At 38.7% G+C, this 72089-nt stretch overlaps 1 protein-coding gene and 1 long non-coding RNA gene across 2 annotated transcripts; one reads left to right on the top strand and one right to left on the bottom strand.

Annotated features, from left to right (window-relative positions):
- Positions 1–10308: 10308 nt before the first annotated feature.
- On the bottom strand, positions 10309–19427 carry LOC140886521 (uncharacterized). The gene is made up of 3 exons (XR_012151577.1): positions 19344–19427; positions 18165–18232; positions 10309–10436 (listed from the first exon to the last, which is right to left on the bottom strand). It is a non-coding gene; the product is annotated as an uncharacterized lncRNA (long non-coding RNA).
- A 39688-nt stretch (positions 19428–59115) lies between these two features.
- LOC140889132 (uncharacterized) lies at positions 59116–64437 on the top strand. Its single transcript, XM_073296841.1, has 9 exons — positions 59116–60288; positions 60395–60694; positions 60812–60906; positions 61153–61259; positions 61305–61631; positions 61764–61801; positions 62729–63262; positions 64038–64133; positions 64336–64437. Exons 1-9 carry the CDS (start codon positions 59116–59118, stop codon positions 64435–64437), a joined length of 2772 nt encoding a protein of 923 aa, XP_073152942.1.
- Positions 64438–72089: the final 7652 nt, after the last annotated feature.

Below are 72089 nucleotides of genomic sequence, written 5' to 3'. Positions count from 1 at the left end.
ATGTGAAGACTGCATTTCTTAATGGAAATATTAAGGAAGAGATCTATATGACGCAGCCTGAGGGATACACATCCATGGAAAGCGAGCATAAGGTATGCAAGCTTCAGAGATCGATCTATGGTCTCAAACAAGCATCAAGAAGTTGGAACCAGAAATTTGATGAAACAATAAAGGATTTTGGTTTCATAAAGAACCCGGAGGAACCGTGCGTGTACAAGAAAGTAGTTAAGGATGCTGTGACATTCTTAGTACTTTATGTTGATGACATCTTACTCATTGGGAATGATGTAGGGATGTTGCAGTCAACAAAGATATGGTTATCAGGTAGATTATCGATGAAGGATTTGGGTGAGGCATCCTATATTCTAGGGATACAGATCTATAGAGATAGATCTAAGAGAATGATAGGACTTACTCAAGCTACTTACATCGAAACCATATTGAAAAGGTTTTCAATGGATGGGTCCAAGAGAGGACATCTACCTATGTGTCATGGAGTTTCTCTATCCAAGTCCATGTGTCCCAAGACTGATGAAGAGATAGAGAAAATGACACATGTACCATATGCGTCAGCCATAGGTAGTATCATGTATGGGATGATATCTACCAGACCGGATGTAGCATTTGCTCTGAGTGTCACGAGCAGATATCAAGCCAATCCCGGTCAAATGCATTGGAAAGCCGTGAAGGACATTCTTAAGTACTTACGAAGGACTAAGAATATGTTCATGGTATATGGAGGAAGAGAACTGAAATTGGAAGGCTATACCGACTCTAGCTTCCAAAGTGACGTGGATGACTCGAAGTCAACCTCTGGATTTGTGTTCATGCTCAATGGCGGTGCTGTCTCTTGGAAGAGTTCCAAGCAGGACACCACAGCGGATTCCACCACTGAGGCAGAATACATTGCGGCATCAGATGCTGCTAAAGAGGCTGTTTGGATGAGGAATTTCGTCCAAGAGTTGGGCATTATTCCTGAAGTTGTTGGTCCAGTCCCGGTGTACTGTGACAACACGGGTGCCATTGCTCAGGCAAAGGAATCAAGGTCTCATCAAAGATCCAAACACGTACTGAGGAAATACCACATCATCCGGGAGATCGTGGAAAGAGGAGACATCACTGTCGAGAGAGTGGCCTCTGCAGACAATATCGCTGATCCACTTACTAAGCCCTTGCCAGGACCATTATTTGACAAACATCGCGAAGCAATGGGACTGCGTAGTATGACTAGTTGGCTTTAGGGCAAGTGGGAGATTGAAAGAGTGGGTGCCCGATGAGCCAACTTGTGGCTAAGGGCTTTGATGACTCTATGTACAAACAATCTTTTGTTTAATATAATTTACACTTTTATAATGGCGTCTACTTTATCTTTTATCATATTATTATGTTGTGACATACTATAAGATGTTTAGATGAAGACCTTGAATATACTATAGTGTATGTAAGATGTGGTGGCACATGGGGATGGCCATCATGAAACACATCTTATAGTCACTGTATATTCTAAACAGTTCCTAGTCGATTGAGCCGTCCGTTAATAAGGATAAGGATCGCTCGAGATTGAGACTAGCATTTGCGATGCCGAGTACCACGTTTCATTGGTATGGAACATAGAGATGTTCAAAGCATGCAAATGGATATTCATACGATGAATGATCGAACTACCCTATCCGGACTTTCCAAGTGGTTATCACTTATCGAGTGGATAAAGTCCGCGGTTTTGGTTGTACACCATTAGTCCTTACTAATTGAAACATCATTGAGACTCTATATGCTAGTACTGTATTTTGACTCGTTTACCGACTCTATTGGGGTCATCAGGTGTCGGGATTGGGTACAGTTACGACACATATAGGAGTCGATGCTTTGTTGTCAAGGATTCACCACATACTTGCTAGTATGGATATCCTATGCAATCTGAGGAGATATTAGTGTGACGAATCTCTGGCCAGAGTACATGATGTGTTTTAAGAAATGGTTTCTTAGTAGCACATGCGATGTCACTATTTGATCTTCAAGATGCATTGCATAGTTATCGAATCTCGAACGACTCTCGATTTACCAATGGTTGTTGATTCGATTGGGATATATGGATGAAGGGACCGTACTGTACGCTAACCAAAATCTATTGGTTCTTGCGGGCACTATCAGTGATACCTAGGGAATCATGGGGCGATGTTGCTAGGCGCTCTTACCATGATTCGATGGGCAAGTCGGAAATTGTTGTTGCGAGTCACAAGGAGTTGTGAGCCCACGGCTAGCTGTATCCCTGAACCATTGAGGGTCACACAAGTAATGGATTTTTAATCCCCGTTGAGATAGTTAAATTTAAAGAGTTAAATTTAATGAATAAAGAAGTAGGACTTCTTATATGAGAGTAGAAGAGTAAGATTTCCTAAAATGACATAGAGATGGGCATTTTTGGAAATCACTGAATTCGGATTCAAAAAATTTATCTTGACTTTAAAAGATGTAGAAATGGTTTCTGTGCACATTGGTGAAATTGGTTTATCAATCTGAGTCACGATGAATTTTATATTAATTTCTGAACATGGGGGCTTTGCTTGTCAGGCTTGAACTTATGACTAATGGGCCCCAAGCTGTTAGCAGCCCACATTATAAATAAGTTATTGCAGTACAGAAATTATACAACAGAGGCATAATTTTCGAAATTCACTAGGGTTTTTCTCCCTAGTGGCCGCCGCCCCCTCTCCCCTCTCTGCTCGAAAAATTCCAGCCTGTGAATTTTGAATTTGCAGTCTGGTTTAACGGATCAAATTCGTTAATTCTCTTCGCAGAAACTTCTGATAGATTTTCTAATGCAATCTATCAGAGGGATTAAACTTCTGTTCATGGACCTGATTGAAGAATTGTTCGTCCATCAGTTCCTGGGATATACAACAAGAGCAGAGTTATCTGTTGGTGTCCATAATCTTGTTTCGAGATTCAAGGTAAAAATTTAATTGTTGTTTACTTTTTACACGCACAATTTAATCGTAAAGTTTTGATACCCATGATATGGAATCGTTCCATATAAAATTTTAAAACTTCCGCTGCACCGGGTATCAATTCTGATTGATCTGGACACCGTTTTCCAACACCTGCGAACTCCACCCTCCCGAAAAACCTCAGGCCCTCCGAACATGGACACTTCGGATCACCCGAACTTAGGTTCGGAGCCTCTGATCCTGTCTAATACTCGGAACCTTCTCGACCATTTTTCGAGTGTCCTGGATCTATATTTGTACTCCGTTAATCCATTTGGAATTTTCTTAATCATTTTTTACTTAATCTAAACATGATTGCATGATTAATTGCTCATTAATCATTAATTTTGGATACGGGTCACTACATGAAGTGTTGCAATGCTACTGGGGTATAATGTCCATGTCTAAAAAAATAACTCATGGCAGCGAGGTTGGACGTGTCCCTGGAATTCAAGACGATTGATATGGAGCAAGCATACAAAAGGAATTGAAATGGACAGTCAAATGTTTGTTGTTCTTATCTTATTTGAGAGTTTGGGAAGAGGATAATACGAAAAGATAAAACAAAGAAAGAGAACAAATAAATGCCAATGAATTAATGGTCTGCAAAGCTATAGTGGAGGAGGTGGGAAAGGCCATGAAGTTCAAAAATTATTAGAGAAAATACTTAAAATGATGAGGACATATTGATAAGTTCACAAATCAAACTGGTATATTATAGGGGTAATAGATACCAAGCTGGCATCATTGTAGGTCTAGATTCATCAAAATATATTGTGAATGATGGCTCAAAATAGTAATGGTTTGAACACACCCCATCGAATGATTGTGCTTGTTGTATCAGAAATCAGAACCGGCTTGTAATTTGAATGCAGGACAGAAGCACCAACTTAGATGAAACGACCCCTTTTTGACATGAAGAGCTGGAATTCTACCGGGGTATAATGTCCATGTCTAAAAAAATAACTCATGACAGCGTGGTTGGACGTGTCCATGGAATTCAAGACGATGGATATGGAGCAAGAGTACCAAAGGAGTTGCAATGGACAGTCAAATTTTTGTTGTTCTTATCATAATTGATAGTTTGGAAAGAGAAGAATACGAAGAGATAAAACAAAGAAAGAGACCAAATAAAATGCCAATAATTTAATGGTCTGCCAAGCTATATTGAAGGAGGTGGGAAAGACCATGAAGTCCAGAAATTATTAGAGAAAATACTTAAAATGATGAGGACAAATTGGTAAGTTCATAATTCAAACTGGTATATTTATAGGGGTAATAGATACCAAGCTGGAATCATCGGAGGTCTAGATTCATCAGAATATATTATTAATGATGACTCAAAAGAGAGATGGTTTGAACACACCCCATTGAATGATTGTGCCTGTTGTATCAAAAATCAGAACCGGTTTTTATTTTAATGCAGGACAGAAGCATCAATTTAGATGAAACGACCCCTTTTAGACATGAAGTGTTGCAATGCTACCGGGGTATAATGTCCATGTCTAAAAAAATAACTCATGGCAGCGAGGTTGGACAAGTCCCTGGAATTCAAGACGATGGATATGGAGCAATCGTACCGAAAGAATTTCAATGGACAATCAAATGTTTGTTGTTCTTATCTTATTTGATAGTTTGGGAAGAGGAGAATACGAAGAGATAAAACAAATAAAGAGACCAAATAAATGCAATGAATTAATGGTCTGCGAAGATATAGTGGAGGAGTTGGGAAAGACCATGAAGTCCAGTAATTATTAGAGAAAATACTTAAAATGTTGAGAACATATTGGTAAGTTCACAATTCAAACTGGTATATTTTTAGGGGTAATAGATACCAAGCTGGAATCATCGGAGGTCAAGATTCATCAGAATATATTATGAATGATGACTCAAAAGAGTGATGGTTTGAACACACCCCATCGAATGATTGTGCCTGTTGTATCAAAAATCAGAACCGGTTTGTTATTTGAATGCAGGACAGAATCACCAACTTAGATGAAATGACCCCTTTTGGACATGAAGTGTTGCAATGCTACTGAGATATAATGTCCATGTCTAAAAAAATAACTCATGGCAGCGAGGTTGGACGTTTCCCTGGAATTCAAGACGATGGATATGGAGCTAGCGTACCAAAGGAATTGCAATGGACAGTCAAATGTTTGTTGTTCTTATCTTATTTGAGAGTTTGGAAGAGGAAAATACGAAGAGATAAAACAAAGAAAGAGACCAAATAAATGCCAATGAATTAATGGTCTGCCAAGCTATAGTGAAGGAGGTGGGAAAGACCATGAAGTCCAGAAATTATTAGAAAAAATACTTAAAATGATGAGGACTTATTGGTAATTTCACAATTCTAACTGGTATATTTATAGGGGTAACAGATACCAAGATGGCATCATCGGAGGTCCAGATTGATCAGAATATATTATGAATGATCACTCAAAAGAGTGATGGTTTGAACACACCCCATCGAATGATTGTGCTGTTTGAATCAAAAATCAGAACCGGTTTGATATTTGAATGCAGGACAAAAGCACCAACTTAGATGAAACGACCCCTTTTAGACATGAAGTGTTGCAATGCTACTGGGGTATAATGTCCATGTCTAAAAAATTAACTCATGGCAGCGAGGTTGGACGTGTCCCTGGAATACAAGACGATGGATATGGAGCAAGCGTACCAAAGGAATTACAATGCACGGTCAAATGTTTATTGTTCTTATCTTATTTGAATGTTTGGGAAGAGGAGAAAACGAAGAGATAAAACAAAGAAAAAGACCAAATACCTATCAATGAATTAATGGTCTTCCAAGCTATAGTGATGGAGGTGGGAAAGACCATGAAGTCCAGAAATTATTAGAAAAAATACTTAAAATGATGAGGACATATTGGTGAGTTCAAAATTCAAACTGGTATATTTATAGGGGTAATAGATACCAAGCAGGAATCATCGGAGGTCTAGATTCAACAGAATATAATAAGAATGATGACTCAAAAGAGTAATGGTTTGAACACACCCCATCGAATGATTATGCCTGTTGTATCAGAAATCAGAACCGGTTTGATATTTGAATGCAGGACAGAAGCGCCAACTTAGATGAAACGACCCCTTTTAGACATGAAGTGTTGCATTGCAACCGGGGTATACTGTCCATGTCTAAAAAAATAACTCATGGCAGCGAGGTTGGACGTGTCCCTGGAATTCCAGACGATGGATATGGAACAAGCGTACCGAAGGAATTGCAATGGACGGTCAAATGTTTCTTGTTCTTATCTTATTTGATAGTTTGAGAATAGGAGAATACGAAGAGATAAAAAAAAAAGAATGAGACCAAATAAATGCCAATGAATTAATGGTCTGCCATGCTATATTGAATGAGGTGGGAAAGATCTTGAAGTCCAGAAATTATTAGAGAAAATACTTAAAATGATGAGCACATATTGGTAAGTTCACAATTCAAAAGCGTACCGAAGGAATTGCAATGGACAGTCAAATATTTTTTTGTTCTTATCTTATTTGAGAGTTTGAGAAGAGGAGAATACGAAGAGATAAAACAAAGAAAAAGACCAAATAAATGCCAATTAATTAATGGTCTTCCAAGCTATAGTGGAGGAGGTGGGAAAGACCATGAAGTCCAAAAATTATTAGAGACAATATTTAAAATGATGAGGACATATTGGTAAGTTCATAATTCAAACTGGTATATTTATAGGGGTAATAAATACCAAGCTGGCATCATCATACGTCTAGATTCATCATAATATATTATGAATGAAGACTCAATAGAGTGATGGCCTTGAACACATTCCATCGAATGATTGTGCCTGTTGTATTAGAAATCAGAACAAGTTTGCTAATTTTTATGCAGGACAGAAGCACCAACTTATATGAAATGACCCCTTTTAGACATGAAGTGGTGCAATGGTACTGGGGTATAATGTCCATGTCTAAAAAAATAACTCATGGCAGCGAGGTGGGGCGTGTCCCTGAAATTCAAAACGATGGATATGAAGCAAGCGTACCAAAGGAATTGCAATGGACAGTCAAATGTTTGTTGTTCTTATATTATTTGAGAGTTTGGGAAGAGGAGAATACGAAGAGATAAAACAAAGAAAGAGACCAAATAAATGCCAATGAATTAATGGTCTGCCAAGCTATAGTGGAGGAGGTGGGAAAGACCATGAAGTCCAGAAATTATTAGAGAAAATACTTAAAATGATGAGTACATATTGGTAAGCTCACAATTCAAACTGATATATTTATAGGGGTAATAGATACCAAGCTGGCATCATCGAAGGTCTAGATTCATCAGAATATATTAGGAATGATGACTCAAAAAAGTTATGGTTTGAATACACCCCGTCGAATGATTGTGCTTGTTGAATCAGAAATCAGAACCGGTTTGTTATTTGAATGCCGGGAAAAAGCACCAACTTAGATGAAACAACGCCTTTTAGACATGATGTGTTGCAATTCTACTAGGGTATAATGTCCATGTCTAAAAAAATAACTCATGGTAGCAAGGTTGGACGTGTCCCTGGAATACAAGACGATGGATATGGAGCAAGCGTACCGAAGGAATTGCAATGGACAGTCAAATGTTTGTTGTTCTTATCTTATTTGAGAGTTTGAGAAGAGGAGAATACGAAGAGATAAAACAAAGAAAAAGACCAAATAAATGGCAATTAATTAATGGTCTGCCAAGCTATAGTGGAGGAGGTGGAAAAGACCATGAAGTCAAAAAAATATTAGAGACAATACATAAAATGATGAGGACATATTGGTAAGTTCATAATTCAAACTGGTATATTTATAGGGGTAATAAATACCAAGCTGGCATTATCGGAGGTCTATATTCATCATAATATATTATGAATGATGACTCAAAATAGTGATGGCCTTGAACACACCCCATCGAATGATTGTGCCTGTTGTATCAGAAATCCGATCCGGTTTGTTATTTGAATGCAAGACAGAACCACCAACTTAGATGAAACGACCCCTTTTAGACATGAAGTGTTGCAATGCTACTGGGGTATAATGTCCATGTCTAATAAAATAACTCATGGCAGCGAGGTTGGACGTGTCCCTGGAATTCAAGACGATGGATATGGAGCAAGCGTACCGAAAGAATTGCAATGGACAGTCAAATATTTGTTGTTCTTATATTATTTGAGAGTTTGGGAAGAGAAGAATACGAAGAGATAAAACAAATAAAGAGACCAAATAAATGCCAATGAATTAATGGTCTACCAAGCTATAGTGGAGGAGGTGGGAAAGACCATGAAGTCCAGAAATTATTAGAAAAAATACTTAAAATGATGAGGACTTATTGGTAATTTCACAATTCTAACTGGTATAATTATAGGGGTAATAGATACCAAGATGGCATCATCGGAGGTCCAGATTGATCAGAATATATTATGAATGATCACTCAAAAGAGTGATGGTTTGAACACACTCACCATTCTTCACCTCAATCTTGGCATCAGCAGTGGCCAAGAATGGTCTCCCCAATATCAGTGGCATATTTGCATCCTCCTCCATATCTAGAACAACAAAATCCGTCGGAAAAATAAATTTATCTATTTTTACCAAAACATCTTCAATGATTCCAAGCGGATATGTAATAGATCTATCAGCCAACTGTAAAGCGATCATTGTGGGATTCACCTCACCAAGTCCTAAGCTCCTGAAAACAGATAAAGACATTAAATTAATGCTAGCTCCTAAATCGCAAAGTGCATTATTAAAATAAGAAGAACCAATTGTGAAAGGAATAGTAAAACTCTCTGGATCTTTAAGCTTTTGTGGCATCTTCTTTTGGAGCACAACACTACATTCCTCAGTTAAGCTCACCACCTCATTCTCTTGAAGTCTCCTTTTCTTGGACATCGCCTCTTTGATGAATTTTGCGTAGTTCGGCATTTTCTCCAAAGCATCAGCAAAGGGAATGTTGATATGAACTTTCTTGAAAATATCCAAGAATTTGGAGAAATGCTCATCTAAAGCTTTCTTCTTGAACCTCTGCGGGTAAGGGAGTGGAGGCTTGTACATCGGTTTTTCTTCAAGTTCAGGCTTCTTCTCTTCGACTTCCTTCTCTTTATCTGCATCAGCTGCATGTTCCTGGACTCCAACTTCTTTTCCACTCCTCAACTCTATGGACTTACACTGTTCTATGGGATTCACCCCAGTATTGCTTGGGAATTGACCGCGATTATTATCTTTCACTGCGTTTGCCAACTGCCCAATGCTAGTCTCCATAGACTTCATCATGGCACCCATATTTACCACATGTGTCTCCAAGATGTCAAGGCGAGACTTAGTTCTCGCTATCCTCTTACCTGATTCCTGCACAAGGGTACTAACCACATCCTCCAAAGACAACTTACCATCACCCTTATTAGTATTGTTAGAATATGAAAAATTTTCATTATTTCGTAAATTAGGGTGAAAAGTATTAGGAACATGATTACCTCTGTAAGCTCCATAACCTCGGTAGCCATTAGGATTAATATAATTAACTTGCTCTGGGGTATGTGATCCTTCAACTCCAGTTGAATCTGCAACATTAATCTTATTCAAAGAAGCTACCTGTGTAGTCAGTGCAGATAATTGAGTGGTGATCGATGTTAGAGGATCCACTGCATACACTCCAACTGGCTTCTTGACTCCCGTACGCTCAGATGGCCAATGAAAACTGTTGATCGTCATCTGCTCCAACATATCATAGGCCTGTACATGGTCCTTTGCAAATATAGTACCTCCAGCCGCAGAATCCACATTCATCCTCGTAGGCGCATTCAGTCCGTTGTAAAACCACTCGATCTTCTCCCAATTTGCAAAATTATGGTTAGGACAACGTCTAAGTAATTATTTGTACCTTTCCCACGCCTCGTATAGCTGTTCAGTGTCCATCTACCAGAAGGTGCTGATCTCTATCTTCAAATGGGTGGACTTGGCAGGTGGAAAATATTTAGCAAGAAATTTTTCTGCCATCCCCTCCCAAGTAGTGATGCTTCCTAGCGGCAGTGACTGCAACCAACTCCTTGCTTGATTCCTGAGAGAAAACGGAAACAAGCGTAAGCGCATAATATCCTCAGACACACAATTAATTTTTACCGTATCGGTTATCTCCAAAAAGGTGCGTAGGTGTAGGTGAGGATCAGCAGTGGCGCTCCCATTAAATTGGTTCTGTTGAACCATCTTTATCAAGGCCAGCTTTAGATCAAAATTGTTGGCATTGATGGTTCCTCGAGCGATTCCAGAATAGTGAGCCTGGATCGTCAGCCTGAAGTGATCTCTGATTGGCACCAGGGGAGGTTGTTGTGCTTCTTCTTCAGCCATTCTCTCAATTTCTTCTCTTCTAGCTCTTCTTAAAGCACGTGCAGTGCGCTCGATCTCCGGATCAAAAAGTAAAGAATTCGCACTTTGAGATCGTCGCATAGACTACAATTAAAAATAAGAAGAAATCAATTAGTAACTTAAAATAAAATAAATAAAACTCTAAATTAAAATCTAAACTAATTGGTAACAAGACTAAACAAAATCAAAAATTACTCCCTGGCAACGGCGCCAAAAACTTCTTGTTAAAAATACTCGCAAGCTTACGAGTGTCAAGTTTTAATATAGTGATAAATCAAGTATCGTTCCCACAAAGAGTAAAATGAAAAATATTTAGTGCTTGTAATTAGAATAGTCTAAAATTTATCTAGAAAATCAAATAAAGAGTTTTGATTTCAACTTAAAATAAAATTCAGAACTTTTAGAAAAACTCGCACACAACTTTCGAAAAATATCAATGAGAGAAAAATGGTCTAGAGGTTTTGATTTCACCTGGTTTCGACAACAACTACTCCTAATTAAATTATTTTCATGAATTTCATTCAATTAATAGCCAAGAACACTTAACTATATTATTTACCTCTCCAGAACAATAAATAATGTGTATCAACTAAGATTCAATTCCAATATCCCTATTAAAAATCTAGTCTTAGTGATATGTGTAAAACGATGTTCTTCCTAAAGCTCCGTTAACGTTATACACTCTCCTGAGCTATATAAACAATTAACGGTGTAATTTCTAATGATCCTATTCAAAATTTCCTCTCCCGAGCAATGGTTTCAAATAAGTATAACAATTCAATTAATGATCAAGTAATTGAAAAAACAATCAAAGCTAGAAAAATAATTAATTTACGAAAATTCAATTCAATAAAATTTACAATTCGTAAAACCGTCTCAACCAGGCTACATCAAACCCCTAGACTATGAAAATTTAGTTCATGATCAAAAATAGATAAACACCAGTCATATTCAAAAGTCTAGACATCAATTCAATGATAACAAATTCGAAAGGAAGAAAAGAAATCCGAATATTCGACGTCGTGTCCGGTCGACGATATTCTCCTTTGTTCTTCAAATTATTCACGTTGATGCACAGATTTTTCTTCTCCAATTGTCACAATCAAGCTCTCTCAATTTGTGTTGTGTTGTTAGGCGGCTCTCCCCTTTGATTGTGTCTTTGAAGTCCCTTTTATATGTCCTCGAAGCCCGCCGAATAAAGCCCGAAAAAGTCTCAAAATTTCCTTCCCGAAAAATTACAAAATCTGAGTTTCGGACGGCGCGGGTGCGTAGTATAATGGCGAGGGCGCACCTAAGCCTCGAATTTGACTTCCCTTTTTCATGTCCAGGAGGTGCGGGCGCGCCCTGCTCTCAAATGTCGAATTCTACAACGCGCGACTATTTTCAAAAAATCATAACTACAAACTAACCGTCGGATTGAGCTGAAATTTTTACAGCAACTTCAAAACATCCTAAAATTTATTATGAACGGTAGAGATCGAATTTTGATGTCTCAATAAGATCTAGTAATTTTCTGAAGTTTTTGCTCCATAATTCATCCTTCCGTTTATTCTTGCTACTTTTCTCCCAATCCTTGCAACTCACAAAAGCAACAACAAATACACATAATATCCACTCGATAAATCACAAAATACAAGTCAAATCATATATAAATTAAGTGCATAAATTGCACTTATCAATGATGAATAAAAAAAGTGATGGTTTGAACACACCCCATCGAATGATTGTGCTTGTTGTATCAGAAATCAGAAACCGATTTGTTATTTGAATGCAGGACAGAAGCACCAACTTAGATGAAACGACCCCTTTTAGACATGAAGTGTTGCAATGCTACTGGGGTATAATGTCCATGTCTAAAAAAATAACTCATGGCAGCGAGGTTGGACATGTCCCGGGAATTCAAGACGATTGATATGGAGCAAGCGTACCGAAGGAATTACAATGGACAGTCAAATGTTTGTTGTTCTTATCTTATTTGAGAGTTTGGGAAGAGGAGAATACGAAGAGATAAAACAAATAAAGAGACCAAATAAATGCCAATGAATTAATGGTCGGCCAAGTTATAGTGGAGGAGGTGGGAAAGACCATGAAGTTCAGAAATTTTTAGAGAAAATACTTAAAATGATGAGAGCTATTGGTTAGTTCACAATTCAAACTGGTATATTTATAGGGGTAATAGATACCAAGGGCATCATCGTAGGTCTAGATTCATCAGAATATATTATGAATTATGACTTAAAAGAGCGATGGTTTGAACACACCCCATCGAATGATTGTGCTTGTTGTATCAGAAATCAGAACCGGTTTGTTATTTGAATGTAGAACAGAAGCACCAACTTAGATGAAACGACCACCCCTTTTAGACATGAAGTGTTGCAATGCTACTGGGGTATAATTTCCATGTCTAAAAAAATAACTCATGGCAGTGAGGTTGGACGTGTCCCTGTAATTCAAGATGATGAATATGGAGAAAGCGTACCAAAGGAATTACAATGGACAGTCAAATGTTTGTTGTTCTTATCTTATTTGAGAGTTTGGGAAGAGGAGAATACGAAGAGATAAAACAAAGAAAGAGACCAAATAAATGTCAATGAATTAATGGTCTGCCAAGCTATAGTAAAGGAGGTGGGAAAGACCATGAAGTCCAGAAATTATTAGAGAAAATACTTAAAATGATGAGGACATATTGGTAAGTTCACAATTCAAACTAGTATATTTATAGGGGTAATATATACCAAGCTGGCATCATCGGAGGTCTAGATTCATCAAAATATATTATGAATGATGACTCAAAAGAGTGATGGTTTGAACACACCCCATCGAAAGATTGTGCCTTTTGTATTAGAAATCAGAACCGGTTTGTTATTTGAATGCATGACAGAAGCACCTACTTAGATGAAAAGACCCCTTTTAGACATGAAGTGTTGCAATGCTACTGGGGTATAATGTCCATGTATAAAAAAATAACTCATGGCGGCGAGGTTGGACATGTCCCTGGAATTCAAGACGATGGATATGGAGCAAGCGTACCGAAGGAATTGCAATGGACTGTCAAATGTTTCTTGTTCTTATTTTATTTGATAGTTTGGGAATAGGAGAATACGAAGAGATAAAACAAAGAAAGGGACCAAATAAATGCCAATGAATTAATGGTCTGCCAAGCTATATTGAATGAGGTAGGAAAGAACATGAATTCCAGAAATTATTAGAGAAGATACTTAAAAAGATGAAGACATATTGGTAAGTTCACAATTCAAATTCGTACATTTTAAGGGGTAATAGATACCAAGCTTGCATCATCGGAGGTCTAAATTCATCTGAATATAGTATGAATAATGACTCAAAAGAGTGATGGTTTGAACACACCCATGGAATGATTTTGCCTGTTGTATCAGAAATCAAAACCGGTTTGTTATTTGAATGCAGGACAACAGCACCAACTTAGATGAAACGACCCTTTTTAGACATAAAGTGTTGCACTGCGACTGGGATATAATGTCCTTGTCTAAAAAAATAACTCATGGCAGCGAGGTTGGACGTGTCCCTGGAATTCAAGACGATGGATATGGAGCAAGCGTACCGAAGGAATTTTAATGGACAGTCAAATGTTTGTTGTTCTTATCTTATTTGAGAGTTTGGGAAGAGGAGAATACGAAGAGATAAAACAAATAAAGAGACCATATAAATGCTAATAAATTAATGGTCTGCCAAGTTATAGTGGAGGAGGTGGGAAAGACCATGAAGTTCATAAATTATTAGAGAAAATACTTAAAATGATGAGGGCATATTGGTAAGTTACCAATTCAATCTGGTTTATTTATAGGGGTAATAGATACCAAGATGGCATCATCGGAGGTCTAGATTCATCAGAATATATTATGAATGATGAATCAAAAAAGTGATGGTTTGAACACACCCCATCGAATTATTGTGCTTGTTGTATCAGAAATCAGAACAGGTTTGTTATTTGAAAGAAGGACAGAAGAACCAACTTAGATGAAACGACCCCTTTTATACATGAAGTGTTGCAATGCTACTGGGGTATAATGTTCATGTCTAAAAAAATAACTCATGGCAGCGAGGTTGGACGTGTCCCTGGAATTCAAGATGATGAATATGGACCGAGCGTACCGAAGGAATTACAATGGACAATCAAATGTTTGTTGTTATTATCTTATTTGAGAATTTGGGAAGAGGAGAATACGAAGAGATAAAACAAATAAAGAAACCAAATAAATGCCAATGAATTAATATTCTGCCAAGTTACAGTGGAGGAGGTAGGAAAGACATGAAGTTCAGAAATTATTAGAGAAAATACTTAAAAAGATGAGGGCATATTGGTAAGTTCACAATTCAAACTAGTATATTTTAAGGAGTAATAGATACCAAGCTCGCATCATCGGAGGTCTAGATTCATAAGAAAATAATATGAATGATGAATCAAAAGAGTGATGGTTTGAACACACCCCATCGAATGATTGTGCTTGTTGTATCAGGAATCAGAACCGATTTGTAATTTCAATGCTGGACAGAAGCACCAACTTAGATGAAACGACCCCTTTTAGACATGAAGTGTTGCAATGCTACTGGGGTATAATGTCCATGTTTGAAAAAATAACTCATGGCAACGAGGTTGGACGTGTCCCTGGAATTCAAGACGATGAATATGGAGCAAGCGTACCGAAGGAATTACAATGGACAGTCAAATTTTTGTTGTTCTTATCTTATTTGAGAGTTTGGGAAGAGGAGAATACGAAGAGATAAAACAAAAAAAGAGACCAAATAAATGCCAATGAATTAATAATCTGCCATTCTATAGTGGAGGAGGTGGGAAAGACCATGAATTCTAGAAATTAATAGAGAAAATACTTAAAATGATGAGGACATATTGGTAAATTCACTATTCAAACTTGTATATTTATAGTCGTAATAGATACCAAGCTGGCATCATCGGAGGTCTAGATTCTTCAAAATATATTATGAATGATGACTCAAAAGAGTGATGGTTTAAACACACCCCCATCGAATGATTGTGCCTGTTGTATCGGAAATCAGAACCGATTTGTTATTTGAATGCAGGACAGAAGTACCAATTTAGATGAAACGACCCCTTATAGACATGAAGTGTTGCAATTCTACTGGGGTATAATGTCCATTTTTAAAAAATAACTCATGGCAGCGAGGTTGGACGTGTCCCTAAAATTCAAGACGATGGATATGGAGCAAGCATATCGAAGGAATTGCAATGGACAATCAAATGTTTGTTGTTCTTATCTTATTTGAGAATTTGGGAAGAGGAGAATTCGAAGAGATAAAACAAAAAAAGAGACCAAATAAATTCCAATGAATTAATGGTCTGCCAAGCTACAGTGTAGGAGGTGGGAAAGACCATGACGTCCAGACAATATTAGGGAAAATACTTAAAATGATGAGGACACATTGGTAAGTTCACAATTCAGACTGGTATATTTATAGGGGTAATAGATACCAAGCTTGCATCATCGGAGGTCTAGATTCATCAGAATATATTATGAATGATGACTCAAAAAATTGATGGTTTGAACACACCCTGTTGTATCAGAAATCAGAACCGGTTTGTTCTTTGAATGCAGGACAGAAGCACCAACTTAGATGAAATGACCCTTTTTAGACATGAAGTGTTGCAATGCTACTGGGGTATAATGTCCATGTCTAAGAAAATAACTCATGGCAGCGAGGTTGGACGTGTCCCTGAAATTCAAGACGATGGATATGGAGCAAGCGTACCGAAGGAATTGCAATGGACAGTCAAATGTTTGTTGTTCTTATCTTATTTGAGAGTTTGGAAAGAGGAGAATACGAAGAGATAAAACAAAGAAAGAGACCAAATAAATGTCAATTAATTAATGGTCTGCCAAGCTATAGTGGAGGAAGTGAGAAAGACCATGAGGTCCAAAAATCATTAGAGATAATACTTAAAATGACGAGGACATATTGGTAAGTTCATAATTCAAATTGGTATATTTATAGGGGTAATAAATACCAATATGGCATCATCAGAGGTTTATATTCATCATAATATATTATGAATGATGACTCAAAAGAGTGATGGCCTTGAGAACACCCCATAGAATGATTGTGCATGTTTGTCAAAAATTAGAACAGGTTTGTTATTTGAATGCAGGACAGAAGCACCAACTTAGATGAAACAACCCCTTTTAGACATGAAGTGTTGCAATACTACTGGGGTATAATGCCCATGTCTAAAAAAATAAATCATGGCAGCGAGGTTGGATGTGTCCTTGGAATTCAAGACGATGGATATGGAGCAAGCATACCAATGGAATTGCAATGGACAGTCAAATGTTTGTTGTTCTTATATTATTTGAGAGTTTGGGAAGAGGAGAATACGCAGAGATAAAACAAAGAAAGAGACCAAATAAATGCCAATGAATTAATGGTCTGCCAAGCTATAGTGGAGGAGGTGGGAAAGACCATGAAGTCCAGAAATTATTAGAGAAAATACTTAAAATGATGAGGACATATTGGTAAGTTCACAATTCAAACTGGTATATTTAAAGGGTTAATAGATATCAAGCTGGCATCATCATAGGTCTAGATTCATCATAATATACTAGCGACCGAGGCACACGCGATGCGTGTGCGACGTTTGTACATGAATATTAAATAAGTGTGTTACAAAATCTTGTTTTCTTCTTATGATGATCAGAGCCTAAAACTTTTGCGTGAGACTTTCCTGTGTTAAGAGTAATAACATATCCATAGAATTCACCGACCTGAGAGATAGGTGTTGAATGTTGATGTATTTTTGGAGCTTCTCGTTTCTTGGTAAAGACACATGGGTGATTGGTTGTTAAAATCAATTCCAATCAATTCCTAGATGACAGCATGCCTTGAGCAAAAACATTCAACTTAGTCACAGAAGGTTTAGAAAACTAACATTACTGAAAATAATATGGTCATTTAACCGTCGGAGCTTTTGAATGCAATATGCACATCGATCCATGAAATGACAAAATAACCACTAAAATACTAAAAGGTGAATTATACTTGAAATCCCAGATGAAAGAGGCAAATTTTCTCATATATATCAAAGTCTACAAAGTTTAATGACAATATTAAGCGCGTAATCTTTGGGATTTGAAAGAAATATAAATGAAAAGTGATAAAAATTAATTCATCTAAGCCAAAGCAAGTATAGACCAGGAACAGATAAAATAACTATTGACTTCCCTCTCCATCTTAGATTCCTCAAGTCATATATATGTCAAATTTATTCCTCTAGATAGATTCCTTAGAATAACTAAAGTGGATCAGAATCTCAAAATCACCCAAGAGCCAATATAATGTGTAACATAAGCAACCCAAATAAATAATTGAAATTGAAATATTTTAGTTCATGTTTAAAACAGGCCTTGCATCTTCAGGGGTGGGAGAAAATCACTTTTTCTAGCGGAATATTTTCATTCATTCAGACTCGGCTTCTTATGAGAACAAAGATAAATTGACATTGATAAAACCACATAAAACAAACAAAAAGGACATGGAAGGAAGACTATGTAAGTAAATACTGAAAATCGTCCCATGCACTTTAAATATCTCAATAGTAGAATGGATGAGTCGAAATAACATAGACTCATCAGGTTTTACAAATACATTGAACAACATTATTTACTAAAGAAAACTGTAATAGATAAGAACAAACCGGTATTTTTCATTGGCGTTTGTTTAAAACGGTGATCAATAGGAATGAAAGTAATTCAAGAAAATATTATTTATAAAAGAAATTAATTTAAGGAAAAGAACATTCACCTTAACCTAACTTATTGTAAGAAGGGAAAGGTTGTACGCCAATCGTCATGCTTTCCGAAAGTAATGTCCTAGAATTGAACAAAACAAAGCAGCATGGCAGCAAGTTTTTTTTTTTTATATGAAAGCAAGCTGTGAAACACATCTTTTAATCATTGAACATGTAGGCATAATATTTTATCATGGAGTAAGAAAATTTTCTATAATAAGGTCTATCGGATTTTTTTATGTAGTCCGCAGATGTAAATAGTAGTTCTCCTAGTGGTAACAATTGAGTTAATTAGAACATGACTAAAGAGAAAAATCATTTTAAAGCATAAATAAATATAAGAAAATAACGTATCACAATGAATTGAAGTTGAAGCAAAGCTGAGTCGTTTAAGCTTAACCTTCATTTTATTAATTTGCCTTTGTTTACATTAACATGTTATCAAATTTAAAATACTGAATAGAAACTAAATTGAATGTGTGAACAGAAGCAAAACAACTTTTTGTATATTGTTTTTGAAATGATGCTTCGAAGAATTGCCACAGCAAGTGCTATATTAAGGCAAATAATAGTCCTTTACAGTAAAATTTTTCATCAAAATATCCAATAATTAACGAAATAACTCTAATTTCCAGCAAATGAAATCAAACAACACGGATTCCCATTGAGCGAAATCCATGAATAAATAGGAGAAGAGAATAATAACACAATAAATTGAACGACATAAATTTTGATGGCTCTGATGGTGAAGTTTCTTTCGGTGGCTCTGATGGTGAAGTTTCTTTCAAATATTTCATAAATATCTTTTAACTTCCACCATTTCATAAGTTCATCTTCTTGCAAAAAATTGTATTGAGTTGCATTTGAAAACACATCGAAAGAAATTGGGAGAAAAAAAATCTCATGTAGTTTGATTTGAATTTTCTATATATATAAAAAAAAAACAAACAAACAAACTCATGTAATATTGTGCAGCAAGGAGATTTTGAACAGTAGTGAAGCATAAGCAATTTTGTAATTGTGAAATTAAAAAAAATAATGTGTACAAACCAAGGGAGTGAAAATTTAAAATTGAAAAAATATGTTTACCGAGTTTGCAATGAAAAATAATTGTGATACGATCACCTACTAAATTCAAAAATAAAGTTCAGAATGCAACAAATAATATGTGAAATATGACACTGCGAGTTTACCAGTTTAATAGACATTGGTCTCCTTAAAGCATCTCATTCGTTTAGGAGATTGGTCTTCTTAAAGCCTCTCCTCTTTAAGCCATCATATATGGAGAAATACGCAAGCATAAATATTTTGATTAAGTTAATTGAAGATGCTAGTTAGGTAGTAGGTTATATATGGGGTGAAGTTGTGATTTAACCTAGAAATTCAGTTTCAGAAAAGAAAAAAAGAGCAGGAAGTAAGAAATTTATGTTTGATTGAAACCCAATCCATGCAGAAAGTAGAATCAAAGTCAATGTCGTAAGAATTAAGTGTAACCAAACACTACAAATAATAGATATGCAACTCTTAAAAAAATAGATATGTAACATGTTTACTCTTATCTCTTAATATTCAAAATTAATTAATTTTCGGCTCGAAATCTATATAGACTTGAAATTTTTTATTCCTATATTCTGGTATAAAAGTTTTTGCAACAAATTGGACCATAAACTACATTTAAAAGCGCACTGAATGAAATCTGAAAAAAAAACTCACGAACTACTTGGATATAAATAGTATTTGTATATAATATCCAAAAGTTAAATAATAAAACTCATGAGAGTAGTTAAATAATCATGTTTATCTCTTCAGAATGGAACTTGAGTGTGCTGCAGAATTCCATGGGGCATGGCTCATGAGAATAGTTATTATGAGAAACAAAAACTCTACCTGTTAGAGTAAAAAAAAAAAATTTCTCTTTCACACATTTTATCAAACAGTTTGATGTTAATTTAATGGTAATAGCAAATTAGCATGAAAGAAAGTACATAAATTTCTCTCAAAGCAGTATAACCCGAAGGGAACAGGAGAAATGTAACTAAAATAACTAAAATTAATCAAATAAATGCTTTGGGTACCTTAGAATTGACGATGAAAAAAAAATCAAATCTTTCATCTACAAAACCAAAATTCGAAAGAGTACCCCAGAATCAACAGTTCAAAAAATCGATTGATCTTAAGTGAGGGCTTCGTGGAGGAAAAAAAAAAGCGTACTTTGACTAATTTCTTTATGGGTTTGCTTTAACGCGTCGATGACTTGGGAAATCGGAAAGATGGGAGCTTTATGGTGTGAAATCGCAGTCTACACGGCAAAGCATTTGAACCTGATGACAGAAAAACCTAGAAGTGGAGAAATGATGGGAAATGCATACATGAGTGATGAGATTAACTAACTGCTCGCATAATGAAATAGAGGAGACGAACGTGATTGGAGCAGTTTTGAAGAGTTGGAGTGGTTGTGGTCCGCGGGACATAAATTTAAGGTTCCACCACGTTCAATATAAGGGTCAAAAGTGGAAAATTAATTTTGTGTCACTTACGTGCCAAATGATGACTCAAAAGAGTGATGGTTTGAACATACCTCATCGAATGATTGTGCCTTTTGTATCAGAAATCAGAACCGGTTTTTTATTTGAATGCAGAACAGAAGCATCAACTTAGATGAAACGACCCCTTTTAGACATGAAGTGTTGCAATGCTACTGGGGTATAATGTCCATGTCTAAGAAAATAACTCATGGCAGCGAGGTTGGACGTGTCCCTGAAATTCAAGACGATGGATATGGAGCAAGCGTACCGAAGGAATTGCAATGGACAGTCAAATGTTTGTTGTTCTTATCTTATTTGAGAGTTTGGGAAGAGGAGAATACAAAGAGATAAAACAAAAAAAGAGACCAAATAAATGTCAATGAATTAATGGTCTGACAAGCTATAGTGGAGGAGGTGGGAAAGACCATGAAGTCCAGAAATTATTAGAGAAAATACTTAAAATGATAAGGACATATTGGTAAGTTCACAATTCAAACTGGTATATTTATAGGGGTAATAGATATCAAGCTGGCATCATCGGAGGTCTAGATTCATCAGAATATACTAGCAACCGTTGCCCACGCGTCGCATGTGTAACGAAAAATGTGGCAAAAACATTCGTGTATAACTGAACACATGTTCTCAAAATATATTTAATTTAATGCAATCAAATAAGATAACTAAATATTTAAAACACATGTATATACATGAGCATGTACCTTTTAGAAAAAGATTGAACAAAAAAATGTTGAATATATATATATATGTGTGTGTGTGTTCCACGAAATAATCAATTTGTTTTAGATAAATTTCAAAGATATTCCTATATATCAATATTATATATATATATGTTCCATGAAATAATCAATTTATTTTAGATAAATTTCAATGATATTCCTATATATCAATATTTGAACTTCAAATTCTTTCACGACCACTTGATTTTTTGATGTGTGGACGTATGATATGAAATTTTATATGGATTTAGCATTTAATTTCTAGGATACGTATATATTCGTGACTGTATATACCAAAATTGTTGTATATAATTTTATTAATCGATATTTAAATCTGTTAATTTTTTCCAATTAGCACAAAAGATATTTCAATTAAGCTGTTTAAGTACGTCATACAAACATATATTATTGTTGCTAAATAATAGTTGTACCTTAATATTGTATTTCCTTTCATGTATCTTCTTATATCAATCTTCCTGCTCCATTTGAAAGAAAAAAGGTAGTAAGATTATAATAGTTATAAAATTCATTCTTTACAATAGTTAATACAGATAGAAGGAGTGAACACGCTAGCTAGATAATAGTTGTACCTTAATATTGATATTGTAAAGAATGAATTTTATGTCCATAAATATAATATGCTTCAACAGTATGAAAATAGTTAATCGTGCTTTCCAAAATATCGTCCATTTCTTCGGCATCCACGTCTATTTCAAGGTTTTGAGTTCTGGCTGCAATTGAAAAATTGAAAGAGATGTGCGAATATTTGTATAGAAATTTTGGTTTTAATGTGAAGAAGAAAAGAAAGTACATCCATATATGAGAGACATAGATCAATAATTAAATGGACAAATTAGTACGATGCATACGCCATATCATTTGGTTTCATTAGGTTGAAGACACGTTCAAGATATTGAAACTAAATTAGTCCAAACAAATTTTATTACTGGTCACAACACTTATAATAAAAGAACTCACCTTCAAGTTGCTCAATGTGTGGCCACGTAGCTCAGTCCTTCCTCCGCATCTGTAAAAAGGGTTGCCCCTGCGAAATCACAGGAAAAAACAAACTAATAAATTATTTGTTTAACCCAATATTATTTTTTAAGAGAAAAACACTTGTTTTTTAAGTAAAGTTGTTGACATTCAACAAATGTTCTATTAAATCGTCAGAAACCGAAAAAAGGTAATAAAATTAAGTCGCATAACAAAATTTCCAAACTCGAAACAGCAAGTAAAAAAATAGATTTATCATCTTCACGACTGGGCCTCTTCTTGTGCTCTCTCCCCAAACTATACTAGAGCTAGAATCACTCATATATTGCTTGGATACATGAACACCCTGACTCTAGAACCCATAGATTTTGGTGGAATATTAGACTTGAATTTAGCGCGAACAACCCCGCTGTTGCCGTGAGGACGTGTGACCTTGCCCCAAATGCACCGGTAGTGAGAACCATTCTTCTTAACCTTGGCTTTGTAAATGTACGCCATCCGCTTCCCTTGGTACCATGTCACCTCCTCTTACGTGTTCACTCCTTCTATCTGTATCAACGATGTGTTTGAGTACTGGTTTGAATTCGACCACTTTTATTTGATTAGTTCAAACACATACCTGGTGAAAAAAAAGCGATTTTCACAGTAAAAACAATTAGCAGATAGCGAATTAAGCAGATTTTTTAAAAAATGGACAGAAAAATTAAGATACATTCAAAAAAATGAATAAATAGAAAACATTGACAATTTGTATGTACCTCGAGGAACAAAGGATGTTTATACAGGGAAAGATCGATCCGGTAAGGAAGATGGACAATGGAGAAAATAACAATAATGAGTCAATCATTCGTGTTTCATGATAGCCACATATATTTACCCCAACCATTAATGTAGTTCCAGAACGGTTGAAGAGAAAGACAGATGGGTAAGGAAACCATTTGATAAATAAATGAGATTGAAGAAACATCTCGGTTTTGGAGGAGAGAGTGGGGAGAAACAGTTAATTACTTTCCATAAATTTCAGATAATGGAAAGCTAATGGAAGGAATTAAATTTTAAATTCAAAAATGACACACCAATGTACAAAGACAGTTTGTATGGGAGGCTCATCTTTAATTAAATAGCAAAAGATTATGAATGATGACTCAAAAGAGTGATGGTTTGAATGCAAGACAGAAGCACCAATGTATCGTCCAAATTTCTCAATCGAAACGTTACTCAAACATACTTACTTAAAAATTTGGTAAAAATAAAAACTTTGCGGAAGCATCATCTTATTTATTAAAATAGCATATAAAATGTGCACAAAATAAAATAGCATCTAAAAATATTTGCCAAAACATGGCCATCAACTAAAAAAAAATTAAAACTTGTTTGCTTCTCATCAAATAAAATGGTTTAAAACATCTTCCATTCTAAAGCATTCACACTCATGCATTGCCCGTTGGATCGACCTCTGCCTCTTCTTCATGTATGCCCACATAATCATCAATAAAAGCATCCACATCATCATTACCTGCACCATTCAAGTATAGTGAGTCGAAAGACTCAGCAAGTGCATGCAGAAAAGGATTTTCTAACTTTAAAAGGAAAACATTAACTTAAACTCTCATGCAATAAACATAATTTTAATATAGCCATATCATAAAAATATTTGGGGAGATGAAGTATGAGTAGTGTGGTAACCGTCATAACGAGTCATTCATAGTTTTCTGTTGATCAACAAGTATATGGCTTTAAGCCCGTAAACTTTCAAAACTCAATAAACATGAACCGAACACCTCAGGAATGCTTCACGTATCACAATCAAGCAACATACTCATAGAAATTTTCAAGAAAACATTCATAAATCATCAAATAAAACACCTAGGGTTTTATCTTGAAAATAACTATATTCTTGAATGGGTTTAAAAACAGTAAAAACTTGTCTGGATCGTCTGATTAGGATTAACCTAGACTGCGGAACGATCTAGCCTTGAGAAGCCGAAGAACCCTCGCTTGGAGATCGCAGTGTTTAAGAGAGATTTTGAGAAAGAAGAGTAAGCGTTCATGTAGTAACCCGCATTTCTAATTAAGTGATTAATGAGTAGTTAATCACATGATCATGTCTAGATTAAGTAAAACATGATTAAGTAAGTTTCTGTTGGGATAACGGCCTTCAGAAACAGATCCAGGATACTCGAACATGGGGGGCATGGCTCGGGAGGTTCGGACGCTCCGAACTGGAGTTCGGAGGATCCGAAGAGGATCGGAGGCTCCGTCGGTGGGATCGGAGGATCCGAACAGGGTTAGGGCTTACGTCATCAACTACGTCAGCAAGGTGACGTCATGGATGACATCACTGATGTGACTTCGGAAGACCCGAAGTAAGGCTCGGACGGTCCGATCATGTTTGGACGATCCGAAATCATGATCGGAGGATCCGAACCAGTTCGGAGGGCCCGAAGCCGAGTTCGGACGGCCCGAACGTTGTCTTTAAATAGAGGAGCCGAGGGTCATTTGTGACTCGCTCATCTCCTCTCTTCTCTCTCGATTCCTAAGCCTTCTAACTAAGATCTAGGGAGATTTAGGCATCTTACGGGGAATCCGGAAGTGGCTTAGTGATCTAGACATCGTCGCGGAGCTACGACCTAGTTTTGAGGCTATCTTCAGCAAAGGGCTAACGATGGACGCAGGTATAGCTTTGGAATCCTAAAAATATTTAGGAGTATGCAATAGTTTAGTTAAGGCTTTTAGAGCTTAATTGTTGATGCATGGGTATTTGCATTGTAGTAGCTAGTAGACTGGACTAGTAGGCTTGGAGTTTAGACCAGCAGAGCTAGGTTTGACCAGCAGTGTTAGAGGTACATAAGTACTGACCGAGATAGCCGACATGATATATTTGCTTATATGTTTCATGAGTATGTGCTATATGTTTTATCATGTTTTAGCATGTTTTACCGTCTTAGCACATACATGATTTTACATGTGACTGCATCCGGAGAGATGTGAGTCATTGACAGTCTCCAAAGGGAATGATGATCTCATTTTTGACTCGAGTCAGGTATGACAGTTTCCATATGGGACTTATATCCTGCTTTGGATTCGGGTCAGGATGGTGTTGGCTCAGCCCTGATATGGAATATACGAGTACCCCGCGGAGTAGCTCTCTGGCCGGTGCTACATATTCCCGGCGCCATGAGCAAGTGTTTTCACTTGAGTTTTAAATCATCTGTGTGCGCATATTTGTATTTATATCATTTCTTCTTATAGAGCGTTTTAGCTCACGCCCCTGTGTTTGGGTATTGTGTACCTTGTGGCGGGGCTGGTTTGAGGCTGGACGGTCCAGGCGGCTCTCAGCAAGATTGAGCTTTGGAGAGTGCGAGGTTGTAGAGGGTAGGGATTTATTTACCCCGAACCTTCGATTTGGTTGTATAATAGTACTTATACACTTGTGATAGCGTCGGTTGTATTCTGCCGATTGGATTTGTTGTATTTTAATTATCCGCTCTTTACGCTTTAAATTTTTATTGCGTGCGCTTTTACTATAACTCTGATTAGGTAGTGAATCCGGGTTGGGTCACTACATTTTTGGTATCAGAGCAACGCATTGCACTGGGAATATCGTAAAGTGGATTAAGTAATTATCTGTTCTTATGTAACAGATGGCAGATTACGACGAGAGTCACGGTAGCGTAGACGGCGGTCGTTGGGGCGATCCAGATGATCGTAGACATCGAGGACAGCCCGAGGAGCACAGGCAAGTGAGCATGCGTAGGTTTAAGGAAGTTAGCCCGAAGCCTTTGATGGGTGGTGAGACAGCCGAAGAGGCGGAGGATTGGATGGAGAGGATGGAACAGTGCTTCCAGGAGTTCCATTGCACGGCTGAGGATAGGATGGAGATTCTTGCCTTTATGCTTGAGGGCAGAACGAGGAAGTGGTGGAGATCTACTTCCGCACCGTTCATAGCAGCTAGAGGTGCAGCTACTTGGGTGGAGTTCCGTACTGCTTATCAGAGATTTTATTTTCCTCCAGCTCTTCGTCAGGCGAAAGCCAGCGAGTTTTTGAGTTTGCGACAGGGGACGATGAAGATCGAGGAGTACCAGCAGAAGTTCTTTGATCTGCTACTCTTTTGTCCTCATATTGCTAATAGTTCTATGGCGAAGTTTGATCATTTCCTTCAGGGTTTGAATCCTGACATTCATCGTATGGTTGCTGTGGGCGGCGATGGGACTTACGAGGATTTGGTGGACCTTTGTCGCCAGGCCGAGGACAGTATTCGGAGGAACAGGGGACTTTACTCTTCTTCTTCCAGGCCAGCGAGCTCTAGTCCTTTGGGTCCGAGAGGACAGTCCTTCAAGAAGCCAGGAGGTACTTCTTCTTCTTCCTCTGGATCTAGTGGAGTGCATCGTTTTGGTGGACAGAGACCGAACCGGTGTATTCAGTGCCGACGCAGACATCCGCCAGGGCAGTGTGGTCGATCGGCCACTGCATGTTTCCAGTGTGGCCTGGAGGGTCACATGAAGAGAGATTGTCCTATGCTGATTGGGGCAGCGAGTGGTTATGGAGGTTCTCAGGCATCTGTTCAGCCACCTCAGTACCAGCAGCCACCTTTCCAGCAGAAGTATTCGTAGTAGCGCCAGCATCCGCAGCAGTCTCAGAGACAGCCTACTCAGACTCCTTCTCGGGGTCATTCTTCGTTGAGGCCACGTACCCAGGGTCAGGTCTTTGCGCTTAACCAGGAGCAGGCAGAGGCTGACAGCGATCGGATGATTGCAGGTATCTGTAGTTTATGTGGTTTTCCTGCATATGTTTTAATTGATACCGGTGCATCGCATTCTTTTGTCTCAGCACATTTCGCTAAGAAGTATAGATTGCCATTTATTCCTTTAGACGTGTTGCTAGTGGTTTCTACTCCCATGGGGAGAGAGGTTTTAGCCAAGCGTCTAGTTGGGGGTTGTGTTTTGGATTTTGAAGGACATCAGCTTAGTTCAACCTAATGATTCTAGCGACAGAGGATTTCGATTGCATCATTGGGATAGATCTATTGACTACCTACCGAGAGATAGTGGATTGCTATCAGAGGTTTGTCCAGTTTTGTCCAGAGGATGACGAGTCATGGTATTTCTATGGTGAGGGAGTGCGACCCCCGATGCTAGTGGTTTCAGCTCTGAAGGCCCGACGTGCTTTAGAGTCTGGCGGGGAAGGCTACCTTATCTATGCCATTGACGCATCCTTAGGAGAGCCAGATATCCAAGAGATACCAGTGGTTCATGACTTTCCAGATGTGTTTCCGGAGGAGATTCCAGGCTTGCCACCAGTAAGGGAGATTCAGTTTGGCATTGAGTTAGTGCCAGGGACTACACCAATTTCAAGAACTCCTTACCGATTGGCACCGTCAGAAATGAAAGAGCTGCAGAAGCAATTGCAAGATCTTCTTGATAAGGGTTATATTAGACCTAGTGTTTCGCCATGGGGAGCCTTAGTACTGTTTGTCAAGAAGAAGGATGGTTCAATGCGGTTGTGTATCGATTACCGCCAATTGAATCAAGCGACAGTGAAGAATAAGTATCCTCTTCCGCGGATAGATGATCTCTTTGATCAGTTACAGGGTACTTCTGTCTATTCGAAGATTTATCTTCGGTTTGGGTATCATCAGTTGCGAGTTCGACAGGAGGATGTTCATAAGACAGCATTTCGTACGCGGTATGGACACTATGAGTTTCTAGTGATGCCGTTTGGTTTGACGAATGCTCCAGCTGTTTTTATGGATCTGATGAACAGAGTTTTTCGCGACTTTCTGGATAAATTTGTGGTGGTGTTCATCGATGACATTTTGGTGTATTCTCACAGCATGGATGAGCATGCCTACCATCTCTATACTGTACTGCAGGTCTTGAGGGAGAGACAGCTATACGCGAGGCTGAGTAAGTGTGACTTCTGGATTGACCGAGTTGTGTTCCTTGGTCATGTCATTTCTCAAGATGGCGTATCTGTTGATCCTAGCAAGACAGAGGCTATTCTGAATTGGTCACGTCCGACTACAGCTTCTGAGATTCGTAGTTTCCTTGGTTTAGCAGGATACTATCGTCGTTTTGTGGAGAATTTCTCTCAGATAGCTAAGCCTTTGACTCAGTTGACGAAGAAAGACGTTTCTTTCGTTTGGTCTGATGCTTGTGAAGACAGTTTTCGTGAGTTGAGATGTCGTCTGACGACAGCTCCAGTTCTTGCTTTACCGTCTAGATCAGGTGGTTTTGTAGTCTTCACGGATGCTTCTCTCCAGGGTTTGGGGTGTATGTTGACTCAGAATGGCCACATGATCGCTTATGCTTCCAGACAGTTGAAGAATCACGAGGAAAACTATCACGTACATGATTTAGAGCTTGCAGCCATTGTCTTTGCTCTTAAGATATGGCGTTACTATTTGTACGGAGAACGATTCGAGATCTTCACCGATCATAAGAGTTTGAAGTATTTGTTCACTCAGGCTGAGTTGAACATGCGGCAGCGTCGTTGGATGGATCTATTGAAGGATTACGATTGTGAGATCAAGTACCATCTAGGTTCTTCAAATCCCGTTGCTGATGCACTTAGTCGCAAGGTTCATGTGAGTTCCCTTCGTACCAGTTCGGTTTCGAAGGCAGTGGAGGAGTGTTGTTCTTCGGGATTTACGTTCCGTCATAAGAAAGAACAACAAGGGATTCGTGTCTCTTCTGTGCTTGCAGAGCCTGCGCTATACAGACGAATCCGAGAAGCTCAGAATTCTGATCTGAAGACTTTGAAGTTGGCCCGGCTGGCTGAGGGTGATAACACTTCTGGTTTCCATTTGCAGGGAGACGGTCTGTTGTGTCTTTCTGGTCGAGTTGTGGTACCCGATGATTCTACTTTGAGGGATGAGATCTTATCGCAAGCTCACCGTAGTCGATTCTCTGTACATCCAGGCAGCATGAAGATGTATAAGGATCTTCGCACTCGATTTTGGTGGAAAGGGATGAAGCGCAGCGTTTATCAGTTCGTATCCCGATGCCTTGTGTGTCAGCAGATCAAGGCAGAGTTTAGACGACCCGGAGGGTTACTTCATAGCTTAGAGATTCCTGAATGGAAGTGGGAGCATGTGACGATGGACTTTGTCACCCACTTTCCTATGTCTTCCAGGAATTGTGATGTTATTTGGGTTATCTTGGATCGGTTGTCGAAATCAGCGCATTTTCTTCCCTATAACCGTGATTACACCTTTGATAGGATGACACAATTGTATGTGCGGGAGATTGTTCGATTGCATGGGATTCCATTGAGCATTGTCAGCGATAGAGATCCGAGATTCACCTCGAGATTTTGGGGTAGTTTCCAGCGAGCCCTTGGTAATACTTTGAGCTTGAGTACGGCTTATCATCCAGAGACAGACGGACAGTCGGAGCGTACTATTGGCACTCTAGAGGATATGCTTCGCGCAGCGGTGATGGATTTTGGTCCAGCGTGGCATGATCATTTACCCTTGGTGGAGTTCGCCTACAACAATAGTTTTCATCGCAGCATTGGCATGACACCATTTGAGGCTCTTTATGGACGCCGTTGTCGTACACCTTTGTTTTGGGACGAGGTTGGCGAGCGTCAGGTTGAGGGTCCTCAGATGATTTAGCAGATGATTGATGCAGAAGAATTGATCCGACGCAGGGTTAAGGCAGCCCAGGATCGACAGGCTAGCTACGCGAACACTCACCGCAGGCCACTTCATTTTGAGGTAGGAGAGTATGTTTTTTTGCGTGTGTCACCTTTCCAGAAGGTGATGAGGTTTGGTCGCAAGGGTAAGCTGACACCTAGATTTATTGGTCCTTTCGAGATTCTCGAGAAGGTTGGGGATGTGACTTATCTTCTGGCCTTGCCACCCGATCTTTCGGAGATCCACGATGTGTTCCACGTGTCCTTGTTGAGGCAGTATATGGCGGACGAGTCACATATTTTGCATCCGACCGAGGTAAAGGTGGACCGGGATCTATCATATGTGGAGAAAACCCTACGGATTCTTGACAGGAAGGACAAGGTGCTTCATAACAAGAACATACCATTGGTTATGGTACAATGGCAATGCAGAGGGATAGAGGAAGCTACTTGGGAGTTGGAGAGCCGGATGTTAGCCGAGCACCCCGAGTTATTTTGAGATTTTGTACTTCTTTGTATCGAATTTGTACTTGTTCAGTTGTAATAAAGAACATTTGGTTGGCTATTTATGTTTTTCTCTAAGACTTAAATTTCGAGGACAAAATTTCTTAAGCGGGGGAGAATGTAGTAACCCGCATTTCTAATTAAGTGATTAATGAGTAGGTAATCACATGATCATGTCTAGATTAAGTAAAACATGATTAAGTAAGTTCCTGTTTGGATAACGGACTTCAGAAACAGATCCAAGATACTCGAACATGGGGGGCATGGCTCGGGAGGTTCGGACGCTCCGAACTGGAGTTCAGAGGATCCGAAGAGGATCGGAGGCTCCGTCGGTGGGATCGGAGGATCCGAACAGGGTTAGGGCTTACGTCATCAACTACGTCAGCAAGGTGACATCATGGATGACATCACTGATGTGACTTCGGAAGACCCGAAGTAAGGCTCGGACGGTCCGATCGTGTTCGGACGATCCGAAGTCATGATCAGAGGATCCGAACCAGTTCGGAGGGCCCGAAGCCGAGTTCGGACGGCCCGAACGTTGTCTATAAATAGAGGAGCCGAGGTTCATTTGTGACTCGCTCATATCCTCTCTTCTCTCTCGATTCCTAAGCCTTCTAACTCAGATCTAGGGAGATCTAGGCATCCTACGGGGAATCCGGAAGTGGCTTAGTGATCTAGACATCGTCGCGAACTACGGCCTAGTTTTGAGGCTATCTTCAGCAAAGGGCTAACGACGGACGCAGGTATAGCTTTGGCATCCTAAAAATATTTAGGAGTATGCAATAGTTTAGTTAAGGCTTTTAGAGCTTAATTGTTGATGCATGGGTATTTGCATTGTAGTAGCTAGTAGACTGGACTAGTAGGCTTGGAGTCTAGACCAGCAGAGCTAGGTTTGACCAGCAGTGTTAGAAGTACGTAAGTACTGACCGAGATAGCCTACATGATATATTTGCTTATATATTGCATGAGTATGTGCTATATGTTTTATCATGTTTTAGCATGTTTTACCGTTTTAGCACATACATGATTTTACGTGTGACTGCATCCGAAGAGATGTGAGTCATTGACAGTCTCCATAGGGAACGATGATCTCATTTTGGACTCGAGTCAGGTATGACAGTTTCCATATGGGACTTGTATCCTGTTTTGGATTCGGGTCAGGATGGGGTTGGCTCAGCCCTGATATGGAATATACGAGTACCCCGTGGAGTAGCTCTCTAGCCAGTGCTGTATATTCCCAGTGCCATGAGCAAGTGTTTTCACTTGAGTTTTAAATCATCTGTGTGCGCATATTTGTATTTATATCATTGCTTCGTATTGAGCGTTCTAGCTCACACCCCTGTGTTTGGGTATTGTGTACCTTGTGGCGGGGCAGGTTTGAGGCTGGACGGTCCAGGCGGCTCTCAGCAAGATTGAGCTTTGGAGAGTGCGAGGTTGTAGAGGGTAGGGATTTATTTACCCTGAACCTTCGATTTGGTTGTATAATAGTACTTATACACTTGTGATAGCGTCGGTTGTATTCTGCCGATTGAATTTGTTGTATTTTAATTATCCGCTCTTTACGCTTTAAAATTTTATTGTGTGCGCTTTTACTATAACTCTAATTAGGTAGTGGATCCGGGTTGGGTCACTACAGTTCAAATGAGAGTTCAGAAAACTTCTGAACGTTTTTCTTCTGTGATTAATGGGCTCCAACACGGCCCATTAGTTACACTTAAAATTCTTTAAAATTTTTACTCTCTCAGTAAAATACTTCTGCATCTACTAACTTTACTTAAAATATTTTTCTTAACTCGTTTCAAGGCTAGGCTCGTCCCTACGACCCAAAATTAAACCCAACCTAAAACTTTTTTTTTAAAAAAAATAATATAACACATAATTCACATAACAATTAATATTATAAATAAGATGCATTAAATCATATAATTAAATCAATTAATCATGATTAAGCTAGTGGACTTTTTGGACCTTACAACTCTACCCTCCTTAAAAGAATTTCGTCCTCGAAATTTGACTTACCAAATAGTTCAGGATAGCATGCTCGCATATCTTGTTCTGTTTCCCAAGTAGCTTCTTCAACCAACTGGTTGCTCCATAAGACTTTTACCATTGGAATCTCTCTGTTTCTCAACCTACGAACTTGTCTGTCCAAGATTTGAACAGGCATCTCCTCGTAGGACAAGTCTGGCGCACGTCCATTTCACTGGCTCATGGCGGATAACATGAGAAGGATTTGCCACATACTTCCTTAGCATAGAGATATGGAAGACATTGTGGACACCCCCCAAGTTGGGTGGTAGTGCTAATCGGTAAGCTCGAGCCCCAACTTTTTATAGGATCTCAAAAGGTCCTATATATCTTGGACTCAATTTACCCTTTTTTCCAAATCTCATAACACCTTTCCATGGTGACACCTTTAAAAATACATGGTCACCTACTTCAAACTTCAAATCTCTACGTCACTGGTCGGCGTAACTTTTCTGTCGACTTTGAGTTGTCAACATTCTGTCTCTGATCTTAGCTATTACATCCACCGTTTGAGTCACTATATCTGGTCCCAAAACAGCTCTCTCTCCAACTTCATCCCGGTGCAAGGGAGTTCTACACCTTCTCCCATACAATGCCTCATAAGGAGCCATGCCAATAGTTGCTTGATAACTATTGTTATACGTAAACTCCACTAAAGGTAATTTTGATTCCCAATTCCCTCCAAAGTCGATCATACAAGCTCTCAACATGTCTTCTAGTATTTGGATCACTCGTTCTGACTGACCATCTGTCTGAGGGTGGAAAGCTATACTGAAAGCTAGCTTTGTTCCCAATCCTCTATGTAAACTTCCCCAAAAGTTTGAAGTGAACTTAGGATCCCTGTCAGATACTATTATCGCTGGAACTCCATGAAATCTGACAATTTCTCGAATGTACAGCTCTGCATACTGATTCATCGAGAAGTTATTCCTGACTGGAATAAAATGAGCTGACTTAGTTAACCTGTTAACTATCACCCAAATCGAGTTCATCCTTCGCAGTGAGACTGGCAATCCTACTACGAAATCCATAGTGACATCTTCCCACTTCCATGTTGGTATTGGCAAGGGTTTTAGGAGTCCCGCTAGCCTTTGATGCTCAATTTTTACCTGTTTACAAGTCAAACATTCACTCACAAATTCTACGATATCCTTCTTCATACCTGGCCACCAATATAAGGATTGCAGATCCTTATACATTTTCGTACTTCCTGGATGAATGGAATATGGAACAGTATGGGCTTCAGTCATCACTTCCACTCTCAATGAGTCTACTGCTGGCACCCGCATTCTACCTCGGTGATGAACAATTCCATCTTTGAGAGTGTACAATGTACCACCCTTGGTTTCATCTCTGTTCCTCCACAACGTCAACTGTTCATCAGAAGCTTGGCCTACTCTGATTCTCTCAAGCAAACTAGGTACTACTGTTAAGGCTGCTAGAGTGCATACCTCCATTGGTTCATATACCTCCAAACTCATACGTTCAAATTCAGCAATCAACTCCTGCTGCATTGTCAATTGGTTCAATGTTGCATACTTGCGACTCAAGGCATCTGCTGCAACATTAGCCTTACCAGGATGGTAGCTAATGTCACAGTCATAGTCCTTCACTAATTCCAGCCATCTCCTCTACCTCATATTCAACTCCTTCTGAGTGAAGAAATATTTTAGGCTTTTTTGATCAGTGAAAATCTGACACCTTTTGCCGTACAAGTAGTGTCTCCATAGCTTCAAAGCAAAAACAACTGCCGCCAACTCAAGATCATGAGTCGGGTAATTCCTCTCATGGACCTTCAGCTGTCGAGATGCATATGATATTACTTTATCATCCTGCATCAACACAGCTCCTAATCCACTCTTAGAAGCATCGGTATAAACCACAAAGCGACTCGTGCCTTCGGGAATTGCTAGCACTGGCACTGAAATCAGTCTTTCCTTCAATTCTGTAAAGCTCTTCTCACATTGTTTTGACCACACAAACTTCACACCTTTTCGAGTTAAGAAAGTCAGTGGTAGGGCTATCTTGGAGAAGTCTTGAATAAATCTCCTATAGTAGCATGCTAAACCCATGAAACTTCGTATTTCTGTAGCATTCTTCGGGGCAGCCCAATTACGAACCGCTTCCACCTTCGACGGATCCACCTCAATCCCCTTAGCTGAAACTATATGACCCAAAAATGAAATCTGCTCCAGCCAAAATTCACATTTACTGTACTTAGCATACAGTTGCTTTTCTTTCAAAATTTGTAACACCGTAGCCAAGTGCTGACGATGCTCCTCCCTACTGCGAGAATATATCAATATGTCATCTATGAAGACTATGACAAACTGATCCAAGAAAGGTTGAAACACCCTGTTCATCAAATCCATTAACACAGCTAGTGCATTGGTCAACCCAAACGGCATTACCAAGAACTCATAGTGGCCATAGCGAGTCCTGAATGCTGTCTTCTGCACATCTGCATCCTTTACCTTCAGCTGATGGTAACCTGATCGCAGATCAATTTTTGAGAACACCTCTGCCCCTTGCAATTGGTCGAACAAGTCGTCTATTCTGGTCAAAGGACATCTGTTCTTCACTGTAACTCGGTTCAGTTCTCTGTAGTCAATGCACAATCTCATTGACCCATCTTTCTTCTTGACGAACAACACCAGTGCACCCCAAGGTGATACACTTGGTCTGATGAACCCCTTATCGAGTAATTCCTGCAACTGATCCTTCAATTCTTTCATCTTGGTCGGTGCCAATCTGTACGGTGCCTTAGAACCTGGCTTAGTTCCAAGAAACAATTCTATCCCAAATTCGACTTCCCTGACTGGAGGCAATCCCGCAACATCATCGGGAAAAACTTCTGGAAAGTCCTTCACTACTTCCACTTCCACAAGTTTCGGTCGCTGTACCTCCAGATCACCAACTAGACTCACAAGAAATCCTGTACACCCATTACTCAATAATTTCCAGGCTGCTCCTGCAGAAATCATACCTGGCGCGCTCTTCTTAGAGGTAGTGCAGAACGCAAACGGTTTCCCGTTCTGATCTTTCAATGAGACAGTTTTCCGTTTGCAGTCAATAATAGCCTCATGCCGAGACAACCAGTCCATCCCAAAAATCGCATCGAAATCCACCATTTTCAAAACAAAAAAATCTGCACACAAAACTAGACTCTGCATTTGAACCTTGCAATTTCTTACCACACTACTACTTTCCAGTTCTTCTCCTGAGGGTAACGACACACAAAATTTCAAAATAGATTCATCCGGCAAGACCCCCAATTTCATCATAAAATTAACAGATATAAAAGTGTGCGTAGCTCCTGAATCAATCAACACAAAAGCAGGTAAACCAGTGATACGGATCATACCTGTGACAATTGCAGAATCTGGGTCAACTGATTGTGAGTCATAGAAAATAGTCTTCCCCTGATAGGATCCTTTGACTGCGGGCAATCCTTGGCAAAATGCCCTGACTTCTTGCAAAGAAAGCAAGTATTGGTCCCAAGCATGCATTGACCTGAGTGTGACTTCCCACACTTTTGACAGATAGGTGCATTCACCGGCCTTGGAGCATTGGCGTTCGGCTGATTCTGTCCCTAAGGTCGCGCCTGATTGGGGTATTGGCACTGCTGCTGTTGCGGTCTCCTCTGAGCTGGGGCTTGGTACGGCCTCTTCTGACTAGACACTTGTTGTTCTCTCCCTTGGTAACTGGCTCTTTTCGCTTGCGATTCTTTGATAATATCATTCCCATCTTTTTCTGACAACATAGCCTCATCGACTGCTGCTTGGTACGTTTTTGCCCCACTCAATTTGACATCACGACGAATAGTGGCATTCAGTCCCTCCGTGAAATGCTTCAACTCCTCTCCAGCATTACCCGAAATCATGGGCACAAAATACCTCCCCCTTTCAAACTTCTTCACATACTCAGCAATGGACATGCTCCCTTGGCGGAGCTCCAGGAATTCTCTAGCAAGTCTAGTCCTAGTGCTGATAGTGAAATTTTTCCCATAGAACACATATTTGAATCCATTCCAAGTCAACGTAGTTATATCCACAGCAGAACGGGCTCCCTGCCACCAAACCCTTGCATCATCACGAAACATAAAGATGGCACACCTCACACGGTCTGCATCAGTGAGCTGCATGTAGTCAAAAATGGTCTCCACTGACTGCACCCATTCCTCGGCTACAAGGGGATCAGCCCCTCCTCTGAACTCCTGCGGCCCTAGATCCTTAAACTGTTTAAAGATCAGATTAGTTAGTAGTGGCTGATTGTCGTTCCGTCCTCCCGCTTGTGCTTGGATTAACTGTTGAATCTGCTCCCCTTGGGCTCTACTCTGCTCTTGAAACAGAGTCGCCAACCCAGCCAAAAACTGGTTATTCTGATTGTCCTCATTGTTTGGATTCCTACGGTTAGCCATGATCCTGATGTCCATACAGTCCACATGCTTAATTACATTATTTAAACATAACATCCTAATTAACATGCATAAATATTAATCGCAAAAGCTATCATGCATCTTAAACAATCCATAACATAGAACTTACAGACATGAAGATGAAGCACAGGGTCGTGGCGAGAATGCATGCATGCAAACAAACCCAGAGCGAACTGCTCTGATACCAAGCTGTAACATCCCAATTTCTCAATCGAAACGTTACTCAAACATACTTACTTAAAAATTTGGTAAAAATAAAAACTTTGCGGAAGCATCATCTTATTTATTAAAATAGCGTATAAAATGTGCACAAAATAAAATAGCATCTAAAAATATTTGCCAAAACATGGCCATCAACTAAAAAAAAATTAAAACTTGTTTGCGTCTCATCAAATAAAATGGTTTAAAACATCTTCCATTCTAAAGCATTCACACTCATGCATTGCCCGTTGGACCGACCCCTGCCTCTTCTTCATGTCCGCCCACATAATCATCAATAAAAGCATCCACATCATCATTACCTGCACCATTCAAGTATAGTAAGTCGAAAGACTCAGCAAGAGCATGCAGAAAAGGATTTTCTAACTTTAAAAGGAAAACATTAACTTAAACTCCCATGCAATAAACATAATTTTAATATAGCCATATCATAAAAATATTTGGGGAGATGAAGTATGAGTAGTGTGGTAACTGTCATAACGAGCGCCATTCATAGTTTCCTGTAGATCAACAAGCATATGGCATTAAGCCCGTAAACTTTCAAAACTCAATAAACATGAACCGAACACCTCAGGAATGCTTCACGTATCACAATCAAGCAACATACTCATAGAAATTTTCAAGAAAACATTCATAGATCATCAAATCAAACACCTAGGGTTTTATCTTGAAAATAACTATATTCTTGAATGGGTTTAAAAACAGTAAAAACTTTCCTGGAACGTCTGATTGGGATTAACTTAGACTGCGGAACGATCTAGCCTTGAGAAGCCGAAGAACCCTAGCTTGGAGATCGCAGTGTTTGAGAGAGATTTTGAGAAAGAAGAGTAAGCGTTCAAATGAGAGTTTAGAAAACTTCTGAACGCTTTTCTTCTATGACTAATGGGCTCCAACACGGTCCATTAGTTACACTTAAAATTTTTTAAAATTTTTACTCTCTCAGTAAAATACTTCTGCATCTACTAACTTTACTTAAAATATTTTTCTTAACTCGTTTCAAGGCTAGGCTCGTCCCTACGACCCAAAATTAAACCCAACCTAAATTTTTTTTTTTTTAAAAAACTATATAACACATAATTCACATAACAATTAATATTATAAATAACATGCATTAAATCATATAATTAAATCAATTAATCGTGATTAAGCTAGTGGACTTTTTGGACCTTACAACCAACATAGATAAAACAACCCCTTTTAGACATGAAGTGTTGCAATGCTACTGGGGTATAATGTCCATGTCTAAAAAAGTAACTCATGGCAGCGAGGTTGGACGTGTCACTGGAATACAAGACGATGGATATGGAGCAAACGTACCAAAGGAATTGCAATGGACAGTCAAATGTTTGTTGTTCTTATCTTATTTGAGAGTTTGGGAAGAGGAGAATACGAAGAGATAAAACAAATAAAGAGACCAAATAAATTCCAATGACGTAATGTTCTGCCAACCTATAGTGGAGGAGGTGGGAAAGACCATGATGTCCAGAAATTATTAGAGAAAATATTTAAAATGATGATGACATATTGGTAAGTTCACAATTCAAAATGGTATATTTATAGGGGTAATATATACAAAACTCGCATCATCGGAGGTCTACATTTCATCAGAATATAATGTGAATGATGGCCTTGAACACACCCCATAGAATGATTGTGCCTGTTGTATCAGAAATCAGAACCGGTTTGTATTTTGAATGCAGGATAGAAGCACCGACTTAGATGAAACGACCCCTTTTAGACATGAAGTGTTGCAATGTTACTGGGTATAATGTCCATGTCTAAAAAAATTACTCAATGCAAAGAGGTTGGGCGTGTCCCTGGAATTCAAGACGATGGATATGGAGCAAGCGTATCGAAGGAATTGAAATGGACAGTCAAACGTTTGTTGTTCTATCTTATTTGAGAGTTTGGAAAGAGGAGAATACGAAGAGATAAAACAAAGAAAGAGACCAAATAAATGCCAATGAATTAATGGTCTGCCAAGCTATAGTAGAGGAGGTGGGAAAGACCATGAAGTACAGAAATTATTAGAAAAAATACTTAAAATGATGAGGACATATTGGAAATTTCACAATTCTAACTGGTATAATTATAGGGGTAATAGATACCAAGATGGCATCATCGGAGGTCTACATTTCATCAGAATATAATGTGAATGATGACTCAAAAGAATGATGGCCTTGAACACACCCCACAGAATGATTGTGCCTGTTGTATCATAAATCAGAACCGGTTTGTAATTTGAATGCAGGATAGAAGCACAGACTTAGAAGAAACGACCCCTTTTAGACATGAAGTGTTGCAATGCCACTGGGTATAATGTCCATGTCTAAAAAAATAACTCAATGCAGAGAGGTTGGGCGCGTCCATGTAATTCAAGATGATGGATATGGAGCAAGCGTATCGAAGGAATTGAAATGGACAGTCAAACGTTTGTTGTTCTATTTTATTTGAGAGTTTGGGGACAGGAGAATACGAAGAGATAAAACAAAGAAAGAGACCAAATAAACGCCAATGAATTAATGGACTGCCAAGCTATAGTGGAGGAGGTAGGAAAGACCATGAAGTCCAGAAATTATTAGAAAAAATACTTAAAATGATGAGGACATATTGGTAAGTTCACAATTCAAACTGTTATATTTATAGGGGTAATAGATAATAGATACCAAGCATGAATCATCGGAGGTCTAGATTCATCAGAATATATTATGAATGATGACTCAAAAGAGTGTTGGTTTGAACAAACTGCATCGAATGATTGTGCCTGTTGTATCAGAACTCAGAACCGGTTTGTTATTTGAATGCAGGATAGATGCACCAACTTAGATGAAATGACCCCTTTTAGACATGAAGAGTTGCAATGCTACCGGGGTATAATTTCCATGTCTAAAAAAATAACTCACGGCAGCGTGGTTAGACGTTTCCCTGGAATTCAAGACGATGGATATGGAGCAAGCGTACCGAAGGAATTGCAATGGACAGTCAAATGTTTGTTGTTCTTATCTTATTTGATAGTTTGGGAAAAGGAGAATACAAAGAGATAAAACAAATAAAGAGACCAAATAAATGCCAATGAATTAATGGTCTGCAAAGATATATTGAAGGAGGTGGGAAAGACCATGAAGTCCAGAAATTATTAGAGAAAATACTTAAAATGATGAGGATATATTGGTAAGTTCACAATTCAAACTGGTATATTTATAGGGGTAATAGATACCAAGAAGGCATCATCGGAGGTCTAGATTCATCAGAATATATTATGAATGATGACTCAAAAGAGTGATGGTTTGAACACACCCCATCGAATGATTGTGCCTGTTGTATCAGAAATCAGAAACGGTTTTTTATTTGAATGCATGACAGAAGCACCAACTTAGATGAAACGACCCCTTTTAGACATGAAGTGTTGCAATGCTACTGGGGTATAATGTCCATGTCTAAAAAAATAACTCATGGCAGCGAGGTTGGACAAGTCCTTGGAATTCAAGACGATGGATATGGAGCAAGCGTACTAAAGGAATTGCAATGGATAGTAAAATGTTTGTTGTTCTTATCTTATTTGAGAGTTTGGGAAGAGGAGAATATGAAGAGATAAAACAAATAAAGACCAAATAAATGCCAATGAATTAATGGTCTGCCAAGCTATAGTAGAGGAGCTAGGAAAAACCATGAAGTCCAGAAATTATTAGAGAAAATACTTAAAATGATGAGGACATATTGGTAAGTTCACAATTCAAACTTGTATATTTATAGGGGAATTAGATACCAAGTTGGCATCATCGAAGGTCTAGATTCATCAGAATATATTATAATGATGACTCAAAAGAGTGAGGGTTTGAACACACTCCATCGAATGATTGTGCCTGTTGTATCAGAACTCAGAACCGGTTTGTTATTTGAATGCAGGACAGAAGCACCAACTTAGATGAAACGACCCCTTTTAGACATGAAGAGTTGCAATGCTACAGGGGTATAATGTCCATGTCTAAAAAAATAACTCACGACAGCGAGGTTGGACGTGTCCCTGGAATTCAAGACGATGGATATGGAGCAAGCGTACCGAACGAATTGCAATGGACAGTCAAATGCTTGTTGTTCTTATCTTATTTGATAGTTTGTGAAGAGATAAAACAAAGAAAGAGACCAAATAAATGCCAATGAATTAATGTTCTGCAAAGCTATATTGAAGGATGTGGGAAAGACCATGAAGTCCAAAAATTATTAGAGAAAATACTTAAAATGATGAGGACATATTGGTAAGATCATAATTCAAACTGGTATATTTATAGGGGTAGTAGATACCAAGCTGGCATCATCGGAGGTCTAGATTCATTAGAATATATTATGAATGATGACTCAAAAGAGTGATGGTTTGAAAACACCCATCGAATGATTGTGCCTTTTGTATCACAAATCAGAACCGATTTGTTATTTGAATGCAAAACAGACGCACCAACTTAGATGAAAAGACCCCTTTTAGACATGCATGAAGTGTTGCAATGCTACTGGGGTATAATGTCCATTTCTAAAAAAATAACTCATGGAAGCGGGCTTGGACGTGTCCCTGGAATTCAAGACAATGGTTATGGAACAAGCGTACCGAAGGAATTGCAATGGACAGCCAAATGTTTGTTGTTCTTATCTTATTTGAGAGTTTGGGAAGAGGAGAATATGAAGAGATAAAACAAAGAAAGAGAGTATAATGTCCATGTCTAAATGAGTAATGGTTTGAACACAAGGTGGCATCATCGGAGGTCTAGATTCATCAGAATATATTATGAATAATGACTCAAAAGAGTAATGGTTTGAGCACACCCCATCGAATGATTGTTCTTGTTGTATCAAAAATCAGAACCGGTTTGTTATTTTAATGCAGGACAAAAGAACCAATTAGATGAAACGAACCCTTTTTGACATGAAGTGTTGCAATGCTACTGGGGTATAATGCCCATGTCTAAAAAAATAACTCATGGCAGCGAGGTTGGATGTGTCCCTGGAATTCAAGGCGATGGATATGGAGCAACCGAACCAAAGGAATTGCAATGGACAGTCAAATGTTTGTTGTTCTTATCATATTTGATAGTTTGGGAAGAGGAGAATACGAAGAGATAAAAAAAAGAAGGAATTTTGAAATGCCTATGTTTTTTACATGTATGGTTTCGGTTTTAAGCATTTTTCAGTGGGGGTTATGTTTAAATTTCGGATTTTTAGCTATGCATGAAGTTTAAAGTGTTGTATTGGTAAATTGTGACTTGAGACATGAAAGGTTTGATGCATATAGCAAATTTTTGAATTTTTCAGAAGTGTGTATGCCCAAATTTCGGGTTTCATATGATGTTTGGGCTGTTTTTGAAGTATATAAGTGTATTTTATTGGTTGGCAATTGGTCTTGATTGATTACTCATGAGTTGGAGGCTTTTTTTATGCATAATCTTGATTTTTTGAATTGTGGTGTTGAAGTGTGGTAAGGGGCTGCCTAGGTGTTGGTGATAAGTCCTAGGAGATGGTATGGAGTGTGTTAAGTTGTTTGGAAGAAAGTGGGGGTAAGGAAATAGGTCTTGGTGGTGTTTTCTCAAGGTAGAGGTGTTGTAGAGTGAGTTTGGCTTGGACAGGGTAGTTCGGTTTTGGGGCAGGGGAGGATCTAGACGAGGTCTGGGCATGGCTAGGTCTGGTCCTAGGTCACGTTCATGACGTTGTGGTCGCGTCGGTATAAAATGGGCTTGTTCCGGGTAAGATTTCATCAAGTTATGGATTTTTGAAGTTAAGGTGTCGGTGCAGAATTTCGAGGGCAAAAGTGGGCTGTCCGGATTGGGTTTTTGTTCAGGTTGTATAGGCTGTCAAATGAGGTTGAAAACAGGTCATATGGTTAGTTTTTAGTGTTTCTAGAGTGTCGGTTTGAGCGGTGTCGAATTTTGCTTAGGGATGATAGAGTTAAGGGCTTTACGGTTTGGTTGCTCGGTTTAAGGCAAGGTTGAGGAAAGTAAAGAATAGTTGGGCTGCCGCTTTCATGTTTCCCTCTTGATTTTTTTCTCTCTCACATTTTGCCATGTTTCTTGATTTGGATTCATTCATGGCTTGCTGGCTGTTCATAAGGAGTCATGTTAGGATCCTCTTTGTTGGATTAGATGGTCCTTAATTGTGAGGAAATAAGGAGGTCGAAGCCTGGGTACTTCTCGTTGCTTTCAAGTCGGCAAATTTTGGGTTCCCCGAAAAGTGGTTCGCTAGGGCTGTGTAGGGATCGGTTCAAAGCAAGGAATGGTTCTTTGGAACCGCCCAAACGTGGACTACGTCTGGGCGGTGGAGCTCCGGCCGGTCGGTGGCCGGAGCTGGCCGGCAGCAGGCCATAAAGCCTGCTGCTCATGACCGAGAGAATAAGGGAGGGGGGTGATGTTGGGTTTGAGGGGTAACGGGCTGGGTTTGGTTTGTTTGGGTTGGGTCGGGTCGGGTCAGGTCGGTTATGTCATGGGTTGAGATGGTTGGTCCGGGTCCGGGTTGCATGAGTCGGGCTCGGGTAATTTTTATTTAATTAATAGTTTAAGTGCGATTATGAGCCTATTTTGGGTTAATAAATTATTAGGCTTCATGGGTTTAATAAATTGGGCTTAAATAATTAATTAAATAAGTTCAATAATTTTTATGAGCCTAGGGCCCATAGAAGTTATTGGGCCAGTTTTTGGGATATTGGACCATTGGGCCAGGTTAGGTAATTAATGGTTTTGGGCTTGGTTTTTTGCCAGATATGTCTTATTAGACTTGAATAAATTATTTGGGCTTAAATATAAGTTATGGGCTTAAGTAGAGTTTTTGGGAAAGTCTAGAAGTTAATGGGCCTAAGTCTAAGGAGTCAGCAGCCTGAACCAATCCATGAAAAAAATATGCTGAAAGAGTGGGTGCCCGGTGAGCCAACTTGTGGCTAAGGGCTTTGATGACTCTTTGTATAAACAATCTTTTGTTTAATATAATTTACACTTTTATTAATGGCAATGACTTTATCTTTCTTCATATTGTTATATTGTGATATACTATTGTTGTTTTGATAAAGACCTTGAATATACTATAGTGTATGTAAGATGTGGTAGAACATGGAGATGTCTATCATGAAACACATCTTATAGTCACTGTGTATTCTAAACTGTTCCTAGTCGATTGAGCCGTCCGATAATAAGGATAAGGATCGCTGGAGTTTGAGACTAGCATTTGCGATGCAGAGTACCACGTTTCATTGGTAAGGAACATAGAGATGTTCGAAGCATGCAAATGGATATTCATATGATGAATGATCGAACTACCCTATCCGGAATTTCCAAGTGGTTATCACTTATCGAGTGGATAAAGTCCGCGGTTTTGGTTGTACACCATTAGTCCTTATTATTTGAAACATCATTGAGACTCTATATGCTAGTACTGTGCTTTGACTCGTTTACCGAATCTATTGGGGTCATCAGGTGTCGGGATTGGGTACAGTTACAACACATATAGGAGTCGATGCTTTGTTGTCAAGGATTCACCACATACTTGCGAGTGTGGATATCCTATGCGATCTGAGGAGATATTAGTGTGACGAATCTCTGGCCAGAGTACATGATGTGTTTTAAGAAATGGTTTCTTAGTAACATATGCGATGTCACTATTTGATCTTCAAGATGTATTGCATAGTTATCGAATCTCGAACGACTCTCGATATACCAATGGTTGTTGATTCGATCGGGATATATGGATGAAGGGACCGTACTGTACGCTAACCAAAATCAATTGGTTCTTGCAGGCACTATCAGTGATACCTAGGGAATCATGGGGCGATGTTGCTAGGCGCTCTTACCATGATTCGATGGGCAAGTCGGAAATTGTTGTTCCGAGTCACAAGGAGTTGTGAGCCCACGGCTAGCTATATCCCTGAACCATTGAGGGTCACACAGAGTAATGGATTTTTAATCCCCGTTGAGATAGTTAAATTTAAAGAGTTAAATTTAATGAACAAAGAAGTTGGACTTCTTATTTAAGAGTAGAGGAGTAAGATTTCCTAAAATGACATAGGGATGGGCATTTTTGGAAATCACTGAATTCGGATTCAGAAAAATTTATCTTGACTTTAAAAGGTGCAGAAATGGTTTCTGTACACATTGGTGAAATCGGTTTATCAATCGGAGTCATGATGAATTTTATATTAATTTATGAACATGCGGGCTTTGCTTGTCGGGCTTGAACTTATGACTAATGGGCCCTAAGCTGTTAGCGGCCTACATTATAAATAAGTTATTGCAGTACAGAAATTATACACACAACAGGTCACAAATTTTCGAAAAACCCTAGTATTTTTCTCTGAAGTGGCCGCCCCCTTTTCCCCTCTGCTCGGTAAAATCCAGTTTGTGAATTTTGAATTACAGTCTGGTTTAACGGATCAAATTCATTAATTCTCTTCGTAGAAACTTCTAATAGATTTTCTAGTGCAATCTATCAGAGGGATTAATTATCCGTTCGTGGACCTGATTGAAGAACAGTTCGTCCATCAGTTCCAGGGATATACAACAAGAGTAGAGCAATCTGTTGGTGTCCAAAATCTCGATTCGAGATTGGAGGTAAAAATTTATAATAGTTATTTAATTTTTACACACACAATTTAATCGTAAAGTTTTGATACCCATTATGGAATCGTTCCATATAAAATTTTTAAACTTCCGCTGCACCGGGTATCAATTCTGATTGATCTGATCGCCGCGTTCTCCAACAGTGGTATCAGAGCCAGGTTGCTCAGATCAAGCGATTAAATTAATCGATTGTACAAAAATTTTTAAGCCTCGGTTTTTGAAACAAAATAAATATTTTAAAATAAATTTTTTTTTTTTTTCGGGCAAAACCCGGGCAGCGATTGGATCGCTGCCCGGGGGGGCAGCGCACGGCGCTGCCTAGGGCAGCGATCGTCGCTGCCCGGCCCGAGCCCTTTGGGGCGCGGGCAGCCCGGGAGTGTCCCAGGCGGCCCGCGGAAAAATTAATTTTTTAATTTTAAATTAAATTTTAATATGTTAAAATTCTATTTTTGGTCCGATCGAAAATTGTTTTTGATTGGTCCACGAGGCGTCGGATCGAATTGTTCGAGTCCGAAAATTTTAAAATTGATTTTTGGATAAATTTGAATTTTTGGAAAATTTAAATATTTTATCCGTAAAATTGAATTTTGAAATTAATTATTTTTGGTACAATTGATGATAAGATATGATCTTATGGATATATTGAGTAAAATATGATTTTATGTATAAAATTGGATTTTATAGATAAAATATGATTTTATTTGATAAAAAGATAAAATATGATTTTGTATGTAAAATAAGATTTTACATATGGAATATGATTTTATCCTTTTAAATTTAAATTGCCATTGCATGTTATCCAATAAATTAATTTTGAATTAAATGTTATTGGATAAGGATGATCGATTGCCATGACCAATTTTATAGGTGTATGTTAGGAATTTACATTTGTTTTTATTGTTGTTGGATTTATTAATGGGCCTGGTTTATGGCCCAATATGAATTGTCAAATGTAATAAAAGTGGGCTTGGTTTATGGCTCGTTCCCACCCCTTAAAAATGTATCCCCTACTTGTCATTGTTATTTATTGTAAATACATTAGATTTAGTGGGAGATGAAGATTTGAAGATGGAGGTGGGCCCAGCAGACAATAAAGACAGAAGAAATGTAAATTGGAAGCAAAATGTAATAGGATTGCATTGCATACTGCATATTACCTAGGATTGGACTAAGACTCGTGATTGGCAACCACGGGTCGATTAGAAATGGAATCGATCATCCTATATAATATGTGATATTATTGTTGTATGCATGTTTTAGACAAAATTGTGTGAATCCGGCAAGCATACAAAATTTTAAAAATGATGAGACAAATTTTCAAAATTAAAATCCCTCATTTTAAATATGATTTAAAATTGATATCAAGATAAATAAAGGATATTTAAATTTGTTTAAATGTTCCTACCTTCCATCAACGATCAATGTATGAGATGCTACCCGCGGATACGGTCCGGCTCATATTATTGGGGGGGCCCGTTCGTCGGAAAGCTGTACATTGGATCGACACATGTTGTAAGTTGCGTGGAACTCCCATGGGATCGGCTCATATTATTGGGGGATCCACATGGCGACCGTCCATCACAACTTAATATTGATGGGTCATCTTGATATGTCACAATAAACGGCGTCATATTATTGGACCCTTATTGGACATGAGGTAAAAACATGGAGGTTGCTTTGGAAGCAATTGGGCTCTACCTTTTGAAAATTATGGTTGGCTGATATTATTCGGGACCATAGTTTGTCAATTGGACTCCATGTTCTCACTAAGGAAAACAGTTTCCCGTTTTCACTAGAGGGTAGTGAAATCGTTAAAATAGTGGGAGTGAGATTCATAAAATAAATTTCGCCTATTTTATGTCTTAGTAAATTAATTAAACAATCACTGATTATTTTCTGTTTCGTTTCAGTATTTCATAAAGATGAATTCGCGTAATCCACTATTCTCTATCCTCGAACAAAATAAACTGACTGGCGCAAACTATACGGAATGGTTTCGTAAGTTGAAGATTGTCTTGACTTCGGAGAAGATGCTCTACGTGTTAGAAAAATCTCCTCCGAAGGAAGCACCAGCTGACATAAGTCCGAAAGAGTTAGCCAAACTTGATACATGGTGGGACCATGATATCAAGGCCAAATGCTATATGCAAGCCTCGATGTCTGATGAACTCCAGAGGCGATTTGAGGACACCGTGAATGCTGCTGACATTCACGTACAACTCAAGGAACTTTTTGGGGCTCAATCGAGGGCTGAAAGGTTTGCTACTGTAAAGGAGCTAATGACGTGTCGCATGCGTGAAGGGACTTCGGTCCGTGATCATGGGGTACGAGTGATTTGGCTAATACAGAAGTTGGTAACCCTTGATTTGGTGTTGGAGCATGAACTCAACGTGGACTTACTACTTCTATCTCTTCCTTCTTCGTTTGACGGATTTGTGGTGAATTTCAATATGAACAAGATAGAGGCCTCCCTTGAAGAGATGGTCAATATGCTTGTGACATATGAATCCACATTAAAGAAGGATAAACCGGCTTTCTTGGTGGGCTCCTCTTCTTCTGCTAAGAAGGGGCCAAGTACAAAGGTTAAGAAACGTTCTGCCCCACCCAAGAAAATCGAACCCGAGAAGAAGTACAAGACAAAGGCTTCAAACATGGAAAAATCCAAGGATGTTTGCCATTACTGCAAGAAGCCCGGTCATTGGAAGTGTAACTGCAAGGAATATCTAGAGCAGTTGCGAACTGTGAAGGGTATGTTCTATATTGAAATAAATGTTTCACTTAATACTACTTCTTGGGTATTGGATACCGGATGTGGATCTCACATTTGCAATGATTTGCAGGTGATGACAAGAAGTCGCAGGCTTAGAATGGGTGAGACCCAGCTGAGGCTCGAAAATGGTTCCAGAGTTGAAGCTAAAGCTGTGGGAGATATTTATTTAATTTTGCAGAACGGTTTTAAGTTACTTTTGAGAGATGTTTTATTTGTTCCGAATTTTATTAAAAACATTATTTCTGTTTCTATGCTTGATAGAGATGGTTAGTCTTGCAATTTTGTGAATGGGATTTGCAATATTTACAAGAATGAATGTTTGATTGGAAATGGACAACTTGAAAACGATCTATATAACTTAAAACTAAAAGACGTTCCAATAAATTATGTTGATAAACCGGCAACAACAATCAAAAGGAAAATCGATAGTCAAAACCCGGCAAACCTTTGGCACGCTAGACTAGGTCATATTTCCTCAAGGAGGATGAACAAGCTAGTGGGAGAGGGCATGTTTGATATGTCTGATATTAACTCTCTACCTACTTGTGAATCCTGCCTGAAAGGAAAAATGACTAAATCTCCTTTTAAGGGGAAACCTGAGCGTAGTCAAAATCTGTAGGATTTGATCCATACAGATGTTTGTGTTCCATTTAGAGTTGGTACTCAATATGGCCACACCTACTTCATTACCTTTACTGATGATTATTCTAGGTATGGGTACTTATATTTAATGAAATATAAGTCTGAAGCATTTGAAAAGTTCAAAGAATTCAAGGCTGAAGTAGAAAATAAGCTAGGTAAAAGTATTAAAGCACTTCGATCGGATCGAGGTGGAGAATACTTAAGTACCGAATTTTTGGACTATCTAAAAGAGAATGGGATTCTCTCTCAGTGGACTCCTCCTATGACACCACAGCTGAATGGTGTATCGGAGCGTCGTAATCGAACTTTGTTGGACATGGTTCGATCCATGATGAGCTTCACTGAGCTTCCACCTTCGTTTTGGGGCTATGCGCTTGAAACGGCGGTATTGTTGTTGAACAACGTCCACACTAAGGCAGTGGACAAAACACCATATGAGTTATGGAATGGCAAAGCTCCTAAGTATTCGTACTTAAGGATTTGGGGATGTCCTGCTTACGTGAAGCAGACAGTGGGAGATAAGTTGGATAGTCGATCCACCTTATGTTATTTTGTAGGGTATCCGAAGAATTCAATCGGATATTATTTCTATTATCCTGCTGAAACAAAGGTGTTTGTTTCAAGGAATGCCACCTTCTTGGAGAAGGAGTTCTTATTGGATAAGAAAGGAAAGATAATGGAACTCGAAGAAATTCGAGAAGAACTCGAAATACAAAATAACGATCCTACACCTCAGGAACCATTGATAGACACGCTTGTACCTAGAAGATCCAAGAGGACTTCTAGACCTCCTATTCGATATGGTCTTCTTCTTGAAGGGGATCAAGATGAACCCGATGTTGGATGTGATCCAAGAAACTTCAAGGAAGCAATTTCTGATGCGGATTCAAATTTATGTCTTGAAGCTATGCAGTCGGAAATAGATTCGATGCATACAAACCAAGTTTGGTCTTTAGTAGATCCTCCCGATGGAATTGTTCCAATAGGGTGTAAATGGATCTACAAGAGAAAGCTTGGGCCTGATGGTAAGGTATTGACCTACAAGGCGCGATTGGTGGCGAAATGTTATACTCAAAGACAAGGAGTTGACTATGATGAAACCTTTTCACCAGTTGCAATGTTCAAGTCCATAAGAATCCTTATTGCCATAGCTGCATGGTATGACTATGAGATATGGCAAATGGATGTGAAGACTGCTTTTCTTAATGGAGACATTAAGAAAGAAATCTATATGAAGCAGCCTGAGGGGTACACATCCATGGGAAGCGAGCATAAGGTATGCAAGCTTCAGAGATCAATTTATGGTCTAAAACAAGCATCAAGAAGTTGGAACCAGAAATTTGATGAAACAATAAAGGATTTTGGTTTCATCAAGAACCCGGAGGAACCATGCGTGTACAAGAAAGTAGTTAAGGATGCTGTGACATTCTTAGTACTTTATGTTGATGACATCCTACTCATTGGGAATGATGTAGGGATGTTGCAGTCAACAAAGATATGGTTATCAGGTAGATTCTCGATGAAGGATTTGGGTGAGGCATACTATATTCTAGGGATACAGATCTATAGAGATAGATCTAAGAGAATGATAGGACTCACTCAATCAACCTACATCGACACCATATTGAAACGGTTTTCAATGGATGGGTCCAAGAGAGGACATCTACCCATGTGTCATGGAGTTTCTCTATCCAAGTCTATGTGTCCCAAGACGGATGAAGAGATAGAGAAAATGACACATGTACCATATGCGTCAGCCATAGGTAGTATCATGTATGAGATGATATCTACCAGACCGGATGTAGCATTTGCTCTGAGCGTCACGAGCAGATATCAAGCTAATCCCGATCAAATGCATTGGAAAGCCGTGAAGGACATTCTTAAGTACTTACGAAGGACTAAGAATATGTTCATGGTATATGGAGGAAGAGAACTAAAATTGGAAGGCTATACCGACTCTAGCTTCCAAAGTGACGTGGATGACTCGAAGTCAACCTCTGGATTTGTGTTCATGCTCAATGGCGGTGCTGTCTCTTGGAAGAGTTCCAAGCAGGACACCACAGCGGATTCCGCCACTGAGGCAGAATACATTGAAAGAGTGGGTGCCCGGTGAGCCAACTTGTGGCTAAGGGCTTTGATGACTCTTTGTATAAACAATCTTTTGTTTAATATAATTTACACTTTTATTAATGGCAATGACTTTATCTTTCTTCATATTGTTATATTGTGATATACTATTGTTGTTTTGATAAAGACCTTGAATATACTATAGTGTATGTAAGATGTGGTAGAACATGGAGATGTCTATCATGAAACACATCTTATAGTCACTGTGTATTCTAAACTGTTCCTAGTCGATTGAGCCGTCCGATAATAAGGATAAGGATCGCTCGAGTTTGAGACTAGCATTTGCGATGCAGAGTACCACGTTTCATTGGTAAGGAACACAGAGATGTTCGAAGCATGCAAATGGATATTCATATGATGAATGATCGAACTACCCTATCCGAACTTTCCAAGTGGTTATCACTTATCGAGTGGATAAAGTCCGCGGTTTTGGTTGTACACCATTAGTCCTTATTACTTGAAACATCATTGAGACTCTATATGCTAGTACTGTGCTTTGACTCGTTTACCGACTCTATTGGGGTCATCAGGTGTCGGGATTGGGTACAGTTACAACACATATAGGAGTCGATGCTTTGTTGTCAAGGATTCACCACATACTTGCGAGTGTGGATATCCTATGCGATCTGAGGAGATATTAGTGTGACAAATCTATGGCCAGAGTACATGATGTGTTTTAAGAAATGGTTTCTTAGTAACATATGCGATGTCACTATTTGATCTTCAAGATGTATTGCATAGTTATCGAATCTCGAACGACTCTCGATATACCAATGGTTGTTGATTCGATCGGGATATATGGATGAAGGGACCGTACTGTACGCTAACCAAAATATATTGGTTCTTGCAGGCACTATCAGTGATACCTAGGGAATCATGGGGCGATGTTGCTAGGCGCTCTTACCATGATTCGATGGGCAAGTCGGAAATTGTTGTTCCGAGTCACAAGGAGTTGTGAGCCCACGGCTAGCTGTATCCCTGAACCATTGAGGGTCACACAGAGTAATGGATTTTTAATCCCCGTTGAGATAGTTAAATTTAAAGAGTTAAATTTAATGAACAAAGAAGTTGGACTTCTTATTTAAGAGTAGAGGAGTAAGATTTCCTAAAATGACATAGGGATGGGCATTTTTGGAAATCACTGAATTCGGATTCAGAAAAATTTATCATGACTTTAAAAGGTGCAGAAATGGTTTCTGTACACATTGGTGAAATCGGTTTATCAATCGGAGTCATGATGAATTTTATATTAATTTATGAACATGCGGGCTTTGCTTGTCAGGCTTGAACTTATGACTAATGGGCCCTAAGCTGTTAGCGGCCTACATTATAAATAAGTTATTGCAGTACAGAAATTATATACACAACAGGTCACAAATTTTCGAAAAACCCTAGTATTTTTCTCTTAAGTGGCCGCCCCCTTTTCCCCTCTGCTCGGTAAAATCCAGTCTGTGAATTTTAAATTACAGTCTGGTTTAACGGATCAAATTCGTTCATTCTCTTCGTAGAAACTTCTAATAGATTTTCTAGTGCAATCTATCAGAGGGATTAATTATCCGTTCGTGGACCTGATTGAAGAACAGTTCGTCCATCAGTTCCAGGGATATACAACAAGAGCAGAGCAATCTTTTGGTGTCCAAAATCTCGATTCGAGATTGGAGGTAAAAATTTATAATAGTTATTTAATTTTTACACACACAATTTAATCGTAAAGTTTTGATACCCATTATGGAATCGTTCCATATAAAATTTTTAAACTTCCGCTGCACCGGGTATCAATTTTGATTGATCTGATCGCCGCGTTCTCCAACATATGCATCGTCCGTAAATATATATTTAATTATTGCATGAATATTTTATGTATGAAAAAATATAATTTTTATATTTATTAATTAAATATATATTTATGGGAAATATTTTATGAAAATAAGATCATGAAAAATTTTATGTATGTGCATGATGCTATATGTATATGTGTGATGCTGGGAAATGAAAAATATTTTAAGGGAGTTGAAGTGGGTGTGTGACAACCTACGGGATTGGGGATGGGATGCCTAGGCCCGGAGACCTTTCCATATGACACGGGACTGTGGGTCGGGATACTGGGACCCAATTGCCTTTCCATACGATTATGATTATGTTTGCCTACGGATCCCGGTTCAGCCTGATGAAGGGGCCAAGAGGTGGAGATCCCACCGCCACGTACACTGGTTTTAGATTGATCAATCGACATGACATGTCATACAGCATGGATATAACCTTCAGATTTTTAAATGATGATATGCCCTTATTATGATGCATGATTATGTATGAGTATGTATGCTATGTTATGTGATGATCATGATATATGTATTATAAAGACAAGCATGAATATATATATATATATATATATATATATATATATATATATAATATTTATTATGTATCTTGCATGTATGATATGGTGCATTATTTTTATTCATGTTGTTACTATGAGATAGAACGTGTTGAGCCTCTAGGCTCACTAGACTTAAATGGTGCAGGTGTGCAAGAATATGATCTAGAGAATGTAGCCCCGACTGGCGGTGAAGACGTATGAGCCTCCGGAAGCCGGCTAGCCCGTGACCTACGCTCAAGTTTATGTTTTCAGTGGTTTTAATATTATTGCATTTTCCGCACATGTTTTATGATTTATTCATGAGTTTATGGATTTTTATGTGAGGGTTTTATGAAAGGTTGGTCATGATATTTTGATGCATGGAATGGTACTTATTTTATTTGCATGCAAATTATTATGGATTTTAGTTAGAATATTTTTATGGAAAATTATTTATGTTTATAAATATTCTAGAAAGTAATTATTTACTATATATATATATATATATGTATACGTTTTAATTATATAAATGTATTTATATATTATATTAAGTATTGTTTTATTTATTCATTTATAGATGCATGATTTTTAAATATATTTTATATTAAATATTTAGCTATTTATTTGCTAAAAAAAATTAGTAATAGTAGGAACTAGTCGTTTCATTTGGTATCAGAGCCAGGTTACCAACCGGCAGACCCCGGAAAATAAGTGCTATGCGGGACAAAGTGCTACATGCATGGGAGCCACCACTTGAACCTGCAGGGCAAAGTGCTACATGATGGGAGCCACCTCTTGAACCCGTAGGAGCCACCTCTAGATTCCCGGTGCTGGTGGATCGAGAGGTCAGGTCGCGACGAAGACGTCGCGTTCTGAAGGAGGGGTGATTGTGAGACCCCTGTCCCACATGGGAAAAATAAAAGGTTTAAAATGAGTTTAAAATGGGCTACAATGGTCTTCTATAGCAACTTGGGTTAATCATTTTCGTAAAGCGAGTACGAATACGAAGTAGTTGCCATAGGGGCCCATTGTGCATTTTCGCAGACGCAAGACTGGGCCCAGGGCGAGACAAGACCCATTTTAGACAGGAAGTGTTGCAATGCTACCGGGGTATAATTTCCATGTCTAAAAAAATAACTCATGGAAGCGAGGTTGGACGTGTCCCTGGAATTCAAGACGATGGATATGGAGCAAGCGTACCGAAGGATTTGCAATGGACATTCAAATGTTTGTTGTTTTTATCTTATTTGAGAGTTTGGGAAAAGGAGAATACAAAGAAATAAAACAAAGAAAGAGACCAAATAAATGCCAATGTGGAGGAGGTGGGAAAGACCATGAAGTCCAGAAATTATTAAAGAAAATACTTAAAATGATGAGTACATATTGGTAAGTTCAAAATTCAAACTGGTATATTTACAAGGGTAATAGATACCAAGCTAGCATCATCGGAGGTCTAGATTAATCAGAATATATTATGAATGATGAATCAAAAGAGTGATGGTTTGAACACACCCCATCGAATGATTGTGCCTATTGTATCAGAAATCAGAACCGGTTTGTTATTTGAATGCAGGACAGAAGCACCAACTTAGATGAAATGACCATTTTAGACATGAAGTGTTGCAATGCTAATGGGATATAAAGTCCATGTCTAAAAAAATAACTCATGGCAATGAGGTTGGACGTGTCCCTGGAATTCAAGTGGATGGATATGGAGCAAGCGTACCGAAGAAATTACAATGGACAGTCAAATGTTTGTTGTTCTTATCTTATTTGAGAGTTTGAGAAGAGGAGAATTCGAAGAGATAAAACTAAGAAAGAGACCAAAAAAATGCCAATGAATGAATGGTTTGTCAAGCTATAGTAGAGGAGGTGGGAAAGACCGTGAAGTCTAAAAATTATTAGAGAAAATACTTAAAAAGATGAGGACATATTGGTAAGTTCACAATTCAAACTGGTATATTTATAAGGGTAATAGATACTAAGTTGGCATCATCGGAGATCTAGATTCATCAGAATATATTATGAATGATGACTCAAAAGAGTGATGGTTTGAACACACCCCATCGAATGATTATGCCTGTTTTATCAGAAATCAGAATCGGTTTGTTATTTGAATGCAGGACAGAAGCACCAACTTAGATGAAACGACCCTTTTAGACATGAAGTGTTGCAATGCTACTGGGTATAATGTCCATGTCTAAAAAAATAACTCATGGCAGCGAGGTTGGACGTGTCCCTGGAATTCAAGACGTTGGATATGGAGCAAGCGTACCGAAGGAATTGTTATGGACAGTCAAATGTTTGTTGTTCTTATCTTATTTGAGAGTTTGGGAAGAGGAGAATACGAAGAGATAAAACAAAGAAAGAGACCAAATAAATGCCAATGAATTAATGGTCTGCCAAGCTATAGTGGAGGAGGTGGGAAAGACCATGAAGTCCAGAAATTATTAGAAAAAATACTTAAAATGATGAGGACATATTGGTAAGTTCACAATTCAAACTGGTATATTTTTAGGGGTAATAGATACCAAGCTGGCATCATCGGAGGTCTAGATTCATCAGAATATATTATGAATGATGACTCAAAAGTGTGATGGTTTGAACACACCCCATCGAATGATTGTGCCTATTGTGTCAAAAATCAGAACCGGTTTGTTATTTGAATGCATGACAGAAGCACCAATTTAGATGAAACGACCCCTTTTTGACATGAAGTGTTGCAATGCTACTAGTGTAAGACCCGAGATTATTTAATTTTAATCCGAGTATATTTAATTTGAGAATTTTGGAGTTTGAGTTTAAATTCTAATATTCTTAAATTATTAGGATTGAAATTGAATGAAATGATTTTATATGGTCTGAATTGCAAATAGTGAATACTTTAGGGGCCAAAATGCAATTACTTGTGAATAGTGGATGACACATGTCTTGATCCTAGCTTTGTTTGTGTATGTATATGGATTTCATCAGAATTATATATTCTTCAACAGCAAGAAACCGAGAGCCTCATATTCCTTGTCCAAATTTCATCTTCAACCTTCATTATTTCAAAATCTATTCATCCGAATAAAATTCTGAGCACAGTTTTGGAATCCACGTAACAAGAGCTTCGTTGTGATGTAAGTATCTCTTTGATCCAGCTGAGTTCGAAATTATGACGTAATAATCAGATTCTTATGGCTTCAATGTGTTCTTGAGCTTGTATCGGTTGTTATATCGAAACCGGATCAAGAACGGATACCGTTTGAATGTGTTATGATTTCCAGCTCTTGTTCAAACAGTATGTTAGCTGAATTGGCTGATTTTTGATGATATCTTGCTGCTATATTATGTTTAAAAGCTGATTATGGTGGTTAGAATTGATGGGTTTGAGTTTCGGTTATCGGTTGTGTTATTGTTACGTCGCTGGTTTACGAAGTTGACAGATTTTGACTCCGTATGATTGATCTGTGGTATAAATGAATTCTTGCTGATGTTATGGCCTTGAATACCATTCATTTCAGATTTAATCAAAGGACATCGACTTCGGGCGTTTCGGTTTCGAACCGGGAGAGATTTGATCAAAGTTGGTGAGCTTTAAACTTTGATACTTGAGTTTAGCTTGAGCAGATTTGTGATTGCAATTGTGTATTTTTTAGCTTGTGGATCTAGCTCATTCCTTATCAAGACTAAGGTATGATACAATGATGATCAAGTTGAGGATGTTCGTCGAGACGAGTTCACTTTCTCGATTCCCTTAAATCACACAATACTTGACATACATGTTTAAATTATGGTTATGTTATCTTGTTATCTATGTGAGCCTAATATTTATTCATGTCTTGCCGATATCGTTGATGGGTTATAAACTTCGATATTAAATATCAATGACGAGTATTTATCATTGATATATCGACTTTGGTTATAGCATCAGCGATGAGCTTGAGCCTAATGATGAGTGGTGTGTTCTAGCATCTAACCATGTCGTTCATAAAGCCTTGAATCTTTATTATGTAGATAACTGCCTTGTGGTATTTAGGTTGGTTTTTATATTGAAATGCATGAAACTTGCTATTTGTGTTTCAATATATGTTTTCTTTGTTTCATACTAAGTTTATACTTACCTGTTATCCGGCTGTTGTTTTGTTTTGTGTGTGCATTGCAACAGAAAATGCAGGGCCGAGTCGTAGAAGGTCTTGAGCAATTGGAAGTTTAGAAGAGTGGCATTCTGGGCTAAGAATGTTTAAGTGCTATCAAGAACATGAATCATGTGTATAGCATGTGTGGGTTTGTATGTGTTAGTTGTGTTGTACAAACCTAGTGGATGTAAACTTGAAGTTTAGATGGACTACTTATAGTATCTTGTATGCTAGACTTTTGAATAAAGTTGTCATCTTGTACATGTTTGTTCTAATATGTATAGCCTTGTTTACATTGAATTACATGTTGTTAGATAGCAAAGCACTAGCAAAGGACAGCACAAGAACAAAAGAAACATCTGCAGATTTTCTGCATTGGAGGGGCCGCTCGATCGGTGCACTTTGACCGATCGAGCGGTGCACTTGAAATGCCAAACCCGAGAGTTTGGGATTTCTTGGCCGCTCGATCGGTCAAGTTTAACCGATCGAGCGGAGGTCCAATTTCTAAAATTTTTTTTTTCTTTTGTATTACTTGTGCTTAGTTCTTATGTTTAATGTTGAGTCATGGGATTAAAGTAGACGAGCCCGGGGTCGCCACATTGTTTGGTATCAGAGCTTAAGTTGTCTTGAGTCGACATTAAAAGCTGAGTGGGGTAGAGTGAGTCGCATAAATTCATGATGCATGAGTTTAATGCATGTTTTTTCATATGAATTTTATGCAAGCATGTTCTACTCTTGTAATCACATGTTATATGCTAGCATGTTTACTTATTGCAAGTATGTGCTTATATGAGTTCATGGCTAAACATGTAATGGAAGTGTTGTGAGATGGGAATAAAGCCTACTCATGAGATTAAAGAGTAGATATGATGTTCTTATGTGCTGAACTGTTGTCTACTCTCAGTTACCAGCTATGCCTCCTCGATCTTTACCTCTTCGTAGTGGTCGTATTAATCCACAGACACCAGCGACTGAGCAAGTACCTCTGAATGAACAAGTTCCTCCTCCAATAGTTCCTAATATTCCACCAGTATTTATGACTGAGCAGGGCAGTACTACTGTTACTCCAATGGATACTACTGCTAATCTGATGGAGGTGTTGTTGAAGCGATTTCAGTCGTTCAAACCACCTAGTCTGCATGGTACTGAGGATTCTGTAGCATGTGAAAGCTGGCTTGATGATATCGACCAACTGTTTGAATCCATTGATTACACTGATGATTGACGAGTTCGATTGGTTATCCATCAGTTGCATGATGTGGCAAAAAGTTGGTGGATCATGACTAAGAAAGCGTTGGGAAATCGATGTACTGTTATTACCTGGAATGTATTTAAAGCTGAGTTTTTCAAACGTTTCTTTTCTCAGTCATACAGAAAAGACAAGGGAGCGGAGTTTGCTAATTTGCAACAGGGTAATATGTGCATTGAAGATTATGTTGCGAAGTTTTCTACTTTACTTCATTTTGCACCTCATATTGCGGATAATGAGGAAACAAAGGCCGATCAATTCATCAACGGTCTTAATCCTGATGTCTTTACCTTGGTCAATGCGAGGCGACCTAATAATCTTGCTGATGCTCTTGATAAAGCCAAGGGTGCTGAAGCTGGTATCTTTAGACAGAAAGGAATTCCGTTCAAGCCTCAACCATCTCCACAGCCATCACCACAGCCACCACCAATACAACCTCAAGCATCCTTCCCTCAACAGCAAAGCAGGTATGAAGGAGGTGGCAACAGTAACAACAAAAGGGATCGGTTCAGGCCTAAAGGTAAACAGTTCAAGAAGCAAGGAAGCAGTTCCTCTAGTTCTGGTGGTTCAAAGAAGTTGGGAACAAGTCAGGGTTCAGGGTCTACAGGTTGGTTTTGTAGCAAGTATGGGGGAATACATTCTAGTGATGCTTGTAAAGGAGTTTCTGGAACTTGTAATCTCTGCAACTGGCCTGGACATTATGCTAGAGTGTGTCCTACACGTGGACCATCTCAGGGAGCAACTCAAGCTGACAGACAAGCTCGTGCTGTGCATTCCTTCCAATCTTCAGGTAGACCAGCTCAGAGTAGACAGGGAGAAAGTCAGAGTGTAGCCCAACCTTCACGACAGCGAGCTAGAATTTTTGCATTGACAGAAGATCAGGCACAGGCAGCACCGGACAATTTGATTGCAGGTAATTGTGTTCTCTCTGGTTATCCTGCTTATGTGTTGATTGACACTGGAGCATTACATACTTTTATAGCTGAAAATTTTGTTACATTGCATGCTTTGCCTGTTGAGCATTTGTCTTCTATATTTGCTATCTCATCGCCCATGGGAAAAGATAAGACATCTGCAAGTATAGTCAGGGGTTGTGAGTTGCAGTTTGATAGTAATGCAATTGAGCTTGATTGCATAGTACTTGGTATGTCTGATTTTGATTGTATTATTGGCATCGATGCACTAACCAAGTACAGAGCCACGGTTGACTGTTTTCATAAGTTTGTTCGATTTAGACCAGACATGACAGATGATTGGAAATTCTTTGGTAAGGGTTCTCGTGCTAAGATTCCTTTGATTTCTATTGCAGACTGGAGCTGAAGGATTTCTAGTTTATACATTGGATGTGTTGAAAGCTAGTCCTGTATTGGCGGATATTCCTGTTGTATGTGAGTTTGCAGATATTTTTCCGAATGAAATACCGGGATTGCCTCCTATGCGTGAGATTGATTTTAGTGTTGAGTTGGTACCAGGTACTTTGCCTATCTCTAAAGCTCCTCATAGGATGGCACCACTTGAACTGAAAGAGTTGAAAGATCAACTTGAAGATTTGCTGAACAAAGGTTACATTAGGCCAAGTGTGTCACCCTGGGGTGCTCCGGTTTTGTTTGTAAGGAAGAAGGACGGGTCGATGAGATTATATATCGACTACCGCTAATTAAATCAGGTCACGGTAAAGAATAGATTTACATTACCTCGAATAGATGACTTGTTTGATCAATTACAGGGTTCTTCCATTTATTCAAAGATCGATTTGAGGTTTGGTTATCACCAGTTGAGGGTCAGAGAAGCAGATGTGTCTAAAACTGCTTTTCGAACGAGGTATGGCCACTATGAGTTTATAGTAATGTCATTCGGTTTAACAAATGCTCATGCTGTCTTTATGGGTTTAATGAATAGAATATTTCAGAAGTACTTAGACGAGTTTGTTATCATTTTTATTGATGATATTCTGATATATTCTAAAAATAAGACGGAGCATGCAGAGCATTTGAGAATTGTTTTGCAGATTTTGAAAACTGAGCACTTGTATGCTAAGTTGTCCAAATGTGAGTTTTGGTTGGACAGAGTTATTTTTCTTGGCCATGTTATTTCAGGAGACGGTATATCTGTTGATCCTAGCAAGGTAGAGGCAGTTATTAACTGGCCTAGACTTACATCCGTACCTGAGATTCGTAGTTTCATGGGTTTAGCTGGGTATTATCGCCGATTTATTGCAGGATTTTCTAGCATTGCAAAACCAATTACCCAGTTAACACAGAAGAATACTCCGTTTGTTTGGACACATGAATGTGAATCTAGTTTTGTGGAGTTGAAGAAACGGTGGACTAGTGCACCTGTATTATCTATTCCATCAGGTACAGGTGGTTTTACTGTTTATTCAGACGCTTCTCATAAGGGTTTGGGTTGTATTTTGATACAGCGAGGGCATGTGATAGCATATGATTCCAGGCAATTGAAACCTCACGAGATCAGATACCCAGTACATGATCTTGAGCTTGCAGCTATTGTCTTCGCATTAAAGATTTGGCGTCATTATTTATATGGTGAGACCTTTGAAATATTCTCTGATCATAAAAGCTTGAAATATCTGTTTTCTCAAGCTGAGTTAAATATGAGACAAAGACGTTTGTTAGACTTGCTGAAAGATTTTGACTGTGAAATTAAGTATTATCCAGGGAAGTCTAATGCAGCGGCTGATGCACTGACTAGAAAGGTATGTGATTTATCCTTATCTACTATGCGTGTTTCTAAGTTGATTGAAGATTGCTGTGTTTTTGGTCTGGATTTTGAGACAGATGTACAACCTGTACGGGTTTATGCAATCACAGCTCAGCCGGAGTTGTTTGTTTGAATTAAAGAAGCTCAGAAAGCTGATCAGAACATTCAGAATTCGATTGAAAGAGTTAGGACTGGACATGAGTCAGAGTTTCAGGTTAGCATGGATGGAATTTTGTTTGTTAATCGACGTATTGTTGTACCTAATATTGCAGAATTGAGACAACAAATTCTGAATGAAGCTCATTGCAGCAAGTTTAGTATTCATCCAGGGGGCAAAAAAATGTATAATGATCTGAAACAACAGTTTTGGTGGAAAAGAATGAAAGTTGATGTGACAAAATTTGTATCTAGATTTTAAACTGTCAACAGGTAAAGGCTGAAAGGAAGCGCCCAAGTGGTTTATTGCACAGTTTAGCAGTTCCGGAATGGAAATGGGATCATATTACTATGGATTTTGTCACGAAACTACCGAGATCTTCGAGAGGATGTGATGCAGTTTGGGTTGTGATTGATAGACTGACTAAGTCTGCATGTTTTATTCCTTATCAGGTATCGTCATGACCAAATGGCCAATATTTATATCAGAGATGTAGTGTGACTGCACGGTGTGCCTAAGTCGATAGTATCGGATCGAGATCCTCGATTCACTTCACATTTCTGGCATAGTCTACAGGAAGCTCTGGGTACTCGTCTGCATTTGAGTACAGCGTATCATCTTCAGACTGATGGGCAGTCAGAGCGTACTATACAGATTCTAGAAGATATGTTGCGAGCTATAATACTTGATTTTGGTACGAGTTGGCAAGAATCTTTGCCACTTGTTGAATTTTCTTATAATAACAGCTATCATTTAAGCATTCAGATGGCTCCATTTGAAGCACTGTATGGTAAAAAATGTCGATCGCCATTGTTTTGGGATGATCTTTCTGAAACACCGGTTATAGGACCAGATATGATCAGAGAGATGTCTGATAAAGTGAAACTGATACAGATCAGAATGAGAACAACGCAAGATCGACAATCAAAATATGCAAACGTGAGGCGTAGACCTTTGAGTTTTGAACAAGGTGATCGGGTATTTCTGAAGATATCTTCTTTTCGAGTCACTGTTCGATTCGGAAAGAAAGGAAAGCTATCACCAAGGTTTATTGGACCTTACGAAATTCTTGATAAAGTTGGTGATCTTGCATACCGACTAGCATTACCTCCAGCACTTTCAGGTATTCATGATGTATTTCATGTGTCTATGTTGAGGAAGTACGAGCCCGATGCTTCCCATATTCTTCGTCCAGATGAAGCTGAGTTGGATAAAACACTGAGCTATTTCGAACGTCCTATTCAAATCCTTGATTATAAGGAAAGGAATCTTCGAAACAAATCTATTCCGTTGGTTAAGGTACATTGGAGAAGAAACGGAGTAGAAGAAGCTACTTGGGAGACAGAACAGGATATGAGACAGCGTTATCCAGAGCTATTTCACTGATGTGAGTTTTCTTCAGTGTTTCTGCTATTTTATTATCTTATGTATGTTCAGATTGCATGCATATCTTAGTAGGGGAGAATTGTAAGGCCCGAGATTATTTAATTTTAATCCGAGTATATTTAATTTGAGAATTTTGGATTTTGAGTTTAAATTCTAATATTCTTAAATTATTAGGATTGAAATTGAATGAAAAGATTTTATATGGTCTGAATTGCAAATAGTAAAGACTTGAGGGGCCAAAATGCAATTACTTATGAATAGTGGATGACACATGTCTTGATCCTAGCTTTGTACGTGTATGTATATGGATTTCATCAGAATTATCTCTTCTTCAACAGCAAGAAACCGAGAGCCTCATATTCCTTGTCCAAATTTCATTTTCAACCTTCATTATTTCAAGATATGTTAATCCGAATAAAATTCTGAGCACGGTTTTGGAATCCTCGTAACAAGAGCTTCGTTGTGATGTAAGTATCTCTTTGATCCAGCTGAGTTCGAAATTATGATGTAATAATCAGATTCTTATGGCTTCAATGTGTTCTTGAGCTTGTATCGGTTGTTATATCGAAACCGGATCAAGAATGGATACCGTTTGAATGTGTTATGATTTCCAGCTCTTTTTCGAACAGTATGTTAGCTGAATTGGCTGGTTTATGATTATATCTTGCTGCTATATTATGTTTAAAAGCTGATTATGGTGGTTAGAATTGATGGGTTTGAGTTTCGGTTATCGGTTGTGTTATTGTTACGTCGCTGGTTTACGAAGTTGACAGATTTTGACTCCGTATGATTAAGCTGTGGTATAAATGAATTCTTGCTGATGTTATGGCCTTGAATACCATTCATTTCAGATTTAATCAAAGGACATAGACTTCGGGCGTTTCGGTTTCGAACCGGGAGAGATTTGATCAAAGTTGGTGAGCTTTAAACTTTGATACTTGAGTTTATCTTGAGCAGATTTGTGATTGCAATTGTGTATTTTTTAGCTTGTGGATCTAGCTCATTCCTTATCAAGACTAAGGTATGATACAATGATGATCAAGTTGAGGATGTTCGTCGAGACGAGTTCACTTTCTCGATTCCCTTAAATCACACAATACTTGACATACATGTTTAAATTATGGTTATGTTATCTTGTTATCTATGTGAGCCTAATATTTATTCAAGTCTTGCCGATATCGTTGATGGGTTATAAACATCGATATTAAATATCAATGACGAGTATTTATCATTGATAGATCGAATTTGGTTATAGCATCAGTGATGAGCTTGAGCCTGATGATGAGTGGTGTGTTCTAGCATCTAACCGTGTCATTCATAAAGCCTTGAATCTTTATTATGTAGATAACTGCCTTGTGGTATTTAGGTTGGTTTTTATATTTAAATGCATGAAACATGCTATTTGTGTTTCAATATATGTTTCCGTTGTTTCATACTAATTTTATACTTTCCGGTTATCCGGCTGTTGTTTTGTTTTGTGTGTGCATTGCAATAGAGGATGCAGGGCCGAGTTTTAGAAGGTCTTGAGCAATTGGAAGTTTAGAGGAGTGGCGTTCCGGGCTAAGAATGTTTAAATGCTGTCAAGAACATGAATCATGTGTATAACATGTGTGGGTTTGTATGTGTTAGTTGTGTTGTACAAACCTAGTGGATATAAACTTGAAGTTTAGCTGGACTACTTATATTATCTTGTATGCTAGACTTTTGAATAAAGTTGTCATGTATCTTGTACATGTTTGTTCTAATATGTATAGCCTTGTTTACATTGAATTACATGTTGTTAGATAGCAAAGCACTAGCAAAGGACAGCACAAGAACAAAAGAAACATCTGCAGATTTTCTGCACTGGAGGGGCCGCTCGATCGGTGCACTTTGACCTATCGAGCGGTGCACTTGAAATGCAAAACCCGAGAGTTTGGGATTTCTTGGCCGCTCGATTTTGTAAGAGTGGGTGCCCAGTGAGCCAACTGTGTGGCTATGGGCTTTGATGACTCTTTGTATAAACAATCTTTTGTTTAATATTATTTACACTTTTATGGCAATGACTTTATATTACTTCATATTGTTATATTGTGATATACTATTGTTGTTTTGATAAAGACCTTGAATATACTATAGTGTATGTAAGATGTGGTAGAACATGGAGATGTCTATCATGAAATACATCTTATAGTCACTGTATATTCTAAAAACCGTTCCTAGTCGATTGAGCCGTCCGATAATAAGGATAAGGATCGCTCGAGTTTGAGACTAGCATTTGCGATGCGGAGTACCACGTTTCATTGGTAGGAACATGGAGATGTTCGAAGCATGCAAATGGATATTCATAGGATGAATAATCGAACTACCCTATCCGGACTTTCCAAGTGGTTATCACTTATCGAGTGGATAAAGTCCGCGGTTTTGGTTGTACACCATTAGTCCTTACGACTTGAAACATCATGGAGACTCTATATGCTAGTGCTGTGCTTTGACTCGTTTACCGACTCTATGGGGGTCATCAGGTGTCGAGATTGGGTACAGTTACGACACATATAGGAGTCAATGCATTGTTGTCAAGGATTCACCACATACTTGCGAGTGTGGATATCCTATGCGATCTGAGGAGATATTAGTGTGATAAATCTCTGGCCAGAGTAATTGATGTGATTTAAGAAATGGTTTCTTAGTAGCACATGCGATGTCACTAATTTGATCTTCAAGATGTATTGCATAGTTATCGAATCTTGAGCGACTCTCGATATACCAATGGTTGTTGATTCGATCGGGATATATGGATGAAGGGACCGTACTGTACGCTAACCAAAATCTACTGGTTCTTGTAGGCACTATCAGTGATACCTAGGGAATCATGGGGCGATGTTGCTAGGCGCTTTACCATGATTCGTTGGGCAAGTCGGAAAGTGTTGTTCCGAGTCACAAGGAGTTGTGAGCCCACGGCTAGCTGTATCCCTGAACCATTGAGGGTCACACAGTGTAATGGAGTTTTAATCCCCGTTGAGATAGTTAAATTTAAAGAGTTAAATTTAATGAACTAAGGAGTTGGACTTCTTAATTAAGAGTAAGGGAGTAGGGTTTCCTAAAATGACATAGGGATGGACATTTTTGGAAACCACTGAATTCGGATTTAAAAATATTTATTTTGTTTCAAAAAACCGAGACTCAAAAATTTTGTACAATTGATTAATTTAATCGTTTGATCTGAGCAACCTGGCTTTGATACCACTGTTGGAAAAACTGGCGGTCAGATCAATCACGATTGATACCCGGTGCAGCGGAAGTTTAAAAATTTTTATCATGGAACAATTCCATGGTGTGGGTATCAACCGTTCAACGATTAAATTATTAGTGTGTGTAAAATTTAAATAACAGTTAAATAAATTTTACCTCAAATCTCGCAACGAGATTAATGGACACCAACAGAACAATTCTGCTCTTGTTGTCTCTCCCTGGAACCGATGAACGCCTTCAATCAGGTCCACGAACAGAGGTTTAATCCCTCTGATAGATTGCACTAGAAAATCTATCAGAAGTTTTCTGCGAAGAGATTACACGAATCTGATTCGTTATTCCTGACCGCGATTCAAAATCACAGACCGGAATTTTCTCGGGCAGAGGGGGAGGGGTCGGCCGAAATTTTCTTTTAGAGAGACTAGGGTTTTCGATTTTTTTCAAAACCCGGGCAGCGATTGGATCGCTGCCCGGTGGGGCAGCAATTGTTGCTGCCCCGGGCGGCGCACGGCGCCGCCCAAAGGGGGCGCACGGCGCCGCCCAAGGCGGCGACCGTCGCCGCCCAGGGCGGCGCACGGCGCCGCCCAGGGCAGCGCTGTGCGCTGCCCAGCGCAGCGCTGGGCGCTGCGCAGGGCAGCGCTCGGCGCTGCCCAGGGGCGGCGCTCGGCGCCGCCCAGCGCAGCGCTGGGCGCTGCGCAGGGGCGGCGCTCGGCGCCGCCCAGGGGCGGCGCCAGGCGCTGCCCTAAGGGGGCAGCCGGGCTGCCCCCGGCCCGCGCCCCGGGTGCGGGCCGGCCCGGGAGTGTCCCGGGCGGCCCGCGCGAAAAATAATATTTTTATTAATTTTAATATTTAAAATTTTATTTTTGGTCCGGTCAAAAATTGTTTTTGATTGGTTCACGAGATTTCGGATCGAATTGTTCGAGTCCGTAAATTTTAAAATTGATTTTGGATAAATTTGAATTTTTGGAAAATTTTAATATTTTATCCGTAAATTGAATTTTGAAATCAATTATTTTGGTACAATTGATGATAAGATATGATCTTATGATATATTAAGTAAAATATGATTTTATTTGTAAAATTGGATTTTATAGATAAAATATGATTTTATTTGATATAGAGATAAAATATGATTTTATATGTGAAATGAGATTTTATATATAAAATATGATTTTATCTTGTTTAAATTTGAATTGCCACTGCATGTTATCCAATAAATTAATTTTGAATTAAATGTTATTGGATAAGGATGATCGATTGCCATGACCAATTTTGTAGGTGTATGTTAGGAATTTACATTTTGTCTTTATTATTGTTGGTTTTATTAATGGGCCTGGTTTATGGCCCGATATGAATGTCATATGTAATAAAAGTGGGCTTGGTTTATAGCCCGTTCCCACCCCCTAAAAATGTATCCCCTACTTGTCATTGTTATTTATTGTAAATACATTAGATTTAGTGGGAGATCAAGATTTGAAGATGGTGGGCCCAGCAGACAATGAAGACTGAAGAAATGTAAATTGGAAGCATATGTAATAGGATTGCATTTGCATACTGCATATTACCTAGGATTGGACTAAGACCCGTGATTGGCAACCACGGGTCAATTAGAAATGGAATCGATCATCCTAAATAATATGTGATATTATGATTGTATGCATGTATAGACATAAATTGCATGAATCCGGCAATGCATGCAATAAATTAAATATGATGAGACAAATATTTTTATAATTAAAAATCCCTCATTTTAAATATGATTTAAAATTTATATCAAGATAAATAAAGGAAATTTAAATTTGTTTAAATGTTCCTACCTTCCATCAACGGTCAATGTATGTGATGCTACCCGCGGATACGGTCCGGCTCATATTATTGGGGGGCCCGTCCGTCGGAAAGCTGTACATTGGATCGACAAATGTTGTAAGTTGGGTGGAACTCCCATGGGATCGGCTCATATTATTGGGGGATCCACATGGCGACCGTCCATCACAACTTAATATTGATGGGTCATCTTGACATGTCACTTTAAACGGCGTCATATTATTGGGCCCTTATTGGACATGAGGTAAACACATGGGGGTTGCTTTGGAAGCAATTGGGCTCTACCTTTTGAGAATTATGGTTGGCTGATATTATTCGGGACCATAAGTTTGTCAATTGGACTCCATGTTCTCACTAAGGAAAAAGTTTCCCGTTTTCACTAGAGGGTGGTGAAATCGTTAAAATAGTGGGAGTGAGATTCATAAAATAAAATTCGCCTATTTTATGTCTTAGTAAATTGTTAAACAATCATTGATATATGTCTGTTTTCCTTTTCAGTATTTCATACAATGAATTCGCGAAATCCTTTATTCTCGATCCTCGAACAAAACAAGCTGACTGGCGCCAACTATACGGAATGGTTCCGGAAGTTGAAGATTGTCTTAACTTCGGAGAAAATGCTCTACGTGTTAGAGAAAGCACCTCCGAAGGAAGCACCAGCTGACATAAGTCCGGAGGAATTGGCCAAACTTGATGCATGGTGTGACCATGACATCAAGACCAAATGCTATATGCAAGCCTCGATGTCTGATGAACTCCAGAGGCGATTTGAGGACACGGTGAATGCTGCTGACATTCACACGCAACTCAAGGAACTTTTTGGGGCTCAGTCGAGGGCTGAAAGGTTCTCTACTGTTAAGGAGTTGATGACGTGCCGCATGCGTGAAGGGACTTCGGTCCGTGATCATGGGGTACGAGTGATTTGGCTCATACAGAAGTTAGCGACCCTTGATTTGGTGTTGGAGCATGAACTCAATGTGGACTTGCTGCTTCAATCTCTTCCTTCTTCATTTGATGGATTCGTGATAAATTTTAATATGAACAAGATAGAGGCCACCCTTGAAGAGATGGTCAATATGCTCGTTACATATGAATCCACACTTAAGAAGGATAAGCCAGCTTTCTTGGTGGGCTCCTCATCTTCTGCTAAGAAGGGGCCAAGTATGAAGGGCAAGAAACGTTCTGCCCCACCCAAGAAAGTGGAACCCGAGAAGAAGCAAAAGACAAAGGCTTCAAACAATGGAAAATCCAAGGATGTTTGCCATTACTGCAAGAAGCCGGGTCATTGGAAGCGCAACTGCAAGGAGTATCTTGAGCAGTTAGGAACTGCAAAGGGTATGTTCTATATTGAAATAAACATGTCACTTAATACAACTTCTTGGGTATTGGATACCGGATGTGGATCTCACATTTGCAATGATTTGCAGGTGATGACAAGAAGTCGCAGGCTTAGAATGGGTGAGACCCAGCTGAGGCTCGGGAATGGTTCCAGAGTTGAAGCTACGGCCATTGGAGATGTTTGTTTGATTTTGCAGAATGGTTTTAAATTATTGTTGAGAGATGTTTTATTTGTGCCAGATTTAATTAAAAACATTATTTCTATTTCTATGCTTGATAGAGATGGTTATTCTTGTAATTTTGTGAATGGGATTTGCAATATTTACAAGAATGAATGTTTAATTGGAAATGGACAACTTGAAAACGATCTATACAATTTAAAACTAAAAGACGTTCCAGTGAATTGTATTGACAAACCGGCGACAACAAACAAAAGGAAAATCGATAGTCAAAACCCGGCAAACCTTTGGCACGCTAGGCTAGGTCATATTTCCTCAAGGAGGATGAACAAACTAGTGGGAGAGGGCATGTTTGATATGTCTGATATTAACTCTCTACCTACTTGTGAATCCTGCCTAAAAGGAAAAATGACTAAATCTCCTTTTAAGGGGAAACCTGAGCGTAGTCAGAATCTGTTGGATTTGATCCATACAGATGTTTGTGGTCCATTTAGAGTAGGGACTCAACATGGCCACACCTACTTCATTACCTTTACTGATGATTATTCAAGGTATGGGTATTTATATTTAATGAAATATAAGTCTGAAGCATTTGAAAAGTTCAAAGAATTCAGGGCTGAAGTAGAAAACAAGCTAGGTAAAAGTATTAAAGCACTTCGATCGGATCGAGGTGGAGAATACTTGAGTACCGAGTTTTTGGACTATCTGAAAGAGAATGGGATTCTCTCTCAGTGGACTCCTCCTATGACACCACAGCTTAATGGTGTATCGGAGCGTCGTAATCGAACTTTGTTGGACATGGTTCGATCTATGATGAGCTTCACTGAGCTTCCACCTTCGTTTTGGGGCTATGCGCTTGAAACGGCGGTATTGTTGTTGAACAACGTCCACACTAAAGCAGTGGACAAAACACCATACGAGTTATGGAATGGCAAAGCTCCTAAGTATTCGTACTTGAGGATTTGGGGATGTCCTGCTTACGTGAAGCGGACAGTGGGAGATAAGTTGGATAGTCGATCCAGCTTATGTTATTTTGTAGGGTATCCGAAGAATTCAATCGGATATTATTTCTATTATCCTGCTGAAACAAAGGTGTTTGTTTCTAGGAATGCCACCTTCTTGGAGAAGGAATTCTTATTGGATAAGAAAGGCGAGATGATGGAACTCGAAGAAGTTCGAGAAGAACCCGAAATACAAAATAACGATCCTACACCTCAGGAACCATTGCTGGACACGCCTGCACCTAGAAGATCCGAAAGGACTTCTAGACCTCCAGTTCGATATGGTCTTCTTCTTGAAGGGGATCAAGATGAACCCGACATTGGATGTGATCCAAGAAACTTCAAGGAAGCAATTTCTGATGTGGATTCGAATTTATGGCTTGAAGCTATGCAGTCAGAATTGGATTCGATGCATACAAACCAAGTTTGGTCTTTAGTAGATCCTCCCGATGGAATTGTTCCGATAGGGTGTAAATGGATCTACAAAAGAAAGCTTGGGCCTGATGGTAAGGTATTGACCTACAAGGCGCGATTGGTGGCTAAAGGTTATACTCAAAGGCAAGGAGTTGACTATGACGAAACCTTTTCACCAGTTGCAATGTTCAAGTCCATAAGAATCCTTATTGCCATAGCTGCATGGTATGACTATGAGATATGGCAAATGGATGTGAAGACTGCTTTTCTTAATGGAGACATTAAGGAAGAAATCTATATGAAGCAGCCTGAGGGGTACACATCCATGGGAAGCGAGCATAAGGTATGCAAGCTTCAGAGATCAATTTATGGTCTAAAACAAGCATCAAGAAGTTGGAACCAGAAATTTGATGAAACAATTAAAGATTTTGGTTTCATCAAGAACCCGGAGGAACCTTGCGTGTACAAGAAAGTAGTTAAGGATGCGGTGACATTCTTAGTACTTTATGTTGATGACATCCTACTCATTGGGAATGATGTAGGGATGTTGCAGTCAACAAAGATATGGTTATCAGGTAGATTTTCGATGAAGGATTTGGGAGAGGCATCCTACATTCTTGGGATACAGATCTATAGAGATAGGTCTAAGAGAATGATAGGACTCACTCAATCAACCTACATCGATACCATATTGAAACGGTTTTCAATGGATGGGTCCAAAAGAGGACATCTACCCATGTGTCATGGAGTTTC

Source organism: Henckelia pumila, chromosome 3 (genome assembly GCF_033568475.1).
Source record: "Henckelia pumila isolate YLH828 chromosome 3, ASM3356847v2, whole genome shotgun sequence".
Lineage (NCBI taxonomy): Eukaryota > Viridiplantae > Streptophyta > Magnoliopsida > Lamiales > Gesneriaceae > Henckelia > Henckelia pumila.
Note: the sequence above shows the minus strand (reverse complement) of the source record. Positions and strands in the feature narration are given on the sequence as shown.

Bases quoted from the DNA above. Each gene is read 5' to 3' on its own strand.
- LOC140889132 (XM_073296841.1), top strand. From the start codon at position 59,116: ATGACTAAGAAAGCGTTGGGAAATCGATGTACTGTTATTACCTGGAAT. The intron at 60,289-60,394 runs GTTGACTGTTTT...TTTCTATTGCAG, and splicing joins TAACCAAGTACAGAGCCACG to ACTGGAGCTGAAGGATTTCT. The intron at 61,260-61,304 runs GTAGTTTCATGG...GATTTATTGCAG, and splicing joins TACATCCGTACCTGAGATTC to GATTTTCTAGCATTGCAAAA.